Raw genomic sequence first — 66484 nt, forward strand, 5'->3', positions numbered from 1 at the left:
GGTAGGGCATGCGGTGTGACCTCCAGAGATGTTCTCGGACGTCTGACATTGTGCTGAACGCACCGCTCCGCAGACAGTCGAGATGCTTCCAAGGGCTGTGGACGAAGAAGGGACACGCGAGTTCTGTCGATCGAGCCAGTCTGAGTCTTCGCTGTGGCGCGTTCGTGCCACGTCGCCGGGAAGCAGGATGCGTTCGGTTCGTTTTGTCACGCTGTTCCTGCTCTTTCGTCTCGTGAGCAAGGATTTGCCGACTTGTCCGAAACTCTTGGAGAATCTTCGTAGCTAGATTCCTGGCACGAATAACGGTGTCTGCGTCAGTTGTGTGGCTGGGCGATGACGGCTCGACCAAGGTCGCCATAGCGTCCTTGGCGGGATTGCTTCCGCGCTCAGTGTCGCTGTCGTTGGAAGATTCCGAGATCCGAGGAGACCTCATCGCGATGGTACCGTCTTGATTAGGAGAAGATGGTGGAGTGTCGCGATCGTTTCCTCTAATCGATGTTCGACCTGCCTCCTCCTCCTCCTGGGATGGACCGTCGTGATGACACGGTCCTATCCAAGACTTCCCTACAATCACCGGGCCAGAGTGTCCATCTCCTGCCAGGAAAACATTGACAGGGGCGCGTAACTGTGGAAGTCTATAAGCAGTACATGGTTGACGTTGGGCAGACCAGCACAGTGTCGTGCTCGTGTTTCTCGTTGGCAGTCGTACATTGAGATTCAACGCCTTTTGTTGAGGCGTCAAGCTCGTGACGACGCCGTTCTTGTCACCTAGATCAATGGTGACCTCTTCGATTTTGCAGGCCTCGTGTGGCGGTGACATGTGGATCACGGATGATGATACACGATGATAACGTCCAGAATCTCCTCGGCGGATCAAAATGCCGCATCTGTTGGCAGAAAATTGGGTGCCCATTGTCCATGGGCTCATTCCAAGGTCGAGAAAGGTGACATCATCGAGCTCAAAACACCTGCCTTTTATAAAGGCGTCCTCGCGGGTTAACCTTGCAGATGCGTCCATCGTGAAAGGGGAACGCCCAAATTCTGTTTGCCCAAACCACTTGAATTCTTCGACCGAAATGGCGAACAGGCCTCGTGGTAGCTTGTCGTCAACGCTGGTCCAGGCAAACAAGGACAAATCGCTGGTCGTCCTCAATATCTCCTGCTGAAGACGCCGGAAAGCTGACGCTTTACCCTCGCCATACACGATGGGGATGGAGACGCCAAAGACGCCAAAAAGAGCGTAGGATGAATCCTCGGCGTAGAAATCTTTCTTCCCTACCGCCCACGACATCTTCTTTGCGATGGAAAGACATTGCAGGAGACGCGGGTTGCCCAGAACACTTGTTTCAATGCCTGTGATCCGCAATAGCCTGCTCAAGAATTCGGGCGAAGAGGATTCTCCTTGAAGGTGCCACTTTGAGTCGTAAAAGTAGATTTTCCTGGCGAATAGCATCTCTTGGAGGGTCCAGGACCGAGACCAGAACAGGGATCGTTTCCACCTCTCCTCGGTCTGTTTCCACGCCTCTTCGGCATGTTTCAACGTCTTTCCGCCAAATGAGGGCGGCTCGCAAAGTAGGTCGAACAGGTAGACCAAGCAGAGAGATGCTGATTGAACGTATTTGTGGAGGTGATTGATGGTCGTAGCGACCTCGACGGGTGATTCCTTGGCGATGCATAGCGAGTCGATCCAAATATGGCTCACTCCATTCTGTTCTGTAAGAAGACAGGCTTTGTTGATGATTGTTTCGCGGCTTAGATCTCGCACGTCGGCCGAGTCATACGCATCCCATTCATCGTGGCCAGGAGTCGAGTACACATGAGAAAAGATGGCGTACTTCTTTGGTGGGGGGAAATCGAAAGTCTCCAGTATTCGGGTGCGGACATCCAAGAGCTTCATTTTCTTAGATGGCGATGATGGTGATGAGGCGGGATCTGAATGCGCGTGGAGGAGCTAGATAGGAGTGTGAGAGACGAGAGAGAGAGACATTGGGGCCCATTATATGTGAAGAATAGAATGCGCAGTAGTGAGACAGTGGATGCAGCCTTGAGTAGCTTTGTGCACACCTGTGCACTGGACTAACGTAGCCTGACATTGCAAGACAGCCATGGCGACGCTGCGCGCTCAGAGTGACGAGGTGACTCTTAGCCTGCATGGTGGATTTGAACAACTTCGAACGGGGCTTCTTTGAAATGCAGGAGTGCCTCGTTTGAAGTTGAAGCAGAGTTTGCGCTGAGGCCTGTTCAAAATATCATGAACTTAACCCAGATGCCAAGCTTTATGTGCGTTGCCTTGTAAATTACTACAGGGATTCTTGTGCCGAGCATCATTGACGCCGACTCTGTTCGACTCATAAACAGGACCACAAGCCAGAAGCCACTTCACTGGGCAATTATGTTGGCTTTGGCTCTTTGGAACATGTTAGACGTTTTGCCGCGGTGAAATTTTCATCCAGCGACGTGTCGGTCCTTGGGCGAGGACCTGAATGCGAGATATTCATGAATTTCAGCCCCAGTGAAGTCTTTGATAGCTGTTTCTTGAAGCGTTGATCTGTCACGAAGAACAAGACTTGAACAGGATTTTGCGCAGAAAACGGCACATTCTTTGGCAGTTCTGGTCATTCAAATACGATGTTCATACTTGGTTGACCGAAACATGACCTGCCATCGGACGATCTTTGTGGTTTGCTGAACAGACTGAAAGAATTGACCAAGCTGGCTGTTCCGATATTGTAAAAAGGTCGGGCAATCCAAGAGGAATGGCGCAAAAAGACCCTTTCCAACTCAAAACATGCTATTTGAACAGTATTGGTGCCACGCGCGCGCAGATGCGTCCGTAACGCACAACGGTGCGGATGACGAGGATGCCTGCACACACCGAAGGCATCATGTGGGTGCTGTCCGGGAATAGCCGCCGCGGTTGGTTCCACATTGACAATCCTCAGCCTTGTCTGCCTGCGCCAAGTAATCTTGAACGCTCCCCCTCGTACAAGTCGCGCTGCGTAAGCTGACTTCAGTTGACGCCTGATCAAACATGACGGCGAGGCTGAAGGCCGAGGACTGGCATGTTGGCTGAAGAGCGGAAACAAAGGAATTGCACTATATTGAATGAACCCTGTTCCCTAATGAGGGTTCAATACCCGGAGAACCGCGCATCCTACCAGCCAGGATTGAAACGCCTCAAATTGCATAGCGCCTAGTTATGTTTGAATAAGGCTTGAGCTGGTTCAAAGAGTACATGTATACTAAAATAAACATTCAACAATGATTTTTTTTTGAAACAGATGGCTTCAGGCACAGCCAAACTGTCCGAGTGCTTCGCGTGCTTGTCTACCTATTGAATAAGACACGTGACACACCGCTATGTTGTCGCTGAAGACTTACACCGCTGAATTGAGGAACCACGAGCAAGGAAGGACGTGACTTGAAATATGATATGACAGAAGATAAAGCACTCAACCCAGATAGTCGAACACATGGCAGGCGGCTCACTCTTCTTGTGATGGTCGAAAGTACTCGCTGGGCTATGAATGCCTGATAAGTTTGAAAATTAGGCCCTCCTTTCTGGTGACGTATATTGGACAGAGTATACCCTATCAATTCATGCAAAGATGTCTGGCTAGGTCAGGCACCAACGAAGAAGTGGGCGGCCTGTGGCGGAACACCAGCAACTGTTCATGAGTCACAGGTGAAGTGACATGGCAAAAGTGCCATCATGTGCCTGAACAGGCCACAGCCATCCATACACCTGCGGTAGCAAACATCATATTCATGACCCCCTGCTATGGCCCTTTGCGACAAAATACGGCAGTCTCATGAGATTTGGCATTGCGCTCATATCCAAATGCCAAGAACACGTGTAGTCATGAGATAGTAGACCGATATTGATGTAACAATGGCTTTCTCGTAAGAGGAGGAACTCATAAGAGATCAAGATGGATTTCAGATGAGCTTCTACACTTTCATGAGCATGCCCTGAGAAACTGGTATCAAGTGGGTGGGAAGGCAGACTGAGGCAGGAATTTACATTGAGCAATGCTGAGCTCTGTTGTGCCGCTGTGCGCTGCCTTGTCTCCTAGATGAGCATGGGAGATCCTTCCGCTGCGCGATGGAGAGCCAAGGCTGAGTGAGGCAGACAGTATTCCAGCATCGTGTTCAGTACCGTGGTCATCCATAGGCACATCTTCTCAGAATATCGCCAGGCCAATTCAGTTGTAGCACTGTCTTGCTTCACAGGAGGAACATGTGTCAATGGTCCAGTGCCTGCTAGGCCAATGTCGGTTGGCCGGCTGAAACTCAAGAGGACGAAGTCATTGCTGCCCGTTACCGCTTGTATCTCATTGTGTCTTCGAATTTGAAGACCAACAGGATGAGCGAAGATGCGTGCGATGATTCTAAGTATACCCGAGGTGCATTATCTCGCCATGCTACCATCTTGGGGAAGCCGGGGTCGAGTGATGACGAGCACCGTGGTTCGACGGGGAAGTCGAGGCTGCAGGCATCGCCGGGAAGACGACTCTGACGCCGATACGTGTTACTTTGACGCTGGTGGTAGGGGATATCAAGGACATATTGACGGCGATAATGCCTCTGTGCTTGTTGCTACCTAGGTTGGATTGCTCCGATGAACAATCGAATTTTGGTGACCTCGCTGTGATGTTGTCGGGACTCTCTGGACAGTGCGACGCTAAGGAGGGGCATTTGAAGGATGTGCCTAGTCACTTAGGTTCAGTCGCATGTTTGAGTCGAATGAGACGTGCAGTTTCTTGTCTTACTGGCGGCCCATCCCACCTCTTCTCACCTGTCACTCCCCAAGGTTCTTACTTGAATGAGACTCATACACGACATCATCATTTTGCTGATTTCCTCACTCAAAGCCCTCACGGGTGATGATTGAAAACATCTCTAATGTCATGAACTGAGCTAGCTGCGGGTCTCCGAGACATCCCCGAGGTCGGAGGGGACCCTGGAGACGGAACTGTGCGCCCCTCGCCTGTTTTTAGTGTTTGACTCATCGCTTTTCAGGAGCGAGAAAACTAGAGGCGACTAATGAGATTTTCATAGAGCACGGTGAAAGAGTCAACATCCCTTCAGCTCGACCAAACGCCCCTTTTCAACCCAATCAACCGAACCCCCAAACCAGCATTCAACATGGCTCCCGCCTCTCACGACCATATCCTGACGCTCTCGTGCCCGGACAAGTCCGGCATCGTCCACGCCGTGACGGGGGTGTTTGCGGCCGAGAAGCTCAACATCCTGGACCTCCAGCAGTTCTCCGACCCCGTCTCGGAAAAGTTTTTCATGCGCGTGCACTTTGGGCCGACCGAGACCGAGTCGACGGAGCACCTCAAGGGCCCGTTCGACGCCCTCGCCGCCGATCTCCAGCTGGACTGGTACCGCATCCGGCCCGTCGCCCGGAAGCTGCGCACCCTGATCATGGTCTCCAAGATCGGACACTGCCTCAACGACCTCCTCTTCCGCGCAAAGTCGGGCCAGCTGCCCATTGACATCCCCCTCATCGTCTCCAACCACAACGAGTACCAGGGGCTGGCCGGCAACTACAACATCGACTTCCACCACCTGCCCGTCAACAAGGACACCAAGGCCGAGCAGGAGGAGGCCATCCTGCGCCTGGTCAAGGAGAACGACATTGAGCTCATCGTCCTGGCCCGCTACATGCAGGTTCTCTCCCCCAAGCTGTGCGCAGCCATGTCTGGCAAGATTATCAACATCCACCACTCCTTCTTGCCGTCTTTCAAGGGCGCCAAGCCCTACCACCAGGCCTACGAGCGCGGCGTCAAGATCATTGGCGCGACGGCTCACTTTGTCACGGCTGACCTGGACGAGGGCCCGATTATTGAGCAGCGCATCGCCAGAGTTGACCACTGCATGAGCCCCAAGGATCTGGTCGAGGAGGGATCCAACATTGAGAGCCAGGTTCTGGCTGCCGCGGTCAAGTGGACTGCCGAGGGACGTGTGTTCCTCAACAAGACGAAGACGGTTGTTTTCAACTAGACAAAGGGTACGGGGCTTTCTAAAAGGGATTGATAAATAAAAGTTGGTCTGTTTTCCTGCACTCTGCGATGTCCATCTACTTTACACTGATATGGGCCTCTTATCTCCGCCTCCCTTCTCATGAGAAACCATGTCGGCACCCGGTAGTTCAAAAACCATGCGAATTGGGCCGGGGCTGCCGTTCATCAGCGAGGTGAAGGGCTTCGGCAGCTCCTGAGGCTCTTGCCCGCCCAACGCGGACTTCGGGCCACGATGCGCCAGTCCTGACATTGGCATTCCCTCTCCGTCTATTTCCGCCTTGCCTCCGGTGAAGACATATACATCGTGGACGCCGCGACCGCGATCGCCACCTACGTCGTCGTCATCCCTCTTCCTCCGAGCCCGCCAGCAAAAGAACCACAGCGCGGCCACCGTCGCAACCAGACTACATCCCGCCCCGACCGCAATACCAGCGATTGCACCCGTTCCTAATCTGCCGGTGGAAGTGGAATTGAAGCCGATGGCGTCGAGGGGTATGCCCGATGGCCTTTCAGTCTCTAACTGGACTTCCGTCCAAGATGCCCTCCAGGTATCGGCAAAAGTATCCGCAGATCTCGACCGTGAGTCCCAGACGTCGTCCTTGACAATGATTCGTTGTGCCATTCCTGGCCCTGGCGCTTGTGCCATGTAAAACCATCTCCGGTAGTAGTTGAATCCGGTAAAGGTACCTTGCAGAAAAGCTCGACCCAATTGGTACCGGCCCTGCGACAACGAAGCGTCAAGGTCTGCTGCGGTCCACGGCTTGCAGGGCCAGTACGAATCCAGTTCCCAGTTCACGGCGCTCTCTCTCGAGGGTATGCGGTCTATGGTGAGATTCAGTAACTTGAAGGGGATCTTGATGGTGAGGTTCCTTGACACTTCGTCGGAAAAGACAAAGGCCATGTAGGCCGGAGAATTGACAAAGCGGGCGGTTCCGATCGGATCTCCTTGGAAATCCCACACGTACAAGCCGATTTCCGACACCCGGCGGACGGGGAGATGGGACGCCGCAGCCTCGCATACTTCGGGTGGGAGGTACAAGTAAGAGACCGCCGCGTTCGGGAGGACCATAGCAGAACCAGAAGCGCCGCCAAACTGCTTAACCACACTCCGGGCGGTATCGGGAAGATTGACATTTTGCCATACGCTTCCGACAGTCGTGTTGTACGGTGACTCTTCAGTTTCAAAGTCGAGAAGGACGTCAACAAGGAAGACTCGGGGGAGCTCGGTATCTATAAAGAACGCCGCTGCTTGTCCCAAAATGCGGTTCTCTTCATAGCCTCCCAACGTCAACGAGCCTGGCTGACCCAACGCAACGCTACCCATGTGCATAAACCACTATTCATTGTCAATCCACTGTTCTGACCATAGTTGGGAGGTGACGCTGGGGATGTCGCCAGAGTCGTAGTGATCTTTGCTTACATCTTCGCCCAAGCCAAGAACTCTGACGACTGCGGTTCTAATCGATCCGTTAAAGTACGCCGCCGGGTACAGGTTGGGAACCCAGATTTCGATGGTTATGCCAGCCCAGAGACCACCGGTTCCGGCGCCTGAGCGTGAGAGCAGGGTCACGCGGTGGTGATATACCTGGCTGCGCGTCCGTTCCTCAAGTCCGATAGGCTAGGGTCCCATTAGTTCCGCTGCGCTGGAGTTTGCCACGAGAGTGCTTTCTGCGGCTGTATTGCCGTCGTAGGCCCCGCCATATGCTATGGACATCAACATACTCTTGGTCCCACCTGTCGGCCAGACGATGTGGGCAATGTTATTGTCATCATTAGTTCCTGTCTTTTCAGATAGTCCTACCGCTTGCCACGGTCCATCGGGTCCAAAACCTGGATTGGCCACCCAATTGGGCCAATCAGTGTCAGTCGTCCAGAAGAGGCGCCGCGTTTGGCTCCTCACGCGTGTTATCCATAATAAAATGACCGCCAGATAGTTTCCCACGCGCATATCTCGATAGAAGAATCTAGGAGGGACGTTGAACAAAGAGGTCGATGACCGGAGAACAATGGTTAGCAAAAGAGAACTGGGGGACGGTTGTTGACAGCACAAAGTGGGAGGGGCGCACAAATATGGCCAAATAAGAATTCCTTCCCAGCTAAGAAGACCTCAACTCTCTACAAAGATAGCCGTACTTCTTAAAATAAAACAGAGGCGTCTAGGATTCGGAGGTAAGGTTGCCAGGATGAAGTTGGGTTACATGTGCGTGTTTAAGCACGCAAAGATATTGGTTGGGCGAGACAGACTTGGCCGGCCTGTCGCCGCGGCTGGGCTAGCCCATTGTGTTACCAGCATAACGGGTAGCTTGAGTCTTCCGTGAAACACAAAGTCATGATCAAGTATACAGGCTCAAGTTGAAAAACAAAGCTGATAGTAAGGCGGTCGGCATCTTGGCAGACTGCGGCGTAAAGCTGCATGCAGGTTGGGCCAGGCTCTTACACGGAGAAGCATGAACGGAATTCGCCTGAGTTTGACATTTCTCGTCATACCATCATAGCAGTAAGGTGCACGTCTGTATCTGTACCCACATAGCTTTATCCGGTGCGTTGATCCAGCAACTCCGAGATTGCATAGCTGTGTTTTTGGGGTTTTCTGCATCCTGACCATCTCTTCGAAACACACAGGAGATGAAGAGTGTGCTGCGACTCCCCGCCTCAAGGAATCTTGCAGTATTTGAGAACCACAATGATGTATGGACTACGAGGCTGGTGGCCGCACGAATACAAAGATATCAAGGTCGCCGAGGAAATAGATAACTGTATGCAACTACCCACGCTGTATGAGGAATTACCAAGAGAGTATTAGCGATAGATTGAAAGGCCCGTTTGCTCTAAGAATAGAACGAGCTGCGCCGAAATAATTGGCCACGTATGAACCCCGGCCACGACATCCAACCTCACCTAAGCGCTGGCCTCGCATAAATTTGCAACCTTTCGTGGGCGGGCATCTCCTACTTCTGGTTCTCAAGTCTTGAGTACCTCAGTACAGGTTGCTGCTGCCATATTTGAGAGGCGCATGTTGAACTGTCTGTAGAAATAACGTCTTTGGTGCTTCTACCGTTTTCGCCAGCTACGTCTCTCAGAGATATCTTAGATATTCAACGAGAAAATCTTGTGTGAAAATTATAGAGGGGTGAAAATGTGCATTAAACTTGAATTTCTAAATCTTTTCATGAAAGATGAACGGGGAGAGAGGTCAACGTGAAGCATGTTACTCCAAAGCAGGAAAATACTTAGAACGCAAAGCCGGTAGAAAGTAGCCTGGATAAGGTACGAGCAGCAAGTGTCTTCAGTAACAGTCATCGCGTGGTAATCAAGTGACTATTTGTACGACGCGGAGTTGCGTTGAAGGAGGTGATACGCCGCCGCAGTACATTCAACCCTGGTTGCCGCAGACAATTTCAGCGGATGGATCCAGCAGCGAAAAGTCGGGCTTGCACCTTCAAGACACGACCAGTCATTCTCAGCAACTTGATCAGACGAAACTCTAGCGACTGGCAGTTTTGGAGACAGATTGGGTTGCATTATCTCTGCATGTATGCGATTAGATTAGGCAGACACCCAAATCATCCTGAACTAAGAAGTGTAGTTCCCTCCGCCCTTTCTAGAATCCCATCCTTCACGTGCAATCCCTTACGCAACCAGACCAGCGACGAAGGCGGCCGCAGCCGGAGCATCCTGCTCGTAGTTTCTGTGGTCGGCGGTAATGATGATACCGCCATCGCAGATGTTGTCGCCGTCGTGGCAGATAACCTTGACCTTGGAGGCAGGGATGCTGCCAACGGGCTGGCCATCGAACGGATCGCCAAATATGAGAACTACAGACTGTCAGCAAGCAAGTCTCAGGCATTCCCAGATACCAAATATTTGTAGACGTACCGGCCGAGATAAGGGCTGTCTGGGCCGCGGTGAGCTTGGAGGCAGCGTTGTGAACGAGCTGGCCACCCTGGCTGTAGCCGGAGAGAACAATTTTGGTGCTGGGGCACTGGCTAATAGCCTGGAAAGAATTTATTAGTTTAAACGAAGCACTGGGTATGGAAGATTCTACTCACGCGAGCAACCAAGTTGGCCATGGTGGTGCTGCCAGCTGGGTCGCCACCAAGGAGGAAGCCGAGGATGTTCGCGGCGTAGTCGACACCCTGGACGGCCAGGTTGGAGGTGCCAACAAGACCGGCAAGGGCGTTGAAGAAGACGGGCCCCTCGGAGCCTGCCTCACCGACGTTGCCGGACTGCGTGGTGCCACGGGCCCAAATCAAGGTGACCTTGCGGCAGGCCGTGCCATCGGTGAGCTGGTTGAAGGTGTCACCGTTATACTGGCGCTTGGAGATGGCAGGGTTGAGAGCGGCGGTCTCCTCGGGCTTGACGGAGTAGGCGGCGTTGTAGTAGGCCTCGAGCTCGGCGATGGGGAAAGACCCGATCTCGCTGCGAGGGACGGGGACGCTCTCAAGAGGGGCAGCGAGGGCTGTGGAGGCCGCGAGGAGGAGCAGGCTGGCCTTCATTGCGACGGTTCGGGGCGACGACAATTGCTTGACGTCTGGTTGCTTTTTGAGAAGCCGGAGATAGGACTTGTCGGAGGGGTTGGGAGTCTGGGAGCTCTGACGATCTCTCGTGAAGCTGGATGCCGGGGATCAAGAGCTACCTTATATGCTCTCAGCTCCATCTCCCGCGACTATGCAGAGCTTTGCATCACTTCATGATCGAGGTGTGCGCGCGTCCCGCGCCGGAAGAGTTGCTAGGCCAAGCCTTGGCCGTCCTTGTGTTTGCTTCGATTCCTCCTCCACTTGGCTATGCGTCGCAGCCCACCAACCGTTCAGCAGTTCGACTCAAAAGCTTGGCCCGGGCCCCATGTCTGCCAGTGCATGGCTTCCTGAATCCTGACGCCTGTCTTCCGGTCCCATTGACCAGTCAGAGGTGTGCGAGACCAGGAACGTCGGTCGTCGAAGAGGAAGCTGGGACGGCTGAAGCAAGTTTGCCCAATTATCCTGCAGGTCGACTAGCCCACTACAGCACCTCGGCCCGCACCGGTCTCCGTTTGTGCAGCTGCTATTGAGTTGTCTCAAAAGCTCTTGGGTGTCTTGGAGGAATCGTCGAGGAGGCAGCGGCGCTCACGGCCTGCGCGGACGACAGCCGTTGGTGAGCCCTGGAGTTGGAAGTGATCATCGCGACTTTGCTAGTGACCCCATGGCGCCATGATGCAATCTGATAGGCCCGGCAGTTCGCAGTAAATCTCGGAACCAGGGGGCGCATACCAAGCCACCAACCTGTCGTTGAGTCCCGTGGCAGCTGGGGAGTTGCGCTGACCGGCTTCTGGACGGGGCGAATGTGACATCGCCTCGGAGTTGTTGGCCGGTTCAAGGTAAGCATCTCGGCGCCAAACCCTGAATCGTAACGCAGTTCTGCCGCTCATCGCGGGGTAATCGGGGCGTTTGTGACAGGAGGCTGGGGATTGGATATCATGGAGAACAAGTGGGTTGCGAGCAGAATATTGACCTTCCACTTTGATGGTGGAGTCCTGCTCCCAACAGCTTGATGGTGGGTGCTATGAGTAATGATGTACAATTGTCGGGCGGTAAAGCAGCTTGGCAATAGCAATTAATTGCTTACCTGGCGGAGTTGTTGGCTTATTTGGGAGTTAACTGGGGGTTTACCATCGGGACCCGCCAAAAGCTTCACATTGATTACATACGACAGGACAAACGAAGAGTAATACGCGGCTACGCTTGTGATAATTACTACCACAGTAACATAAAAGTGGTTTCACTAGGCTCACTTGACAACCTCTGTAGTCTTTGCAGGTTGCAAGCTGGCTTACGGTGGGTCTTTAATAACCTTGGAACCAGAAGAGAAGGCTGGGTCTTTTGGTGAAGATTTCACTAATCCAAGAAGCAACCAGAGCAACAACTTGGGCAACTATTGTATTCTGATAGTGCACATCTTCGAATGATAAAAAGATTTGGTGGAATTCAGCGCCCGAGATGTGTCATCAAACCCGGTCTCATGTGGTCCCATGATGCCAACCGTGCTTACAGCTTGAGCTTTGGGCCCCTCATTCGCTCGCACTCTTGATGTCGAGTGTAATCGAGGGAGTTGCACTTGAGTTGCTAGGCATGACGAAAGTAATGTTCCAGAACTCGAAGCCACTGTTTTATGTCAGAACCACTGCAGGACTCTCGAGAACTCCTTAAACTCACTGGATAATTGAACAGGTACCGCCAACAAGACCACAGAACCCAATTTCTGGTTGTGGGTTGACTGTGCCGCTGACGTTGACTTGGATTCCTTCAACGTCGTCGAACCCGGAGATGTCTCTCTTTCCACCGAGGGGATTGGAGCTCACAAGGAAAGTGAAAATGCTGGTGGAGTTGCCACGAGGGTAGGATAGGCTGAGATGTCCAGGACTGACGTCCACATCTAAAGCCTCTTCAGTGCCATGGAGGACGGCATATCCGACGCTTCCGTCGTTCCTAGCCCACTGCACGACAGCCGTGGACCATTGGGAAGGATCCTCGCGAGGCCCACCGAGGGTATCCTCGTCATAAGACTCGGCTCCGATGGTGAGATTAGCAGACAGCCAGGTCGTGATATTCCGAGGAACGGAATCGTGTGGGGGCGAAAATGCGGCTGTCTCGTAGATGTGTTCACCAGGAAAGGCAGTGAGCTTCTCCACAACATCTGATGGTACGAGCGCATCGTGGAAGGGTGCTAACACGGAAATGAGTGGCGCGTATTCAAAGTCGTCAGCGTGCGTCATGCTCCATGTCTGTGAGATTCCGGGCGCCTTGTCTTTGCCGACGAGAGACCAGATGTAGATATTGATGATGGCGACGTATTGGTTCATGTCGAAACCATAAGTCCTGTCCCATGGCCCGGCGACGTTGCGGAGGTTGGCGTTGTACATGGAACCGATTGACTCCCAAATGGCTTTGATCATGCGAGCACCGTTCTGGCCCATCACGGAGTCAGAAGGCATGTACTTTGCCCACAGGGTAAGTGAGTAGATGCTGACGCCGGCATATGTTGGGCTGTTGAACTCGGAGAGGGTGTTGTTTCGGTCGAACAAGTCCAAGATTTCTTTGGCGTACAACTCGCCGGCAGCTGTCATGTTGGACTCATTGAGGGTGCGACCCGTCCATCCGGTAGCAATGGCGCGCATGATGGCTGGGTTGCTGTAAGAAGGGTAGAGATTGTCGTCGTCAACTCCACCAACACGGTAGCTGTCTCCAATGGTGTTGTTGTACATGCTCTCGAGAATCAAGTCTTGGACATCGCTAGATAGAAGATGTCTAAACTCTTCGTAAATAACGATAAGAGTTGTCCCTATGAACCCACGCCAATTGGGATCCCAAGAGTTGTAGATCTTTGAGGAGAAAAGTCAGCACAGTTCCAGAAGTTTGAAAGAAGGGCGATCAAGAGAGCCACTTACGTTCTTAGGATATGCCGCTGTGCCTACAGTTGGCTCCTCTGGATAAACGGTGTAGTCTCCGTACCTGAACAGCCGATTAGTGTAAGTGAAATCTACATGTACTCTTGAGACTCAGGCTATCACCAAACACTCACCATTGTTCCTCGGGAATCTTCTTCTGATCCCTGATTACGTTCTTGATGATCTTGGTGGCCTGCTCAACATCGTCGCCAACGTTGCGTTGCAGAAGACCAGAAGCATACCAGACCGAAGACCGTGTCTCGTGCTTGCCTGCCGCAAGGGGATAGTAAAAGAAATACAGATAACCGGCTGCGGGGTCATAAATCTTGTCAAGAAAGTCCATGGACTCGGTAAACAAGGATTTGGTGAAGCTTGATAACTCGACTGCAGCGGCCTGCTGCTGAAGGCCCAAGGCACTGAGCATGCCAACGGCAACGAGACTCCTCGCTGAAAATCGCATCTTGAATAACTTTGCAAAGTCTTCTTCAGCTGGGACGAGAACTGCACACTTCTACCAAAGGACTACAAGTGACCGCCGCTACTCATCTTCGTGACTTATAAGCCCCCCGACTCCGGGAATGACCGGCGCGACAGTATCTGCATGTCCGGCTTCGGCGTGCGCGTCGTTCTGATGAGCCAGCATTTCGGATCTCCGTCTTTACAACAATTGTCACTCCAGAGAGGGGATCTTGTGGGGCCCCGGAGATGGCGGGGGATCGCCCCTGGCTGGTGATGTACCGATTTCGACGTTTCGACCGGACCTTGTGCTGGGTTGTACTGCTATTCGTAATTACATGCCGCTAAACCCAAACAAATAGCGATAGCGATAATGGCTTTTCTCGGCTTAGCTTGAAATCCCACCATCGGCAGATAACGCTAGGGCACCCGCCTGTAAAGACCGGTCGACATGCCGGACGGTTCCGGGCCGGTTGGCCGATGGGTGGGAAACCCGGAGTGGTCTTTTCAACATGGATCACTGCCGGCATTTGACAAGCCGGTAGTTGAATGCCATATCGATACCTTTTAGACTTTAGCAGAAGACCCGAGAAAAATAATTAAACGAATTGATAACACTAATCTCGTCATGGAAGAGATAGTTGGTTATCTCTTCCCGCCGCTGTCCAACCGGCCAGTTTCCGGACACTACAAGTTGACGATGTGTTTCTGACGGAACAGTGATTTTTCAGTAGAATCATTTCGGCGGTCCACATATGAAAGGGGTTTGATCTTGAACTTCTCATGCGTCTATCTTCCTCTTGTCCAAGTATTGAGGACAAGAATAGTCTGAAGGAAATGTGGGATGCAAGTGGATGTAGCATGGCGCTGAAGGGTTTCATTTTATCAACTAACCATTTTCACTCAGAACTCGCCTCACGATGAGCTGGTCATTTTCAATTGGAAATCATGCACGAACGTAGACTCTGGAGGGTTGAATTAAGGATTGAACGTCATCTCGCTTGATCGTTTGACCGGGCATGCTCTGAATACGGTTGGTGGTGGTACGACTGCAGACATCACGCAACTCCCCACTCTTACGGGAGCGAGAAATACGGAATTCCTAGACCGTTCGGACAACGGCTTCTTCAATCATCCAACCAACAACATACACATCTCATAATGGACATAGAGGCCGAATTTGATCAATTTGTAATCGACGATTTCGGGCCGTCGGTACGGGTACAGGTGCCGAGCACCGCCGAGGGACTCGCCCGCTTCAACCAGGCCTTTCTAGACCCGCCGCAAAGAGCCTACGTTCAGCATATTGACTTCCATATTGTCTTGCCAACGATTGGTGAGAAACGAATCAAAAAGATTCAGAGCAGAAAAGAAGCATTGGAAAATGATGCTGTATTCACCAGAGCTGTTGCGACCTTTCTCGGTCGGCTGGCTAAATGGGAACGTCGCCGGTACGGCCCTGGTATTAACCTGAAGATAGCGGTGGAGTCACCAACAGACAGGCTTGTGGAAGAGATGGAGGAAGACGGCGAACTGAAGAACACTCACAACCACCGAACTGCGCCTATATGGCAAGTACGAGACCATTTCCGCTACCTGCGTTTCGATCATAGCCTCTTACCACCATCCGATTTGGGGCTGGCAAAGCTACCGCAGGTGCCGTGTGTGTTCGAGTTCGAGTTCGATGGCGGACCTGGCGGACGTAACTTTCACCCTGATGCAATTGCAGCTATATCAAGCGCACTTGTCTCGGCGAGAAAGATGGAGTGGACCTTTAGGCTACCGACACGTCGATTGATAGATGCTCGCAGGGAGATCAGATCTGCCCTCGGCAACGCACTACTCAACACATCGTTCTCAAGCTTGGTTGAATTCAGGATCAATCTCGACGATAAAGATCCAATGGACGAGGCTTTCCAACTTGAAACATTGATGGGCGACGATGAAGAAGCGGATACTTTGAGCCTAGGCGTTCGCCGTTTGTGTCAAGTTCCAAGTCTTCGGCGACTGCACTTGGAGAAACTTTGGATCTTATCACCGGCAGCCTTCGGTTCTCAACCCACTCTACCAGAAATTCATTGTCCCTCATTGGAGTATCTCTACGTCGATTGTTCAGCAACAACACCTGATGGCCACTACCTCCTTACCGGCGACCCAAGCAAAGCCCTGGCAGATGATAGTGGGTACGGCCTTGAACACGACGAGGAGATTGCTGCTTTCGACTCAGATGACTCCGACACTTCAGATTTCCAACCCGACTTTGAATGGTCCAAAAGCTCGGGAGAATTTCCGGGAAGATGGTTTAGGTATACGCCCGAGCCGGATGCGTTTAGTCCCTTGGCAACATCCTTTGTCAGCGCTGTTGATAAGATGCCATCTTTGCGTCGGATGGATATTCACTTTGGTGGCACGACAACGACAACGAGGGCGCCTCTGGACATGCTGTACTTTGCTCCTGGTGAACCAAATCGAGGTGCAAGTCAGATCAATGGACGCAAAGCATTTGATGAGGAAAACGCAAGCAGCCCTAGGTGGTTCTTCCAGGGCGGTCGCAAGTTTGACAAGGAGTGGCATCCTTCGCAGGAACTGGAACGGGCGTGCAGAGGGAAGTCCGGTCTGGGCCGCGTTCATTTTGCTACCAATTGATCACAGTAGATTTTCAACGTGGCAATTGCTGAGAGGCCGTGTCTGTCACATCTATCTTCATCTACATGTCCCTCACGGTACTCCATTGACCCAAGTAGTTGATGACATGGTCTTCCTCCCACAAGAAGAGAAATTGGAAATCTTTTGTGATACTCCCAGCTGTTGGTCAGCCACTTGTGGCTGTATACTGTGCGTGGCAACCCCCTTCCACCTCGGATGTAGTGCGACTGGAGATTAGTCGCGCGCCTGCGTCGTCCTTTGGCATGATGAGCCGTGGATCTCGCTCAAAAGTTCACCTTGTGACAAGTGAGTTTGAGTGTCGAGACAAAGGGGGAATTTGTTTTTGGTACACTGGAGACCTGTTCCGATTTGGAGAGAACTGACATAGCAGAGCAAGCAATCGCCCAACTTTGTGGCACAGCGGTACGCGACCACGCCCCGCCACATGGATGCATACAGACGGCCGTCCGCGGAGTAAATTTCCAGTGATGGTTTATGCTAGATAGTTTTTGGAAGAAGAGGGTTTATGATTCGAAAGCTCTTGGCTCGCCATGTAACCTAAGGGAAGGGTTGGTGCGCATTTGCATCTGAGACAGAGCTTGTCTACCCATTCAACATCAAAAGTGTTTGGCTGACGAAGAGCTACTTGGAGAAAAAGATTACCCACACTTTTTCAACGCCGATGACCATGAATTAAGCTTCAGATGCCGCCAACGATGCATCTTCTAGCCCACTCAATAAAATACTTCATGATCAGTCTGCAGTAGATGAGAACGGAGACCTTGTTGCGGACAGGGTACTAAAGATTTCTCTATGATGTTTTGGTAGTCTGATTGAATGTTTAAAACCAGCAGATAAGTTATGACAGACGAAACCTCAGTTTCCAGCAACGTGAGTGTTGGCTTCATTTCATTTGGTCATACCACCTACTCACCACTCACTTCGCCAGCACCAGAAATGTTTCATCGCGGATACTGTAGCAGACTAACAAGGTATCATCTACTATGAGTATGGCAAGCTCAGCCTGTATTAATCCTTGACTACCGCCTTGAGAACGGCCGGACATATCACAAATACAAAAATGGAAGTACTTCACATCATTTGACCTTACCTGCTACGTAGTTTGGCACTTGATGAGCACAGAAAATTATATTTCCGAGGACGAAACGGAGAAAAGTTTGACTTGGTGAGACTCAGGGTTTCAAGGGATTCAATGAACCTGCCAAAGATAGTGAGCTAAAAGAATGATATTTGCAATACAATAGGTTCATTCTGATGTTTCTGAGCGAGATCCAGTCCGCCCCGCCGAATGAACAAGGTGCCAATTCTAGAAGAAAACTGGATTTCGGCAATCGAGTTTGTTGACGAGCATCCCGAAGCGGAGGTGAGTGATCGGTGACGGGCAAATAGCCTTTGCTGTTCCTGCATGTGGACTCACAGACATGATCCATACTGGGTTTCTGGGATTGATCTGTGCTTCCCGTGGCCGAGCTAATATATCATTAGGCTTTTTTTTGTAAAGTCTTTCCCGAGAATTCCGACTGATACTCGCTCAGCACGGGACCAAATGTCATATTTGGGATTGACGACATAGAGGAGCCTTGGATGTATGCCGAGCCATTTGATTACATCGACAGCCAAATGATGGCGTGCTCACTTGGCGATTGGGAGATTTACCTTCGGAAATGGTATGAATTAGAATGACAACGCATTATATGTATCATTACTCGTCCTTTCTCGCAATCTGAATCGTGGCGGCTACCTGGAATGGAACGAGTCCGACATCATTCCTACATCCGACGACAGGACATTGGCGGAAGGTTCCTCAATGCTCCAGTCATCTGGGATGATCAAAGAAGCAGCCGAAATATTCGGCCGGACATTCCGGGAGGTCGTGGGCTTGGCAGATCTGATGATTGGCATCAGCTTCAAAGAATTATATATCAGACGTTTCAGATGGCCAGTCAACAAATGGCCCTGAGACACCTGACACAAGGAGTCAGGAATCTGGGTTGACCAGAACATCACTTCTCGTTGGGAAGTATCCTATCTGGCGTCGTTTACGAGGGTCTTGAACTGGACGCGAGAGAAAAAGTTCTCTTGCTACTGGTACAAGTCGGAAAAGAGTTAATTGACCAAGGCCGTCATGCATACTTCAATATGTAGGCAGAATTTTCAAATGCACAGGTAGGAGCACCTACCAACAGTGTTGAGGTGGTCGATTCGCGGCAGAAAGCCAACAGCAGAAGAAATAGACTTTGAAAATGACAACTGAGTGATGTGTGGGGTTTGGACTTTGTTCATCTCTCTATGCTGGCATCCGATCACCCTCACCCTCGGACGCATGACCGCGGCCTTGGGTACGAACCCGAACGTGATCAGCAACTAGACGAGTATTTCAGCAGATCTAGGTCGCAAGGGCCGATGCTTGGGTTCATGTTGCTACCTTAGTTGAGATTAAATTTCGCCCTGCTCCCATCATGCAGTTTTGTGACATGATTAGTTGTTTCAGACGAAGTTCTGATGAAGTTGGAAAATACTTAATTCTAAATTTGTTTTAAACTTTGAATGCTCACACAACGGATTTCCCATGCATTGGCTTGACTATTCTGATGGCTGCGCTTAGTCAGTAAAGTAATTATTCAAGGCTCAGACGCGGAAGACCATTTGGGTATCGTGTCCGCTCGTCGCGAAACGCTCACATCCTGTGACTCTTCGGGGTACCTGATAGGAACAGAACAATCTGTGGTGCCGCTCTGTTAAACTTGGATTAGGCATCTGGGGATTGAATGACCTCGCTTGAGACTGCCGTCTCAAAACCATGGCACTTGAATCCTTGTAGGATTTACACTTTTCATCCAGTGTCGCATGCGTGACGGCTTCTCAGTTCTTCCCGTCTAGGGTGCGACATGTACCCAAGTCAAACTTTATTTCGAGCCTCTCTTCTTCGAGAAATACTGGTAAAAGCCATTCGGACGGATGTATCCGCGGGCTTTCACCAGTCCCCAGGCTGTGTGGTTCGGGCTCCCTCGGATCCCCCGGTTCATGCTAGGCGCAATCATTCTACAGCTTCCTCTAGCTGGGCGCCCTCGCAGTTCGACGCCCGCCAATTACATATGATCCTCAGTTTCATCCTAAAACATTCTGCTCTGCCATCATCTGAAGTCAATTTCTCTTTGGTGTTCCCCAACGGACATTATAGTTGTAAATTATCCGCTCGCCGATCGCAGGGTACGTCTGGCAACTGCAGCTCTCCAGAATTTGGGTGCGAGTCGTAGTGCGGGCTGTATGACTCGCTGAATGATTCCGACGATGGCTGCAATGAAGCAAGGTATCCGAGTCTACACGATCAAGGTTAGGCTATCACTTAGAGTCGGAAGATTCCAGCCAGGTAAACTAGGTTTGACTGCGACATCTGCGTCTGAGATGCCGCTTCACCAGGGACTACCTCACACAGTTCAACCCAGAAAGTCTGAGAGACTATTGTTCTTCACTGGAAGAATCAAGTATAAAATCTTAGAACAGCCAACATCCATTGGCGATTGACTGCTCAGCTGTCACCTTCCTCAAATATTACTGTCTCTTCCAAACTATCCGACAGGATTCGGATATCTTACCACCTAATTCAATAAAGCAATCATTTTTATCAGAGCTCCCATATTTTCAACAGGCAAAATGCGTCTTACCTTTGCTCTACTCCTCTTCCTGATTGCACTCACTGTCGCTCTCCCAGTAGCCAATCCGGCTAACAACAAATCTTCTACGAGCAAGAACTCTGCCAGCAAGGCCTCTAATAACAACTCTTCCAACAACAAATCTTCTTCTTCCAACAAGTCTTCTTCTTCCAACAAGTCCTCTTCCTCCAACAAGTCCTCTTCCTCCAACAAGTCCTCTTCCAACAAGTCCTCTTCTTCCAACAAGTCTTCTTCTTCCGAGAAGAAGAAACTTGAGGACGGCATCAATGCTAATTTGAAAGCTGGCAATAAAGAGATTTCTGAAACCAAGAAAGCAGAGAAAGCTGCCAAGGATGGCAACACCAAGGGCCTCAAGGCGGATGAGAAGGGAATCTCGAATGCTTTGAAAGAGGCGATCAAAGACCGCGAAAGAAACCAAAAGCTGGCCAGCAAGGGCAAGCAGGATGCCACCTTGAATGCTGGACTTAATAAGGTTGAGAAAGCGCAAAAGGGTGCGAAGCAGACGGTGAATGGCTTGACCGGTAACCCTAAGAAGGACCAGTCGTCTCTGGGTAAATTGGAGACCACTTTCGAGAACGGCAAGAAGACCAACGAGCAGAACTTGAATGAGGTGAGTTTCTCTCGGTTTGATGTGCCAAGCGTATAAGGCTAATAAATAATATTAGGTCAAGAAGAACTTCCGCTAGTCTGAAGTCTATGCGAAGGTTGCGAAGTAGAAGACTACGTCCTGAATTGGCTGTGAATTTGGGATCATCCATTTGTATCACTTAGAAGCACATGGACGAGTCACGAAGAGATGATGCAAATCCCAAGAGTTGCGCTGACACCGAGCCTCCAAACACATGCTAGAAACCTTTTCGCTGATATTTCAAGCGGAGGTGTAACGATGTGTGGATTCAATTGCTTTGAGACAGACTCGGAAATACTTCCAAGTCACCAATTTGAAGTCTATGAGTACTAGTATCCACCTGTCTTATCAAGATGCGAACCTAGTCAGAATGTTCCTCTGAAATACTCCGCCACTTTTGGTGGCAGTTGACGATAGGCCTCCAGCTTCCCATCAACGATCAGATCTTTCAGGGTTGCCTTTTCGTAACCTTCAACCTCCCAAAGATCGTTCCCGACGATCTTGTTATGCTGGCCGGTGCCCCAGACCTTACGGGCTAGCCAAGCCAAGGTGAAAGGATTGCCTGATTCGAGCCCTTCTTCGACCTCGGTATTGACCCTCTCAGCGCTCAAAGAGGATACCCGAGGCGGGGTGCCGTGCCTTTTCTCCAAAGCGTCGGCAACTTCGCTCCCCGTAGCAGTCAATTCAGAAATTGAGATGTCGCGATTCTGGAGCTGAGAAATTGGCGTCGAAGCAAAGATGGAAGCGTACGCCGCAGCCACGTAATCCCTAGTACTGTGCGAGGTATGGTGTGAGCCTTTGAACCCAATCAAATGTCAATCTCAATGACAACGTACCATAGATAGACATTCTCCTGGGCACTGTTTCCCGAGTAAACAATCTTGTTGCCGGGCAAATCGACGCCCATACATCTAGTATTTGGATATTGAAGTGAGTCGAATGAAATCTTAACACGTGCCATCCATGGGGGCCTTACGTCGTGCTGAGTGTGAATTCGGCGAAGTTGCCCAGCAACACCACGGTAGTCGGAATGCCAGCGGCAATCAAGGCCTCCTCGACTTCGTGCTTGGCTTTGTTGACGGGGATCTTCAAACCCTGCTCGTCGTATCTGCCTGCAAGTTTCGATGGTGAAAATAGCTTGACGCCTGTCTTGGGTATAGCCTTCACAAAGGCATGCTGTCTCTCAATATCTTCGTGACCAACGAGAGAACTTTGAAATTGTCAATGCTGATCTCAGGGCTAACGGGACGTGCAACGGCATCTCGGAGTTTCCAACCACTCACATCACAATGTCGATGTCGTGTAAGGCTTCAATTAGTGCTTGCTCGTTGTTAACATCCACCTCGACGCTGGCGACGGAGGATGGCAAGTTCGAGACATCGGACCCTGGGCGGTATATGACTCGGATGGGTGCTCCTGAAGCAATCAGGGCTTCGGAGATCTTTGAGCTGGCCCAGCCACGATGACCGTGGATAGCAATTCGATTGAATGATGGCATACTGGAACTGATCTCTACAGAGCAAACCTGCTAATATGTTGAAGATGAGATTTGACAAAAATATGCGGAAAGGTAAGTAGACGAACGCACCAATGCCAAGCTTTTTATCGATTGACCAGCGTGCACTCGTGCTCCACAAACATCCACATCCGTAAGACTTAAATACACGCAAGATTGGTCATTCTCAATGGCGGGACTATCAAGACCTCCACTGTTTGATGATAAACGGAAACGAGGTGCATGAGCCACCGTGCCACCTTCGTCATGGTGGATGGCTAGGTGATGATTCCCTTACATCCACCATCCCCGCTCATTATCGTGGCACACCAGTAGCAATATTGCTTTTCTCTCCTAATGTGTGCAACATGTTCATTTCTATTGGCCAGCTCTTGGCGGGAATAAAGACGAGTTTCCTGAGCGATTTGTTTGTGGGAGTACACGTAGAAACCTTAACATTGGACGCCATCGGCAATTAATCATTCGCTGGCATCCATCAAGATGACTACACTCGGCTATATTTTGCATCCGATCCCTTACAATGATTGTGTCTGGTCGAACCCGGAAACAGTTTGACAAAAGTCGCCCACTCATCCTAGGTTACGAGTCATAGGAAAAGTTCCAGACTTGCTCGGCTGGTATTCGGAATTTTAATAGTTCCCTTGAATCCCAAAGACATAAATAGTTAAAAATCAGGCTAAACACGCAGCATTGCAAGATGCTAAGACCCAAAACACCACAGCTTTTGTTCCAAAGACACTCGTGAGCAGTCGATATTCAGTGACTGCTAATGTGCCGCTCAATGCACCTAGTTCCGAAGCAGAAAAAAGCTGCATGAGCTTGCGAGCTGTACCCCAGCCAGAAGAAACCTATTCGTCTTCCCACTCCCAAGATAAACCGAATCTCGCGATGATTCTCTCAACCAGAAGTATAGAAGTTAAAGAGAACAAGATATTTTGTTGACATTCGACACCCCCGCTATCATTTCCAAGGTACTTGGAGGCGCTGTGACCGAATCACTCCGACGGCAAAGATCGCAGCAAACAATGTCTGGGACGCTAAGAGATCAAAAGCCTTTCTGTTGAAGCTTTTATGCCCGGTCATCATAAGACAAAATTACTGATCAAACCCGGCGATGGCGGTACTGAGATGTTGAATTCTCCGAATTCATCTTATTGGTTCAACGTCTGTCTTCGAGGTTTGCAATGGGTTCTGTTTCACTCACAGAATGCCGTGACTTAAAAGAAGGACAGTCATTGCACCTTGCGCTATCACATCCTAGATCACGGCAGCTTGAACAGTCGCCGAGAATGATCATAGCTCATTGAAGAGTTCGATATGCTGGACAAGGGTCTGGAACGATTGCTAGCCACATGAGTTGGGTTATGGAAAGCTTTATGGTCGGTGTCCTTGCAAGTATTAATGCTAGACTGGGACTGTCCCAAGGGCCGATACCTACTTACTTACATGTAGTAAAGTCCGCCCTCGGGACCAAGTACAAAAACGAACGCGTCTAGGTTAGGATGCTGCGTTTTGAATCGGACGTCAACGCAAAGTAGACATGCGAAGCAACGAATCAAGCTAGTGATAAAAGTCGGCTGAAAATCGGGCTTGCAGCGTCGCGAGTTCGGTCGGGCAAGTTTCACAAGACACAAGAAGATTACACATCATGAAACAACCCTCCGCTGTCCGCCGACATGAAACGGCCGGGACTAGAACTGATTCTCACCGAGCACTTCACAACTTTGGATATGAAGGGCAATCTCAGGTAAGCATGGCTGTTTCGTTCCGCGTTTTTACTTGTCCAGTTCGCACCCGACGGCGGATGCGGAGTGAAGGTGACGGCCACACTCGCATCGCCGCGGCCCGCTTCGCAAATCAACGGAGGCCACGCACGAACGGTTGGAGGAGATGACATCACATGGCATCCCGGCACTCGGAAGTCCGTTCGCATGCCAAGTATGGCATCTGATTCAACGGGTTTCTTTGCCCAGGTTTTCGGGTTGGCAGGTCGTAGGAGATCAGACTATGAGCGTGCTTTTATAAGGGGTCTCCCCTCACTAGCTCGTAGTCAAGTGGAACTAGCTTCTGACGCAATTTGAATGTCCAAACTTGAAGATGAAAGAACCACAGCGACGTCTACGATATAATGTTGCCATATCACTCGATGGCTTCATCGCCCCCCCAGATGGATCAACCGATTGGATCGTGCAAGACGACAATATCGATTTCGAAGCACTCTATGCCCAATTCGACACCTTCGTCATGGGCCGGAAGACATATCAGTGCATGTTCGCCATGGGCGAGCAGAACCCGCTGCGAAGATATCCAAAACAAAACCTGGTCGTTGTGAGCAGGACGCTCAGAAGCGAGGATCACCCTCTTGTCACTGTCATATCACAAAATTTCACCAGCTATGTGGCAGATCTCAAGATTGCCGAGGGCCGGGACATCTGGCTCATGGGCGGCGGCCAACTGGCGGGGCCATGTCTGGATGCAGGAATCCTAGATTCCGTTGAGACGGCCATCATGCCCGTGATGCTCAGGAAAGGGACCAGGATGTTGCCGGACTCGGCGCTTACGCCGCTCGGAGGTTTCAAGCTGGAGTTGGTGGACTGCAAAAAGTTGGATATGAGCGGCATTGTCAACTGCAAGTACAACGTCAGCAGAGGAATGGCTGCGTCTTTGGGTGAAGCATTGTCATTCTGTTGAAACGGAGACTCTGGAAATTAGGAGGAGGCTTTGAGATACCCTCACGAGTTGGACGTCATCAAATTGTTTTTATGAGGCTATGTAAAAGTTATGACTTGAATGAGAAAGAAACGAGAAAGATGCTTATTACCATTGTTCACTATGTTCGTTGTTTGAAGCGGCTACCCTTGACAGATACCGACAGAGTACTGGTATCCATATCCATCTGCTCTTTTGTGGTAATGCTAAGGTCAGGCTGATGTCGAATTGAGGTCCAGAAAAGTCACAAGAGTGTCAAATACGCTCTCTGCTTGTGCGTCATAGACGGCATCAACCCACAACATTCTCGGCATGGCCACCCTCACTCCTTCCCACCTTTTATTTCCATCATTGAAAGCAGCCCACCCATAGACGCGCATGTTTTTTTGGATCAAAAGTCTCAAAAATGCCTAAACCCGATACGATGAAAGCTTAAAGCATAAGGCCTCCATGGCGTGGTCGTATGGGATGGCTGTGTACCTCTAACTCGGATCCCAGCTTGTCTGCGAAATGGCACATATTGTTCCCGACGCCAGGGATAGAGAAAAGAAGGCCTTTAGTGAAGGCCAGCATGGTCAGTCTCAACAGCTCGGCGGTAGACTGTATTGAATATTTGAGATGAAGCAGGCGGTTTGGAACAGAGGTGCTGTGACTGTGGAAGGTGCCAGCGGTTACGCGGCCTTGGTCGGTGAACTGGCAGCAGTATCTTAAATCTGTCCTCATGTTCAGGAGGATCGGGTCAAGCGGCGGATCTATGAAGCCCAATTCCGTAGATCCCTTTTGAAAGGTTAGATCCACGCGATTTGTGGACCTCATGAGATGCCAGGGAAGAGACGTGGCTCACGTCCGGTTGCCATGGCCAGGCTTATGTCAAACCTACCAACAGTATACTTTGAGTGAAAGGTACCGCAAAATAGCCATCATCTAATGAGAGTCCTACCTCTGGGCCTTGAGTTCGATGATATTCTTCTGTCCAAGGCGATCCACCTCAGCCGAAATGACTTTTGGCGATACCTTCTCTGACTTCGTCGCAAGCAGAGACATCCCATCGCTAGATGGCAGAGTCATACTAGTGACGGGTAGCAACACGGGCCTGGGGAAGCAGTCAATCCTGGAATTTTCCCATCACAATCCCCGACAAATATTTCTTGCTTCACGAAATCTCAAGAAAGCCACCGTTGCCGCCCACAGAAACCATACAAAATCCTTCCAGATGCGCCCATCAAGCTTCTAGACTAAACCTCGCCAATTTTGAGTCAATTTGGAAAGCAGCATCAACGTTCCTTGCCGAGTCTGTCCGCCTCGACATTCTCATGCCGAACGCCGGCATTATGTTGCCACCTCCAGGCCTTGCGAAAGATGGTCATAAAGTTCAATTTGGAACGAACCATGTGGGCCAAGCGCTCTTGACAGAGCTGCTACTCCTCCGTCTTTGAAAGCACCGCGCGACTGCCCGACACCGATGTACGAGTCGTATGCCTTACTTCACATGGTCACTTTTACCTCAAGAAAGGGGCCTTCGACTTTGACAGTCTACGAATAGATGGGCCAGGAATGGGGCCTTTACAAAGCAACTACTAGAGCAAGCTTGCCTATGTGCTCTGAGTCAGACAGCTAGTTAAACGATATCCTCAACCTACAGTATCTGCCATCCAACCTGGTTTGATTCAGACTCGGCTTATAGATAAGGCATCCGGAATACCCTGGACCTTACGCCTGGGGGTCAGATACGTGCTGCTGACGTCTCTCGAGGAAAGGGTGAAGAATCAAAGAATGAGCTTTGGGTCTTGTGTCGAAAGACGTCGGAAGCGGCGGCTATTATGAACCTTTTGGCCACCGGGGAATGGCCACGGAGGAAAGTAGAAATGATGAGCTGGCAGTGCGTCTTTGGGACAGGACCGAAGAGGAATTTGGAAATCTGGCGTTGTAAGGCATTGTGGTCCCGTCTTTTCTATCAAGTCAGCAGTGTATGTAGTACGTACTCCTATATCCTGGTGAATTCCTTCTGGTGAGTGGTATCTATGTATCTAGTGAATGCTTTGTCGAATATCTCCAATGGTCAGATAGAATTAATGCGCAATTATTCTTTCTCGGAATCATGAGGCTGTACCATCTGACCTGATCTAAAATTCAACCGCTGGGACGTTGCATGATCCGATGAATACCCATAGGGCGCATCATGATATAATACTGGAACCCCTATCAAAACTTTCTTGGAAGATACTGCGAGGGGAGTGCACGCACGTTGGCGTCTGATTTTCGCTGATTCGATACAGCAGCAGGGTGGCGGGCAATGGGTTGTGGGTGTATATTGTGTTCAATTCTACAGTGATGACTAATTAAAGACTCGTAACCTTGCAAAGGGGCCGGAGGTAACGAGGATCGATCCTCGCATTGGCAAAGCTGGACATGAATGCGGTGCGGGCGACGCAGAAATGCTCGGGATCTACAAAAGGTCTGCAAAGACCCAGCCCCCTTAGCACGCTGCTAGCTCTCCGCCCGACTTCGTTTCTACATTTAGAATCTTTCGAGAAACAGACGGAAACTCCAAACTCGACAGATTCGGATTGAAATCTGATGACAAATATAAGTCCTGAAGGATTCAAAGGCTGCTTACATCCGTGACGAATTCACCCCCTTAGCTCCGTTAGCCCCTCCAGTCCGGCTGCCATTCTGAAAGTTGGCCTGCAGCTCATAAATAAGTATAGTTCGCCATCACATCGACTGCGTCAATCCATTTTCAAGAGAACAAAACTTCAATCGTATCAAATATGGCGACAGGCACGACGAAAAAGGTCTTAATTCTCGGTGGCACTGGTAAGGTCGGCCGCCAGATCACGAAGCTGTTTGCACGAACCTCGACACCGGTCTACCAAAGTTCTCGGAGCGGGGCCTCGACCACGGAGCCGGATGCCGACAACATCCAGCCGGTCGCGTTTAGCTGGGAGAATGAGCAGACGTGGGCGGCGGCGCTCGACGTCGGCGCCGCCAGCATCTTCCTCGTCCCACCGCCGGTAATGGACATGCTTTCGCCGATGCGGTCATTCATTGACCGAGCACGCACTCGGGGTCGCACAACGAGATTTGTGCTGCTGAGCGGAAGTCCAATGGAGCCTGACATTAACGGGTTCGCGATGGGACGGCCGCATGCGTATCTGAAGGACCTCGGCGACAGGGGCGAAGTGGAATGGGCTGCATTGCGACCGACGTGGTTCCAGCGTGAGATTTGGTCTTCGCCATCGGATTGTGGGATCCCTGTGAGCTGATCAAAGAGCAGAAAACTTTTCAGAGCAGGAGAAGCACCGCCTCACGATTGTGAAGGAGAGCACCGTGTATTCCGCCGCGGCAGATGGCAAGATTCCCTGGGTGGCCACGGAGGACATTGCCGCCTGTGCATTCCAGCTCCTCACGCAAGAGGACGCGCCGAATGACGAGTATCTCATTCTTGGCCCCGAGCTGCTCGGCTACGACGAGGTGAGTGCAGCAACCCTGGATTCTTTTCAAGTCGACAAAACAACATGACTAAACAAAAACGGCGGCAGGTCGCTAGCATACTCTCCGACGTTCTGGGTCGAAAGATTGTGCACAAACGCGTTTCGGCGCAGGAGCTGGCGGACCGTTACGTTGCTCAGGGCATGCCGCGGGACTATGCGGAGATGATGGGCGTGATGGACACGGCCATCAAGAACGGGAGCGAGAACCGGACGAACAGTGTTATTCTCGCGGTGACGGGGAAGCAGCCAAGGAAGTTCCGTGATTTCGCCGAGAGGAACAAGGCAGTCTGGGCGCAAGATGCTTGAGAATGTGTTGAGGATAGACGCCTTTTGAGTCTTGGGGGGCATGTGTTGCTTGACCGAGATCAGTTGAAGGGGCTGGGGACATAGGGTGGTAGGCCGGTGACGCGGTGAGATACTGTCAGCTCCTGCTGATACTACCTACCTAGCGGTGTTTCTGTACTTTGATTCTTGTTCTCGGTGAATCTTCCATATCGCCTGCGTATACAAGAAAAGGTTCAATTAAATAAAAGAAGGTTTCGTTTTCAGTCATCAGCCGCCGCCGTTTTCAGCCGAAAGCTTTGGCGTCACGGCATGTCTTCGCGTGCGGGGATATGCGCTAAGGTTGAAACAAGTCATGAGATCACAAAGCCTCCCTGCGTGCCTGAAAGTCTGCGGTATGAAATGCATGGTCAATCAATCTCACTCACTACAGCAACTAATCAGATTGCCCAAGCTCCAACTTGACGTGATTTGCAACCTGAGCTGTGCATTGCTTTCACGACATGGACTCTTCATTCGTTGCGATTGAGGACGATGGGCTGGGGAAAGCCGCCGGCTGCGAGGACGGCCGGAGCACCGAGGAGACGGCGAACCCGCTGACATACCCCAAGGCGGCCGAAGGCTTTAGTCAGGACCTCTTCAAGAATCCGACGTCCGAGTATCGAGGGTGCCCTTTGTGGTCATGGAACACGAAGCTGGACAAGGACAAGCTCCTCCGGCAGATTGACCATCTCAAGGAGATGGGCATGGGCGGTTTCCATATGCATGTCCGGACCGGACTGGATACCGAATACATGGGTCCGGAGTTCATGGACCGTGTTCGGGACTGCGTGGAGTATGCGGAGAGCAAGGGAATGCTCGCCTGTTTGTGAGAAGATACCATCCCCCCCCGCTGCTCTGTTGATGAGACTGCTGTTGACACTCATCAGATATGATGATGATCGGTGGCCATCCGGCGTTGCTGGAGGCAAGGTTGTTAAGCAGTACCCAGAGCACAAGACGAAGCACATTCTATTCACACCATATCCATATGGTTCCGTTGAACTTGGCGGGTAAGTACTTTCAGTGCACTCCGCTCATGCTCTTCTCACACAGTTCTTAGTGGTTGCGCCCCAAGTTCAGCACAAGCATGTCGCAGTGAAGAAGGCTACCTCTTGGCGCGATTCTCCATCATTCTCGATGAGAATGGCCGTCTGAAGTCGAACAAGAAGCTGGAGGAGGGTGAGGATGCCGAGCCGGGTGGCCGGGTGTGGTATGCATATGTCGAGATCAACCCTCCGTCATCTTGGTTCAATGGCGAGACCTACATCGACACGATGAGCACCGAAGCCATGAACCGGTTCTTGGAGAGCACTCATGAGGTCTACAAAGACAAGATTGGCGACAAGTTCGGCACCACGGTGCCCTGCATCTTTACCGATGAGCCTCAGGTGGCCATCAAGACTCAGCTATCTAGCCCGACTGGAGTAGAAGATGTCTTTCTCCCATGGACGGCCGATCTCCCCGACACATTCAGGCAGATGTACGGAGAAGATGCGGATCTTGTGAGCAGTATTCCAGAACTGCTCTGGGATCTCCCGGGCGACACGCCAAGCTTGGCCCGCTACCGCTTCCACGACCACGTCAGCGAACGGTTCGTGACCTCGTTCCTCGACCTACTGGCAAACTGGTGCAGAAAGAACAAGATCATCCTCAACGGCCACATGATGGAAGAGCCCACCCTCCGGTCGCAGACCACCGCCCACGGCGAGGCAATGCGATGCTACCGAAACCAGACGCTCCCGGGCATGGACCTGCTCAACGACTGGGTCGAGTACAACACGGCAAAGCAGTGCACCAGCGTGGCCCGCCAAAACGGCGTCCGCGGCGCCATGAGCGAGATCTACGGGTGCACGCACTGGTACTTCACCTTTGAAGGGCACAAGGGCTGCGGCGACTGGCACGCCGCCCTGGGCATCACGTTCCGCGTGCAGCATCTCAGCTGGGTCAGCATGGCTGGCGAGGGCAAGCGCGACTATCCTGCCAGCATCGGGTACCAGAGCCCGTGGTACAAGGAGTACGGCTACGTCGAGGACCATTTCGCTCGTGTTGGCGTTGCGTTGACCCGCGGCAAGGCTGTTACGCGTGTTGGTGTGATTCACCCCATCGAAAGCTTCTGGCTGTGCTTTGGTCCCAATAATAGCGGTGACGAGGAGAGTGGTCGTCGTGATCAGGCCTTTGCGGAGCTGACAAATTGGCTGCTTCACGGGCTGGTCGATTTTGACTTCATCTCGGAGAGTCTTCTACCGAACCAAATCGGCGAGGACGTTTCGAGCCCTCTCAAGGTTGGCCAGTGCGAGTACGATGTCGTGATCTTGCCAAACTTGCGGACTATTCGATCGTCGACCTTTAATGTTGTGAAGAAGTTCGCTGCGGCGGGCGGCACTGTCATCATTGCTGGTGATGGCCCTGTTCTTATTGATGCTCAGGTTGCGCCACCGGATCTCAGCCTGGACATCGAGCCGTCAGTCAAGGTCGCTTGGGGCCAAGGCGATGTTCTCTCTGCCTTGTCTCAGAACCGGGACTTGAAGATCGACTTGAAGGATTGGGGACCGACCGATACCTTGCTCTATCAGATGCGTCAAGATGGAGACGAAAGATTTGTTTTTATCTGCAACACGGACAGAAACAGCCCGTATGACACGCTGGTCAATATCAAAGGCGAATGGGACGTTGAAGTTTTGGATACCTTTACCGGTGCAACGCATCATCACAAAGCTCGGTACGAAAGCGGGTGGACCATCTTTGACCACAGGTTCGAAGGCTGTGCGAGCCTGCTGCTGAGGCTTTATTCCGTACCAGGGGAAGAACTTTCCTTCGTCAGCATCGAAGAGGCAGTGGCACTAGCTCCACCTAAACAGACTTCTGCGGAACTCAAGCTCGATGAGGTCGTCCTCTCGGAGCCGAACGTGCTGATGCTCGACTACGCGCTATACAGAATTGACGATGATCCGTGGGAAGACTCTGCACGACAGGAGATTCTCAAGATCGACAACGAAATCCGAGCACGACTCCGCATCCCTGCCAAAGGTTCCGCTTGGAAACAACCCTGGAGCGTACCCCAATCGGAAAGGGCAGCCAAGGTCTACGTGGATCTCAGATTCGAGTTCGATTCCAACGTGATTGTCAAGACACCGTCCTATCTCGCGATGGAGAATCCCGAAAACGCCAGGATCACCATCAACGGCCACAAACTGCCAGTCGACGCAAAGAGGCTCTCTTGGTGGGTCGATGAGGATATCAAGACGATTCCAGTCCCGAGCAGGACGATACGAAAGGGCAAGAACGTTATCGAGCTCAGTATGCCTTTTGGCGTGTTAACCAATCTCGAGAGGATCTACTTGCTGGGCAGCTTCAGCGTCGAGCTGAAGAATAACTTGCCCGTACTTTGCGAACGACGACAGAGTCTAGGCTGGGGCGATGTGGTTACGCAAGGGCATCCATTTTATGCTGGCAACGTCACCTACAACTGCAGCTTCTCGCTTAAGTCCCGATCGAACGTGACTCTTTCGATTCCACAGTTCGCGACGCCGGTCATCAAAGTTCAATGGAAGGAGAAGAGCGGGCATATTGCGTTACAGCCTAGAAAGCTGGATCTCGGTGAGCTTGATGCTGGGAAGCACGAGATTGCCATCACCGCCTTCGGTTATAGGTATAATTCGTTTGGGCATATCCACCTGACGGAAGGTGTCTTTGGATGCTGGCCTGACCTATGGCGAAGTAAGTTTGCAATTACCCCGGACGATGAAGACGTTCTGACATGCCTATCAACAGCTGGTGGCTGGGCTTGGAGTGAGGAGTACTTGTTAAAGCCTACTGGAGTCTTGGAAAAGCCTTCCTTGATCGTGGAATCAAAGGCCGCTGAAGGGAGCGAAGATTGGATTGTCTTGGCCGAATAGTGCTATGCTCATCACTTTTGTCACTTCACTCCAAAATCAGGATCAAAAATGAATGTTATGGGATAAGAGAGGCTATGGAAGAGAGCTTCCTTGTAATACTACTGTTCTGGGTGGCAGAGAAGAGGATTTGAGACTTGGACTGATGAATGCCATGTCATTTCGCAGCTGACCTTTTCCTACTGATCATCGAGCACCACTGTTGGACTTATCATCTGAGATCCTGAGCTTGGAGGAACATCGCAACGCGTCCATCACTCCAACCTCCCGCAGGGACGCCGATCCTGTCGGACGCGGGAGGGAGTGAGTATGCCGAGAATAGTTTCCCGTTGTCAATGAGGTCAATGTCCGCGCCGCTGAGCTAATCATATAGAGTACTTTTATTAGCGTACAATTTTATAGAGTGTATACACTGATTCCAAGCAGGGCTTTCACTAATGCCAAATTGCGACCGAGAGCTAGTGGCCTGATAGCAGACGATGTTGCCGTTGTTTGCGCTGCAGGGCACATAGCCACAGATGGTGACTTTTTTCGGCGAAGTCTCTAACAGTGTTAAATTGATAGCAGGTCAAAGTGCCCGAGATAAAGTTGTCATAGCCATTGAAGCAACGGATCCTCCGGCCGTCTATAAATGCGAAACGCTCAAAAGTCGTGAAAAGAGTTGTGAGAACAGCCGGTATGGCATCGAGAGTGAGACGGATGAATTTGGTTGCATTATGAATTACCAGTTGAGTCATTCTGTTGAGAAGAGTACGGTGATAGTATCATCTTGGAATGTCACCATTCCATTCAGTCCCTCCCATTTACATTCGAGTACATCCTTTGATGTCAAATGTTCAATGCGTTCGAGAAGCGACCAACAAGAGTGCTTCCACGACATGTGGCCGACCCACTGACCTTGGCATGCAGTTGAAGGATCTTAAGGGGCATCTTTATGAGATTGGAGAAGAGATGTTCATGAAGACGTTGGGGAGAAGTTTCATAAGACATTCGATTGCTACCTATGAGTAGTTCTTGGGAATGGTGCTACTACCAGCTACTGTAGCATCGAAGATTGTATAAAACGACCGGGCCGTGGAAGTCGCCTTCGTGTCGTGAGACTGCATCCTGATATCATGGAATCGGCTCAAGAACGCGGAACACGGGCTCCAGGTCATAGTATTGATTTAATGGCGAAAGAAATCCTCCATCTCTCGAGAATGAGATGCGTCCAAGGCCTGTTTCAATCCGGGCCCTTCCATCTCTTGCATATCGATTGTCATCATTCACTTGAACCGTTTAGCGGTAGGTACGGGCCATCCTACCGATACGATTTGGATTCACGTATAACCTAGCTTGACCCAGGCTGCTTTGTTTTCACAACGGGACCAGTAATTCGGGTTTAGAGTTCAAATTAAGGAGTAATAATTACTAGATGACACTGCAGACTACATGCAAGCTCCTGAACGATTGTCAAAGGCGGCTTTCGACCATTCAAAGAGCCTGCAGTGAGCGGCTTAGGGATACCGCCATCCCTGTTTCAGGCCCGGACGAATACTCAGCAAAGAAACCGTTTTACCTGGCAAGGGTAGGATAGCCTACGGCGTACGACAGGTTAAGGTATGGCTCACATGTGGCCTAGCACACTAATCTGGGTAGAGTTATACGATAAATCACTCGACTGCATCAGTAGCAAAAGAAGGAGTACGGTAATTTTCAAGTCTATCTGATTTCCGCTTTGGTTTCTAGTGCGGCGACCATTGCCACTAAGAGTTTATGTAAGGGCAGGTACCGTTAAAGAGATCTCCAGTGATATCTTGGGGACCAGTGGCTCTGCAGCAAGCCGCGTAGGAGTCCTCGAATTGATTCTGGGTGAATGGAAGCCCCTTGAACTGGCAGAGACCAGAAATGTTCAAAAAAGTACCCTGGTAAAGAGCTCCATCCGGGAATGTGATTCCGTTCTCTGAGGAGCAGCAAGCTTCGGAAACCCCGTCCGGGTTATCAGACTCGGGCGCGGTGCAGAAACAAGTGTACTGTGCCTGTTGATACGTTGCAGATTAGCGTACATCATTCAGCGAACAAGGCGGAAGGAGTGTTTAAAGTGGATTGATTTATCGAGTGACCAAGGGCTTGAGGACGTACGTTGGCAACACCTGCCAAAAGCATCAGATAGCTGAAGGCCGAGTGGAGCTTCATGATGAGAGAGTTTGGAAGTTGGCTTTGTAGCTGCACGGGAAATCGAGTTGATGATTGTCAGCCGCTTTGGATGATACTTGAGGAGATAAACGGCGGTCAGCCACCCTCTCACCTGAGATGAGGTCTTTCTCTGGAAAAATGACCGATGAACCTGTGCCAGTGCAGTTTATAGGAGATTTGTTATTCGAAAGGACAGTACGAGGCTTTATATTCGAATTCTACAACATGCCGTTCTCAGACCTCAGTCCATAATTGAATGTTTTGCGGCATGCTCGGCAGTTCAAAGTGGTAGACTTATTTTTAGTCCATGTCAAATAGAATCTGACTGGCTATGGATAGATTACATCAATATGTAGCAATAAGGTTTTATTTATCATGTTCCTATCTTATAGTTTCGGAAAGCCTCGAGGCAAAACTCTCTGATAAACAATACTACATGTTCGGAGGTGCCGTTCAAAAATTTTGGCTAGCGTACCAAGAAAAGACAGGGAATATCACTTGGTTATCGGTATCAGTACACAGGTCTACTTCATAGCCTGAAACACACCCCCTCAGACACCTCCTGAGGGGATTCTTTTTGGAACATCCCCTCTTTTATAATCTCTGTTCATGGATAAGAAGATGTCGTTAGAGGTACTCATCCTTATCTAAGTCGGGATAGCGAAGCTGCCTCATCCAAAACTTTTGAACGGCGCCTCCGTGCAATGGTACGTGTAAGTAATAATACTACATTGAATCCATGGCCTTAATTTGGTACCTACGGCCTTTCATGATAACCGAGTCCGATGAACAGCTAAGTATCGCCTAGATTAATAGGCAGGGTAGGGCACCACTCTTGGCATATTAGCATATTTTCGTGTTTTCATTGATTTGTAAGTCGTAGGGTAAATCAACCTGAGAGCCGAGGAAGCCATGTTATCATTCTTCACCTACCTCAATTCATGCTTTTTTCTGATCCCTACAAATCATTGTATCACGCAGCTCTCGTTGCGGTCTGCCAGGGCTCTCTTTCATTGAAGCAGCACCATCCACTGACAGAGTCTGGGAGGAGATTAAAGGATGCGACGCAAAGGTCACAGGCTCCCGGATCGTTCCGGTAGTCTGGCCAGGCGAGTGAGAACAATTGTCAATGGGATAGTCTTACATTCCTAGCCCCAGTGCTAATACTTGCATGTGGTCTTCGTTGACATATGTTCACTACATGATAATATACAGAATTACAGATCAATTTTACACTCTTTTCATCCCCATGGACAAAAATAAACTGCAGTAAATTTCTCTATCGCAGAATCTTGTGATGATTATTTTCTCCCCCCCTCTGGCTCCAGAGCGAATTAAATGTCCGAGTCTCTCCGCACGTTATTTATCAGCCATCCCACCCCCCTCGTACGACACCGTGATATCCTGTCTTCTCATAATCCCGGCCACTCTCGGACTTGCCCCAGACTCTGCCCCCATAATACTCTCCTGACTGCTTGCATCTGCTCTGTCAATTCGTGAACCAATGGTGGTGCAAGTCTTGCCGACGATGTTTCCGTTCCGTAGCACTGACCGAGAGCCGTTCATCTCAATACCACCTGACTGCAACCCCAGCGTGTCGCTTTGCTTCTGATATTTGCGGTCGGTTGAACTTAGAACACGGCGCCCCAAAGCGAGTTCCACAAGAGGTCCAAGGATGGGTATGCAGGCGGCGATGATCAGAGTATTGCCCTCCACACTTTGAACGCGGTTAGCTAGCTGCAGTCGGAAGACGTATTCACTCCTCTTCAGTACTCACATTGTCCACACAACAAGCTCAGCGCTGTCATCTGCATTATCGTTAGCTGGAGCGGGACTGGCGGGCAAGCAATCTTTACACGTGAAGTCTTTGCTGGCCAGAGACGGTAGTCGTGTACACTTATAGATGGAGATGAAGCAGGAACTGAAAGGCTTTGTCAGGCATGATATTGAGTAAGATGAGTTCATTCGGCCTTACATGGATCCAATCCCGAGAGCAACGCTGAGAATAATCTTCTTCTTGATGTTCATCTGAAGCCTCATCAAAACCGTAGCAGGATAAACTGCAAGATATAAATCGAGCGCCGCAGAATACGCTGGCGCGAAATGAAATAAGCTACGTGGAATCATTGACACAAAATACCGCTGGTTAGATCAAGGGCTTACCTCCTGTCAGAATAGCAACATTGACTAGAACCCACGGACTCCAACAGCTCTTTTCCGTTACAGTGAAGTCCCATTGGGCGCGGGTTGGCGTACACTGGGCAAATAGTATGATTATGCAAAGGGACACTAGCACCAAACAGCCCGTCGCCATGCACCAGAGCAAGACTTGGTGTATCCTTCCAGGGTTCAAAATTCTGACGAGTAGAGCCACGACGGCAAATTTGGGTACGGTATATGCGAGGACATTCGGAGGAAACCCTGATATCGTGGATAGGATTGCGGCGGACTGCTGTTCTTGGGAAAGTGTGTCGGCATGTCGACCATTACCGCAGCGAATGGCCCAGATTTCTAGAGCTACCGTCGCGTAGCTGAGAAGCTACTCCAAAGTTCATCAGTCAAAGGTGTTTTCATATCAAACGGTGTTACTGCTACATTTTTTAAACGTACCAAAGATACAACAGTGAGGTAATCGTCTAGATGGGTTTGGCCAAGGATTTTGATGCGGACGAATAGACGACTGGCGACAAAGAGAGTGCTGATGCCGACGATGATGCATACTGCCGCTATGATGCCAGGACCTTTGTCCTCAGTCGAGTAGGATGTTGTAATCAATCCCTCGCTGTCCATGTCCCAGGTCCGTGATCGTCTTGATTTAGGAGATGAACTTGAGAAATAACCCGGACACTCGGAATCGACTTGAAAATGGATGCCTCGTCTCGAGCTGGTACACAAAAAGTGAAATGAAATGCCCGATGAAGACTGCCTGCGGCGTTATGCGCCAAGATGCTGTCAGATCAGACTGGCGGAGCGCCGTGCCGCTGTTGGAAGAACATTGATCAAGGGGGATCCAACGGCGAGATCCACCACCTCGTGCAGATGCAGGTATGCTCACCTGAACCGGCCCATAGATCCTCGATTGAAAGATCAAGAAACAGAAGGTCATTAAGAAGAATGCCGGGGCTTCTGACAATGCATCAAGGGTTACATAACGTAGGACCCCGGCTTTCTTCCATCTCCGAGGTCGAGGCTCCAGTAACACACAGTCAGTCGAACTGTTGTTACTTCCGCCAAGTTTCCCATCGGTTTGGACTCCCAATCGCAACAAGAAAACTTGCCCAACGCAGAGAAAGCGTGTTTGTTAGATCTAAATGCAGTTGATACCGTGGGCTAATGGGTGCACAATATCGTACAGGACTTGGTGGACATCATCCGGCGGCCCCGCCGAATGAACCGGGGCCCCTCGCTCTTATCCACCCGGCTTGAATTCCGTTACCAATCAGATGGTCTTATTGAAAGACCTGACAACCAACAGCAGAAAAAAGACCTAGTTGCCTATGGAACCCCTGGAGAACAAGGTGAGAGAGTTCACCTGTGCATGAGTGAATCATGCGTCTCCTCCCGAGGGCTCGCACTTGACTCTGTATTTGGCTTTATCAGACACTTTTGTTGCGTCAAAAAGTCTCGTTGACAATGTGACAACCGCATTGCCAAGTGCACTTATCCATCGATATAAAAGTTGTGCTCGAGGAAGACTTCCCTGGGATTTAAGAATCGTTGGAACAGGGTCAGAAAAGCGATAATACAACCAATGTTTGCGCTCATGGGCCCCTTGTATCTCGCCCTTGCCACGGGAGACTCGACCGTTTTTGGCCATGTCATCTGCAAGCTCACAGCAACTACCTCCAACAACCGTTCATTCCAAACAGGCAATTCATGTTACGGGCCCATATCGACCTGAGGCTTTATTCGCCTCCAGGTGGGACTTTGGTTCATGACACTCAAATGGTACGAGTTTGCTGTGCTGACCCTTGCATGCTAGGAGCAGACGGGGAAACGACTCCTGGAAATGCTGGTTTGCACAATACTGCTTAACTCATATAGTTGGCAATCTTCGTGTATGTGGGTGAATCGCTCGCCTTGCCCCTCTGCCTTTTCTTGTTCTTAATGAGTACGATTCTTTCTGTCTGTCCTCTACTACACCTACCACTTTGACGCCAATCTCTCTGTTTTCCTCGTGTTGCCTTTCGCAGAAGACGTCATGGGTTCTATTCCGAGCGAGACACTTCGAGAGGTTGACATATCTGTTGCTTTGGCTGCCTGCGACCTTCCTAGTGTGAATCAACATGTGAAGAATATCGCCACCCTCACCAGTCGTGTCGCCGAGGGCGATGACAACGCACGTTTGAGTATGCTGCAAAGCGCTCGATTATTGGTACACGCGTTGGAGACACCACGCGAGACCATGATAAAGCACTGCTGGGCACAAGTAGGATGACGTTTTTCATGACCTGTTACGCTGGATCAAACGCTAAAATTTAACTCGTAGCCGGCCGCTTTCACCGCCCTAACATACGCCGTTGATTCTGGCCTCTTTGCGCTCTTGGCACAGCGCAAAACGCCTCAGAAGGTATCTGATCTAGCTTCAAGACTAGGACATGATCCTGCTTTGTTGGGTATGTCAGATCATGGAAGACGATGGTGATTAACTGCTTACTTAGCCATTTTCGCATAGGACGGATAATGAGACACCTGGGCGCCATGCTTTATATCACTGAGACTGGACCTGACGAATACAAGTCAACGAACTTTTCAGATGCGCTCACGATTACAAGCATGGGCGCGGGCTACCCTTGTGTGTAAGTCAACGCAATCATGTTCTTCACTCAGTACACCCAAGAGATTACCGCACTTGCACAGCTCATTTGTCTCCTGTAAACCAAGGCTGACCGTTTCCAATAAGCGCCGGAGCCTGCATGGAGTCCTTGGCCAAGTTCCACGAGTTCGCCAAGAAGACCGACTACCGCGAGCCTCACGACGTCTTGAACGGTCCTTTGCAGTACGGGTACAGCACCAAACTCGACTGCTTCAGCTGGTTCGCAGCGAACCACCCATATGACATGCAGTTCGCGCAACACATGGGCGCCTACCGCCAGGGCCGACCCAGCTGGATGGATAAAGGCATCTATCCGGTAAAGGAACGATTGATCGATGGGTTTGACGATTCTGACGGCGGCGTTCTCCTTGTTGATGTGGGCGGCAGCTTTGGCCATGATGTTGACGAATTCCGGCGGAAGCATCCAGAGGCTCCTGGTAGGCTCGTCGTCCAGGATCTACCGACTGTCATCAATCAGATTGAGACACTCGACGAGAAGATTGAGAGGATGGGGCATGACTTTTTCAACGAACAGCCGATCAAAGGTAAGATCTTTTGTTCCAGATGTCACCTCTCACCACGCCAAAAGAAAATATCAAATGCTAACGTAACCCTTGTACTCAGGCGCCCGCGCTTACTACATGCATTCGGTTCTCCATGACTGGCCGGACATGAAATGCGAAGAGATTGTTGCGCGCACCACGGCTGTGATGAAGCCTGGATACAGCAGATTACTGGTCCACGAGAACTGTATTCCCGATACTGGAGCCGACTGGCAGAACACGGGCCAGGATATCATGATGCTGACCCTGGTAAGTAGTAAGGAGCGTACACGTGTGGAGTGGCAGAGTCTTCTGGAGAAGGCTGGTCTGAGGATACTGGGTATCTACGGTGGCGGGAACGGCGTTGAGAGTTTAATCGAGTGTGAGCTGGCATAGACTTTACATGTCACCGGGTAGAAGAAGCGATGTATTAAGATACATGTGCGAACAAGATATTATTGTGCAATGACAAGTTGGCAAATGGTTCTATTCTTAAAATGATATTACCATAATATTCCATGTTTCACCAGCCTCAGAAAACTCGATCGGCTTGGAAAACGAGGGTCATCACTCCGGTCCGCGTCTATCTGTTATTCAATTCTATCTTCTTTCGTTGCATATTATCACATGGAGCAATTGGTTTCCACCTTTCTCATTTCTCCGGCACCACAAGGATATCATCCACATTGACAGCCTGTCCAGTTGCGAGTGATCGATTGGCCGCAATGCCAGTCAAGATCGACGCGGCACCATCAATGTGGCTTGCCGCCCGCATATACTCATCAGAAACCGGCTCACCGAATAAGTCGGCCAAAAGGACAAGATCTCCACCGCCGTGAGCACCCTTGGCCTCGCCGAGATCGATCTCCTGGGGAGGGCCGAACAGCGGCCGAAGCAGCATCGTCCGCTTCTCAATCGCGCCCTCCAGAGCCTGGCTACCGCCCGAGTTGACGTAGCTCTTCTCGACAACCTCAACCTCGAGGCGCCCACCGGTGCCGTTGAAGTTGACACGGAAACCCTCCCACGGCGCGTACGCCGTCAAGGAGTACGTCATTACGGCACCGTTGCGGTACCGGATGAGCAGGTTCATCGTGTCCTCGATGCTGATGCCGTCGCCAAACACGCTCTGATCACGGTAGTAGCTATCCTCGTGCTCGGCGTCCAGGTACATGGCCTTGAGCTGCGGGTTCTGGTCCAGTTGCAGGGCAAACGGGTCGTCCTTGGCCGCCTCGCTCCCGTGCGCTCTCGTATAAAACCGCGTCACGCCCCTCGCCTCGGCGTTTTCCCGTCCGTAGAACTTGAGGTCGCCCTGGGCGTAGACCGTCTGCGGCCGCGTCTGGAGCCAAAAGTTGACCAGGTCAAAGTGGTGCGTCGACTTGTGCACGAGGAGGCCGCCCGAGTTGCGCTTGTCGCGGTGCCAGCGGCGGAAATAGTCTGCCCCGTGGTTCTCGTTGAGCATCCACTCAAAGTGCACGCTCGTCACCTTGCCAATGGCGCCCGATTTGATGATTTCAAAGATTTTTGTGTTGTGCGGCGCGTAGCGGTAGTTGAAGGTCACGCGCACCTTTTGGCCCGTCCGCTCGACCGCCGAGAAGATCTCCCTGCACCGGGGTGCGTCAATGGTCATGGGCTTCTCGGTGACGACGTTGCAACCCAGCTCCATGGCCCGGACGATGTAGATGTTGTGTGTGCGGTCCATGGTTGTGACGATGACCTCGTCCGGCTTGGTTTCTTTGATCATTTGGTCAAAGTTGGCCGCGATATAGGTCGGGACCTCGCCGTGGCCGAGATCTTTTAATCTTGAGTTGGCATAGTTCATGCGCGTCTGGTTTGTGTCGCAGAGACCAACGATAACCGAAGTGCTGCTGTAGTCCTTCGCGATGGCCGTGTAGAAGAAGCCCGATCGGCCACCGGTGCCGACGATAGCATAACGCTTTTTCTGTGTTGTCTCGCCCATTGTGGAGGTCGGTCGTGTGTTAGATTCGGTTCGGTATCTTGAAGGGGCTCGTGTAGGAAGTACAAGATATCAACGAAATTGCGTCTTGTATCGCACCGTGTTGAGTGATAAGTTGCAATGGGGGCGGCGACGTTCTTGAGACGCAGAAACCCGCGTTCGGAGGCGTCATGGCTTCGGCAGATAGTACGCAAGTCGCGAAGTCTCATGCAGTCCCAGCCCCCGGCACGAATCCCGCTCGGGATCAGATATCCCAAACGCCCGATTTTAGCCAAAATAGCATCCCGTTTCTGCGCGCGGTAGTTTGAATGCCCGGCTTATGAACCACTCACTCGACGCCCAGGCACACCAGGATCCTCACAATGCGGGGAGAGATGAAGCGGAACGCGGGGGGGCGCTCCCCGCTCAAGTGTCGGAAATCTCGGGCATACAGGGGTAAACCGAGGCCCGAGTAGTGGGCGTGTGGAGAGAGTTGGGGGTAGAAGTGGGAATAGGTTCAACGTCAGTCTAGGGAACCCTCCTTGTTGGTCCTCCTAACTTGGCTATTTCAGCCACCCGCTCGTAGACCCGTAGATCACTACCCCGGAGTCTCTTGGAGCAGACTAGAAGGTTCCTTGCAAAGGTGTGCGCAACTCGTAAGGTATACGGCTACCCTCAGGCGTTGGGCTGTGATCTGATTTGATAGAGACCCTCATGTCTTGGCTTTCGCATTTAGCCTGAAGTTTTCCCTCCAATGAGAGACATCATCAAACATTGGCCAGGGGTGTGTTCTGAGTGATCTCTTGGGTTCTGTTAAGCACCCGGCAACCAATCTTGGCAATGTGCCATCCGACTCGGGGGCAGACTTAATCTCCGGGTAGTAGCAAGAGCCCAACAGACATTGCAAGATGGCATACGCAACGCGGGGGTCAGTTGTTGCCAAGGTAGATCGAAGCTGAGCCTCCACGCTCGGCTTTCCCGTTCCTCTCCGGCTGAGAGGAAATCGGTTTGTTGGGGTCGGACAAGCGGGCTTCTCGCTTGAGGCAAATGACTGATAAGATGAACGAGTTCTTACCCTGGTACTGGGGTGTCTGCTACTCTCTTTCTTCCCATCAGGTCAACATTTTGCAGGAGTACCCAGGATCTGCACCACTAGATCGGCATTACATCGTCGTTCTCAACTTCGACAACATCTGTTAGGTTGCTCGTCTAGATCGAATCTATCATGGCTGCCCAAGCACCAGCCGAAGATCGGGCCGGCGGTCCTACCATCGACTCTATCGAACCTGTCCGCGAGACACAAGCACAAGCGAACACGGTCCAGGAGAAGGCGGCCCAGTTCCTTGCGGAGCACGGAGGAGGCGATACGACCTTCACTTATGAAGAAGAACAAGCTGTGCTGAAGAGAATCAATCTTCGCATCTTGCCTCTGATTCTTGGAGCGTACTTCTTCCAGCAAATGGACAAGAGTTCTCTCAGGTGAGTGAATTCGCAAACATGCCCTTCGACCATGTGTTACAACCGCTGACCGAGTGGCTACGCTAGCTATGTCTCCATCTTTGGCATCAAAGAAGACGCCCACCTGGTTGGGAAACAATACTCCTGGCTCGGTTCGATCTTGTACATTGCTCAACTCGTCATGCAACCCGTTGCGGCCTGGATCCTCGTCAAACTACCCAACGGAAAGGTCATCGCCACTGCCATCCTCTTATGGGGTTCATCGCTGGCCATCATGTCCTCCTGCACCAACTTCAGCTCCCTTCTCGGCCTGCGATTCATGCTCGGCTCTTTCGAGGCCATGATTGCACCGTCGTGCCTGGCCGTCACGACTACATGGTGGAGGAGAAGCGAGCAGACGCTGGTTACGAGTTCCTGGAACGCCATGAACGGCGTGACGTTTATCGTCGGAAGTCTGTTCACCTACGGCCTGGGCCACATCAACAGCGACAAGCTCTACAAGTACCAGATTATCTTCTTGTAAGTCATGAACCCAACTTCATCAGAGCCCGCTGCACCTGTGGCTTCGAAGTTGAGGTTGTCTTGCTGACTTGATCCGTAACATAGGTTCTGTGGCCTACTTACCGTCACCTACTCCTTCATTGTTCTCATCTTCATGCCTGACTCACCCATGTCCGCCAAGTACCTGACCGAGAGAGAAAAGGTCATCGCCGTTGAGAGACTTCGAGCAAACCAGATGGGTATCCAGTCTGGAGTCTGGCGCTGGGACCATGTCTGGGAAACGTTCCTGGACCTGAAGACCTGGTGCTGGTTTATTCTCATCATCGCCATCTCGTAAGTCCCTTCCTTGAAACATTGCCTATATGTACCGTTGAGATGCTAACTGTTTTTCTGCAGCATCGCTAGTGGTGGCATTTCCACCTTTGGTAACTTGATCGTCCAGTCATTTGGATACAGCAGTTTCACAACCATCCTGTTCAATATTCCCTTTGGAGCCATCCAGATCATCGCCATCATGGGGAGCGGTTGGGTCGCTACCCGGATTCAAAAGAAGGGCATCGTCATTGCGGGCGTGGCAATCATCCCAGCCATTGGTACTGTCCTGATGCTTACTGTACCGCGTGAACACAAAGGTGTTTTGCTGTTCGGATACTACTTGGTAAGGCCCCTAGCCACGGGCCACCTACACGCACGTTGTACTTATATGGGGGAATTAGGTCTCTGCACTGGCCGCCATTACGCCTCTAATTTTTACATGGCAAGCCCAGAACACCGCCGGCGACACCAAGAAGAAGACCACATCTGCCGTAGTCTTCATCGGCATGTGCACGGGCAACATCATCGGGCCGCTGTTGTACTCCGTTGATGACGCCCCGGTGTACCGTCCCGGCTTGATCTCCAACCTCATCATGTTCGTCCTCGTCGCCATTATGGGAGCGTGAGTGATGAAATCAAATCCTTCGTGGACGAGGCACCGGTTTGACTAACTTGGGTGTACAGGCTGATTCCTCTTTACCTCAAGTACCTCAACGTCCAGCATGCCAAGCGCCGCGCGGCACTCGGCAAGAGCACATTGATCGTTGACGAGTCGATGATGCGCAACAAGGATAAGCAGCAAGGCAAGGCGGTTGAAATTGAAGAGGACCCAAGTGAAGTCCAGCCTCGTGCGATTGAGGAAGATCACGGCCTGCAGGATATGACGGATCTGAAGAACGAGGACTTTATTTTTGTGTACTAGTGAATGATTTGGCTATTGCTGGTGGGATCGAGAAACTCATATGTACACCAGGGATCTTGGCTACAGCGCCTAACAATTGATCATAAAATGAAACTTCTCTAGTACTAGTAAGCTACTCGGGGCTGGCTGCCCCTGGGGATTTAACAAAGACTTTATTGTGAACTCTCGCGGTAGTATTTGGATACGTGTGAGGAACACAAAGACTTGACCTGCTCTTAATGGCGCTTATTTTAGTCCTTACTAAGTCATGTTCTATATCTCAGACTAGCAAGAATGACTGAGGACTAGGCCGGCCGCCTTCCATGGCAGCTGTCTCTCTCAGGGTGTGCTCGGTAAAGAACCTCGGTGAGTGGTGAAGTACAGGTGCACGGATGCTCCCACAGAAGACCCGCTTCCGCATTCGGTTAGTCGATAAATACAACCCCCCACGCATCCACATCATCCTTGACGAAACAAGCACGGACAACACACGTTCCGGTTCTTGGAGAATTAATCTTTTCGTTTATTCAACGGTTCTGGCTCGAAGGGTCTAATATCAGAAAACGCTGCAAATAATAAGAGAGTCTTTTTGCCTCCATCACAGAACTCCATACGTCGATCATCAAGACCGGTCTGAAATGCCTCTGAAGCATGAAAGAAAATGGTGATCGTCAAGAATCGTAAAATCATTACACCCCCAGTCTCTCGCATCAAGTAGCCGCCGAGTCGCCAGCTTCTCGGGTATCGATGCTACAGCCGCGTCCTGTCCAACTCACTTGGTCTGCTGGACGACGAATGTCGAAGCCTGGGCGACGTAGTCCTGCTTTGAGAAGTAGCCGAGGTGCACAGTCAGGTTCTGGCCCGAGGCGCAGAAGAGATCCGTGTCGTCGCAGAAGGACACGAACTTGCTCGTCAGGCTCTGACAAGGGCCGAGGTCCTGGCGAGGGAAGATCTGAGATGGATTGGTCAGTCAACCATGATGGAGGGGTGTGATGGAGGGTTGAAAAAAGACATACGCCATTCTTCTTGGAGGTTCCCTTGGCGAAGGGCTGATTGGCGATGAAGGTTGGGTCGCCGAACAGGACGACGGCAGCGACTATTGAGCCGTGTTAGTGACTGGTCACGGCTGCCTTATGAGCTTGCAAATCTAGTGACTTACTCTTGCTTCCGATCATGGGTGCCTGAGCAGCAGTCGTATTGAAGTTGGGTCCGTCAGTGGTACCGCAGAGGGTATCCAGCGAGACTTGTGCGCCCTAGTGTTTTGTCAGATACTCCGGCATCAAGTCAAACTCACGAGAAACTTACCTGAGAGTAACCCATCAAAACGAGCTTTGTCTGAGGGCACTGCTGCACTTGCTGGTTGAGGAGAGTCGTCATGTTCATGACACCAGCCGAGACGGACGGCGGATACGGATCGAGCTGGGCCGGGTACACCAGCGGCGTAATAATGGAACCAGGAATCTGATTCGACGTGTTCATGGCAATATTGCCCAACAGACCGACACCCTGCGCCTCGAGACTGCCGCGGGCCACGATGATGTTGACTGGCGCGCAAGCGGCCGGCGGCCCTGGGGGAGGAGGTTGCTGTTGGGGCGCAGCCAGGACGAAGGGAACGAGGGCGGCGAGCGCCGACAGACTCAGTGGATACTGCATCATTTCTTGTGAAGAGCTTTGCGTTTCGTTAGGCCGTAGGAGTGGATCACGAGAAAAGAAAAGCGTCCGTGTGTTTCTTGAAGGATCAAAAGTCGAAAAAAGGGTTCTGGTCAAAGTGAGGGAGAAGAAAAAAAAAGGTTGGGTTGCCCGATCTGTCCAAGTTCGTGGGGTCAAGGCCGTCTTCTTGTACTGGCCATCCAGAGCCTGGGATGAGACGACCATCCTTGGACGCAGCCGCGGCATCTCGCACCATGCCTCCATGTGCTGAAATGGGGGGAGGAGTGGGAGGGGTGGTTTTGACATCCGCTGCCAGAGCCTCTTTTGGAATTCTCTGATATCGCAGACATGCAAAAGCGCACAGGGGGGGGGGGACCCTTGTCTAGATTTTGGTATTTGCCTTTTGTCAAGTCCCTTCGTTTCCCATCATGCCGTTCAAGCCTTTCTTTTCTGCCCGGACAACACCCTTGACGCCTGACGTGCCCACTGTCCGAGCCACTCGCGAAGAACCTCCGGGGAAAACTTCAGCGCGAATAACATTCCCCCCCCAAGTTGGTGTGATTTTTGCAAAGCAACCTTTCCCAGATTGGGGGGCAATGCGTGAGAGTTGGGTCGGCCTTGGGGAAGGGGGGGTTAGGGAGCGGCCAATGCCACCTTGCCGCAGAGCCGGAAACACGCATTGAATGGGATGAAACTATTCCCAGAATACGGCGCCGGCAAGCACACACTCTCTCTCTCTCACGCTCACTCATACTTGACATGCGTTCTCTCTTTCGCACACAGGCGCACACGCACACGCACACGCAGACACAAAAAGTGCACAAGAACCTTGATTTGCAGATCTCTGAACAGGTGGGAGCCGATAAATACTTGTACACGAACACCACCAATTGGCTGGCATACTGTCCTCTCAGCTTTTTATGTTCGGGGTGGGTGTATACGCGTCTGCGGGCAATAGTAGCGGCCGCGGCTAAATCTGACTCCACATGAACGTGTAGCTAGTTTCCAGTTCCAGCCCCTACCCTATGCATCGGGAGACGCCCAAACCCTCCGCCCATCAAACCAGGTAGCCTTGATCTCGCCCTTGAGCAAACCCTGCGGCGTCCAGTCCATCTCCGCCACCACAAAGTCCGCGCGCTTGCCGACCTGCAAGGAACCCGTCCGATCCTCTGCAAACACGCTCTTTGCTGTCCCGAACGCGGCCGCCGTGATGGCCTCGCACACGCCCAGTCTAAAATGCTCATTCACGACCACGTCGTAGCCCGGCTCCCGAGCGGACCGCCGCGTCGTCGCGACGTAGGCGTTTTGCAGCGGCGCCCAGGGAGCCGTGGGGCTATCGCTCCCGAGAGCGAGGAGGGCGCCGTGGTCGGCGAACTCGCGGTAGGCAAAGGCGCGCTCGCAGCGGTGGTCGCCAATGAGACGGGGCCAGGCACGCAGGATGGCCGGGTCGGCGTGGACGGGCTGGATCGAGGCCGTGAGGCCCAGCTCGCCCAGGTGTTTTGCGTCTTCGGGGGAGGCCATCTCAATGTGCTCGAGGCGGTGGCGGCGGCCTGGCGTGGCGTGGTCCGCGAGGGCGTTGACTGCGTTCTTGATGGCCGCGTCGCCGATCGCGTGTAGGGCGATTTGCAAGCCGGCGGCGTCTGCCTTCGCGACCACGGGGCCGAGCCACTCGGCGCTCCAGAAGGGCGGGGGGGAGCCCACCTCGGCGTAGGGCTCGGACAGGTGAGCGGTGCAGGCGTCGATGATGCCGTCGGTGATGATTTTGATGCCTACGATGCGCAGGTCGGGGGACGTTGTCTTGTTGAGCTCGTTGTGGAGCTCGATGGCCCGATCTACCTGCTTGAAGCGCTCCTCTTCGGATTCGGATGGTTTGATGAGCCAGTAGGCGTGAATGCGCATGGGCAGGTTGGGTTCCTCAGCTCGGAGCGAGCAGGCTGCGTCCCATGCCGGCTCGTCCATGGCCATCTCAATGAGCCCCGTGTAGCCGGATGCGTTGTAGGTCTGCACGGCATCCTTCATGGCGTCCATCCGGTCTCTCTTGGGCGCCACCTGGGCGAGATGAGGCCACACGATGGTGAGCACGGCGGCCTCGCTGAGCAGGCCCGTCGCCTTGCCCTCGGCGTCGCGGTGGATCTTGCCTCCTGACGGGTCGGGCATGGTCTCAATGCCGAGCTCCTTGATGCCGGCTGTGTTGCACCAGGTCGAGTGGAGGTCCTTGGTGTCGATGAAGATGGGCCGCGGGTCAATGTCATCAAGCATGGTCTTGTCGACGCCGTCGGGGGTCATGGCGTGCGTCCACAGCTTGCACATGATGCGCGGGACATCCGGGTTGGCGACGGCGTACTCCTTGATGGCTGCGCGGATCTCCTCGAGTGATGTGCAGTTCTCGAGACTGGCCTTGCGCAGCGACTGGCCGAGGAGGAGCAGGTGGACGTGTCCATCGATGAAGCCTGGCAGAACTGTCCTGCCCTGCAAGTCGTGTGTGGTGACGTCTCCGGATGTGTGTCTTGCCTTGAGATGCTCTGTTGTGCCAATGTTCTCGATGATGCCGTCGGCGACAAACATGCTCTCGGCAAAGGTGGGTTGCGTTTCGAGGCCGGCTTCGGCGTTGTGCAGGAAGATGCGCCCGTTGACGAAGAGCTCCCCTGCGCCTGGTGCTTGATGTGTGACTTGCGCCATGATTGTGGTGATTCTGTACTTGCCGTTAGCGCCCAGTTTTGTATGCTAAAGATGCTTTGCGACAGCAGAAATGGTGTTGCGCCTGCGTGTGTCGTGCAATGTGTTGTTATTGACTCGGGTGGTGTGAGAGGGATATAGTCGGCTTTGCTTGTGAGGGGCAGCCCGCCTCGGCCTGCGTCGTCGCGGCGGAAGCGCACCGCGGGGTTCGCATGGTGGGGCTGCGCTGGGAAGGATCTGATAAGATCTGATAAGATGGCTACCTAAGGTATCTGCCTTATTCCCCTTAGGTATCCGTAGGTACTCAGCTTGTGACTTGGCTGTACTATTTCGGTGGACCCGGTGAAGGCGGGGTGAAGAATTTGCTTCACCGAGGGCGAGGTGAGTGGCGTTGCGCTTTCCTCTTTCAGATCTATTTTCTGTTGATAGGCGTTTGGAGGTTGGAACCAAACTCGCGCAGTATGTAGTTAAAAAAGGCAAGGACTCTGAGCAGAATCTTCAGCCAGCTGGGCAGCGTATCGTAAGCTAAAAAGGGGAAGGAGAGCCAAGATTAGTGAGGTCGCTTGGGCGTTGTAGCCAGAATGAAGCTATCCGCACTTATCCACTCAATATCAGGAATTATCGAGCTCAAAATCGAGTTCAAGCAATGTGCTTGGGGTCTCAACAGTCGCAGGGTCTCGCGGAAGTGCGGCCAAGTTGTCACATAAAACCCTCTTTTGACGTTGACTTTCAATTCCCCCAACCCCCGGAGCCATCCTCACTTTCTTCGAACGTCAGTTGGACCTTCTTCCTCGAGGCACCCAAGAAAGTAACCGAAATCTACTGGAAGCAGTTGCGGTCCCTGTCTTCTCTTTCCTTTCCAATCGACCAATACCAGAGGGCAGCTCTTGAGTCTTGACTCCTGCCGATACTTAGACCCTTTATGCTCTCTCCGTCACTTCCTCCAGACAACTTCAACTCAACCTCTCCTTCTTCACACCTCCACCCAATTTCTTCAACCTGCTCTTTGCACATTCACTCAAGCCTGCCCCTTCATCAGTCCATCATCATCACCGCTTGACCTCACATCTTAATACTAACGCGCTAGTCTTCCTACGTTCATCGTTTGGACTTTCGGCACTGTCCCATTTCGAGCATTGACTTTACTGGATTTCATTGCTGCAAAATCATTTTCATTTAATTGGAAAGTTGGCAACAATTCTGAACTTCTTCTTCCATTATAATCTTCCTTCGAGAGCACAGGACGCATCTTCGAGCGACATTCGCCCGGAAACAGCTTTGAGCCCATTTCGTCTGCAGTACCGTGGAACAATACCTTCCAAAGTTTTCTCCAACAGTCGCACGATGAGTTTCATCGGGGGAGTCGCTCGAGTCAAAACCGAGCAACATGACGAGACCCAGCTGGATGGTCCCATCAACGAAGGCATCGAGGCGAAGAGCATGCAAGATCACGATGCCATGCCACATGTTTTTACCGAGGGAACACTTATCCCTGTTAAACAGCGAGATCTACTGACCTTCTCCTACCTAGAGAAAATGAGAAAGATCAGAGACCCAGATCTTTGGCAGTCGTTTTGCGAGAGGATCTTGCCGCTCCTGGACGATCTCGAGTCCGCTTGCAGAAGCATTGCTTCCTCCAGAAACCTTCAGCCTGCTCTCAAGACTGCGGCATCGCATTGGGTTCACCGAATTTGCGATTTGCGTCATCGAGCAAAGCGATCGCATCAGACTGTTATCGGTGTTCTAGGTAACACGGGTGATGGTAAAAGCTCAACTATTAATGCTTTGCTAGATGAAGAGAGGTATTTACTGCGCACTAGCTGTGCGAAAGTGAGTTAAGCTAATCGCTCGTACCTTAGTTTGCTTCCCACCAGCTGTATGCGTGCATGCACTGCTGTTGCCACGGAGATTTCCTACAACCATGACGAGGACGAACAGAACCCATACCGTGCAGAAATCGACTTCATCTCTCGTGAGGAGTGGGTACGGGAAGTCAACATACTACTGATGGAGTTCCTCGCCGATGAGACTGAGGAGAAGGAAGATCTGGACCCAGAAAGTGAAGCAGCCAAAGCTTTGGCAAAAGTCCAAGCGGTTTATCCGTCCATGACCATCCAAGACTTGGCTACCAGCACCTCGGCACAGCTTGCTGATCATCCAAATATCACCCGGCTTCTTGGCACCACCATGACGCTGAAATGCGACAATGCCCAGAACATCCGCGAGGAAGTCCAGCCCTACGTCGACTCCAAGGACAAGGATGACGATACCGCGGCATACTGGCCTTTAGTGAAGGTTGTCAGGATCTTCACCAAAGCCAAAGTGCTTTCCAATGGCATCACAATCGTGGATTTGGTATGTTGCACTTTACATGAAGTATCACTACGCTTAGATTCGCTGACATTGGCTTTGATAGCCTGGTCACCAAGATTGGGATGCTGCCAGAGCTGCGGTAGCAAGCAACTACATCAAGTCATGTTCAGGTATCTGGGTCGTCGCTCCTATCAACAGGGCTGTGGACAACAAGACAGCCAAAGATATCATGAGTAACTCCATCAAGCGTCAACTCAAGCTTGATGGAGCGTTCTCGGCTTTGACCATCATTTGCTCAAAGACTGATGACATGGCAATCAACTCGGGATTAGAAAGCATGAAATCGAGACTGAACAAGGATACTAAGGACGCATGGATCCAGGTCCAAGCAATTGATCGTCGTATCAAGGCTTTAGAAAAGGACCTCAAGGTCGTCCGGGGTTGTCGTAAACAAGCCCGCACTGCTACTGACGACGCTACAGAGCGTCTAGCTAAGAGAGCACGAACTGAGCCGCCCGATAACCAAGCAAAGGATCTTGCCCTAGAGACATCTATGGACTTGGCCGATGATAGTGCTACCAACTCTGATCCGAACGCAAAGAAGCATGAAGAGCTTGCAGAGCTGAAGCTCGAAAAGAAACAGCTCATGTACCAGGTGCATGCGCGTTTAATTCGGAGGCGCAACGAGCTCTCCAGAGAGGCTGTCAAGAAGCACCTTGCCAAAAGCTTCAGAGAGTAAGCAACATGCTAAGATATTATTTTTGAAACTTACACATGCTAATAAACAAGCAAGTCTTGATCGACAGGATGCAGCAAACTCCGACGCACATAGCCAGGCTATTGGAGAGCCCCGCGATTATGACGAAATGTCCATCTTGACTCCGGTGTTCTGCACCAGCAGCCATGTATACCAGAAAATGCAGGGTCTCGTGGCGAATGACGACGAAACGACTCCTGGTTTCGACACTGAGGAGGATACTGAAATTCCTCAGCTCCAAGCTCACGCTCAGAAGCTGACAGAGGAGCTTCGCATTGCAAAGTATCAAGAGGTGCTCAATGACATCTGCCAAGTGCTCAACTCCATAGCCATATGGGCTCGGGACACGGCAGAGACTAGAGCCACCATCGATGGAGAGCATTTGAAGGGGATGCTAATACGCCTTCAAACCGTGAGTGCAATCTGGTTCTTCTGCGCATGGGGTCATGAGATAACACTTGACTCAATAGGATATTAACGGAGACGTCGAGGATTGTCTCGACAATCTGCACTTGAAAGCAGAGACCATCTTATATGCCCAGATGACGCGCTTGAGCTCCAATGCCAGCCGGGCGGCAGTTCCTACCGCCCTTCGCTGGTGCCATATGAACCACTCGACCCTGAGGGCTACATTCATTCGTCAAGGCACCTGGAAGCTGCATAACTTCAACGAAGACCTAGTGAAGCCCATTAAAGAAAACATTGCCCAGACCTGGGCCAACTTCTTCCAGTTCAGCATCCCAAGCGTGCTTGACAACTTCTCTGTCTCTACGACCCAGCGACTGAGTACATTTCACGAACAAGTCATCAAGCAACTCGGAGTTCACGACAACGACCATGACGAATCTCCAACAATCATGCAGCTCAACCAGCAGCTCAAACTTCACAAGGAGAAGCTTGTGCGCATTGCCGCCCAAAGCCGGAATGGAGTCGATGAAGCCCAGAAGGACGCCAGTCGAGCGTTGACTCCACCAATCGCGGAAGAAATGGCTCCTGGATATGAGGAGTGCGGTCAGATACATGGTGAGTACGATTCCACTGTGTGAAGAAAAATCATGAAAACCAAATTGGTCCTTGGCTAATCACAGCGCAAATTCATACAGGAACTGGATCAGTCAAGAAGATGCATGCCAGAATCCAGGAATACATTCTCAACCGCAAGATTAAGATGTTTCGCACCGCGATCCGGAACGTCAAGGAGGTTCTCGAGGATGGCCTGGAGACGGTGGGCGAGGACATGACGGCTGAGATCAGGAACCTTGCTGCAACCATGCACGGCGATTATATGCTGGCGTTGGCAGAGAAGCGGGAGTCGGCACGTCGTATTGAGGAGGCGTCCAAGCGAGGGATGATGGAGTTCCTGGAGCATGCTGGCGAGCAATTCAGATAGAGAGGAATGGTGGAGCTTGCAGCTAAAATGAGAAGATGGTTAGAGCAAAGGACGTTCGGAATGAGACGTCATAGGTACAATAGTTTTAGACTTCGTTTAATCACAGATCCCGTTTCTTAATTCATTCTAACTTTATTAAACAGGGTAAATATCTTTCGTTCAAGAGTGACTATTGATGAGTGATTTGAAAAGAAAAACCGTCCTCTTCACATAGATTTAAAGTTAGCCTACAGGCTAGCGGAACCGCATAGGTTTTATTAATGACTTTTCAGCGCTATTACTTGTAGTAGACTCGAAGCCTGGGTAGTGTTATGTCTTGTAATCAACCAGAAAGCGTTCCTTACTCCACGTCATACTTAACTCAGTTTCAATTATCGAATAATTGCGATCGTCCACGGCCTGAGGTTATGGAAGGTTGTATTACTTTAGAACAGTAGGCCGGCGCTAGGCGCTGGTCCGGCGCCGCTGAAGAATCTCGTAGACTCTTTTAGCTGGCTTACACGGTCACTCTAAGGTTATTATTCTATAATTTCTATTGCTATTTACATAGCTATCTAAGTGAGTGCGGCCGGCTGGGAGAATGCAGTAGTCGGCTCATTAAAAAGCTTATAAATCGAGTAGTGAACTAGTGCTATCGTGCCTAGCTTTATTATCATCCTTATATACCTAATCTAGTCTATACAAATTTATTTACTCATGAATGATGTTAATCAGGACGGTAAAAGAGAGGGAGGAGAAATTTTATTTAAAAGACGTTTGTATATGAAAATAGCTTTAAACGGGAAAGAAGGTGGTGTTGGTTTACGTATCACAGGGGTGATTGTTCGATCGAACCGTGGTGATGAAGGGTCAATTAACTTGTATTGATCTCTGCGTAAAGAGGAAAAGAGAGCATCGCCGGTTGAACGCTGATATAGAGACCCTCAGATGGCCCCTGCGCTGGCGCTGACTCGAGGTCGAATTGGGCTTCCAATCCGACAGGTGGCCTAAGGTTGTTGAGAAGTCATGTAAAAGTATCGCCCTGAAAGAAGAATAGCGGGATATCACTCTTATAGCTTTTCGTTCGTTTGAACCCTTATTATTAGTGACCTCTCTGCAGATCATCTAGTTGTGCCTCCCATTTAGTCAAGTTTCGCCGCCGCCTCCTTTTTACCGTCTCCGGCCAACTATCCCCGCAACCACACAATCGAGATGTGAATATCCGTGTACTTCCTACATGGCTGTCTCTACATGATTACAACTTTCTAGTTTGCTATGGCTTAAAACAACTTGATAACCCTCAAAGACCCGCAGCCCAGGACAAAACTGGACAGCAACATGGATGACAAGATATAGAGCAGACTCAGCCTAGTCACTCAGATTCGAAAGGCGAATGTAAACAGCCCTATTAATATTTCTCCACAGAGCAGGTTTCTGGAGTCCCCATATGGCACTCAACACCAGTCCCCTTTGGAATCTTTTTCATAGACTATGGAGGCTTTCGAGTGAAGAAGAACATTTGTTTATTAGTGATCTGCATACACTTAAGTATCCTCGCTTTTCCAAGACTTATCAGACTGCGTAAGTATTCTTATCATATCTATCTAAGCAACATGTGAGCCATGCTGATAATGTCAAAGTTCTCAGCTAAAAAATTCCCCAGGGAGCCAACAACTTCGCTTTGGAGCCCCGTGAATCAGCCGACGACGACTCATCTACAACCACGATTCGACTGCAGGTCCATTGGTTGAGGGGGACTCGGATGACTTCAATGGCCACAGCGGGATTGCAAAATAATCCTTGGCAGACTATCGCGGTGTATTTGTTGAAGAGAACGAGTGGACTGTCAACTCCCGCCCCATCAAAGAGGAAAGATAAACCAAGATACCTCCAGTACTTGTCGACACTTCTTGACAACAGAAATTCTGTTTCAATAGTTATATGCATGATCCTGCTGCTTCACTCTTTTCTGGACTGTACAAGGTTGTGTGTATGTTCTTCTATGTCCCAAAATATTTGAGTGCTATACTTCGACCAATCAGTTGTTTAAACACGAGTTAGACAGATCTCCGGGATAGCAAGACAAGATCTCAAAATCGGTGAAATCTGGACCAAGCATGTTTCTGTCATTAACGAGGAAACAACTTGAGGTCTCGGAGTAAGAAAATTTAGTCATGGACTCAAGTTACCGCAAAGCGCAAAGCGAAAGCCTTAGCCAAAGATCTGATCTTCCGTGGCCACGTCGAGGCTGTCCAATGAAATGTAGATATCTCCATTTCCCATTGCCCCCCCACCTAGTCAGGCCGTCACCAACGTCATCGCCAAGATCAAAAGGTTGAGCGACGATACTAAAACACACAGCTCCGCGTCCTTGATGACTCCAGAAAAACCGCATATTTGTACCCTTGATTTGAAGAAAGACTCTATACGTGCCCCGACACGGCCGAAATGATCTCTGACTGGCGAAACTACTCTCGTCAGTTCTCTGTATGGGCACTTCGGTAACATAACGAGGGGCCGCTTTTTTGTGGCTCGCGTACAGTTAGTGACTAATACCTATGTTGTGAGCAAGGCAGGGGCTGGAGTATACGAGCTTGGAAAGCTTCCACACCTTCCGTCCGGTGACGGGATCAGATGTGCAGCCATTATCTGGCCGGGAGTCAATCTCGGTAAGGCAAATATGCCTTATGATGGGCGACTGATGAAATAGTCTTGTGGTTTGGGCAAAGGATTGAAACTTGGAGGGTGACGGAATTGTGGCTGATACACCAAGGCAGCACGGCCTTGACCGACGCACATATCAGGCGGACTTTTCCACAAGTCAAATATCTTAGAAGACCTACGTGAGCTGGAGTTGGCTTTTCGCCCGACTGCCAAGGTTGCCTGCCTCTCAAGAAAACCATCATGGTTGGTGGCACGCAGCTGTCCTAATGTTGTGTAACCACACGTTTCCCAGATATTGTGCCACCTGCAAATATTTCCAGGGGCCCATAGGCTACAAAGCGCATCCTCACCTTCTTAAAGGGGCGGTAAGACACGGCTGAGACCGCGGCCAACCACGTTCGTCATGTGAGTAATATTCCCTCGGATTGTTCGCAGAACAGCACTATGTACATCTACAAATGACCTTGAATCGCCAAACAATATTGCACTGTGATGGCTATCGCCCGATGGCTTGCATGGCGTCCCACCATTGCAAAATGGGCAGCGGACAACCAACCGCCCACTACCACTACAGTCTGCTTCGAATTGTTGTCTCCCCAAATCCCCCCGACTCGAACACCGTTCCAGGGGTTTCCTTGCCTTCTGCTCTGCTCTTCTCTCATCAACTTCCCCATCACAAAGTAGTAATAACAGCAGCATGAACACTACGTCAACCGCCAAAGAATTGGAGGCCCAATGGATAAACCCTGGCGATGTTTCAACCATTCTTTTCATCCTCGGTGGTGATATCGTTCAGAAAGCCTTCTCTCAAGGGACCGGCAAAGCCTATGTGCCCGTCTGTTTTTCTTTTGGCTGTGCTGCTTATGCATTCATCGGACTTGTGGGTATCATTGGCGACGGCCGTCTTCTCTCGCCACCTGATTACGCATGCAAGGTTCTGAACCTGGGTTCAGGGTATCTGCGTGAGAGCAGGAGCTTCGTTCTCGGCAGGTTACTGCGTGACATGGAAGCGGTCGAGTCTCGCATGTCCGTTGCAGACGACGAAGACGGCGACTATGCCCTGAGAATATCGGTTTTCGAAGCAACTTGGAATGGAAATGACCCCACAAAGTTCTCTTGGAGTTATTTACACCTCATCGGCATGGTTGTGACCCTGATTCAGTTAGGGATTGCACTTGTTCCATTCTTTATCAATCGTTCCTGGAATGTCCTTCTGATCACGGCAGCGGGAACTGTATTGGTCCAGTTGACTGGCATTCTGCCTCAATGGACAGCGGAAAAATTGCCCAATCGACAACGATCCGCCCAGATATTTGCCTTGACAACAGGAAATGGATCACGGGATATCATGGTCATCCTAGGCTACGGTCGGTGCCTGGATCTGGAGGCCCTGGCCTCGATGCCATCACCTCGAATCAGTCGCCCGTGGGAAAAGTTCCGATGGCTCTCGAAACCTCAACGCAACAAGATGAAGGAGCCCATGATGCCAAGAAGAAACACGATGCTTCGAAATGCGAAGAGATGTGCTGTTTGGCCAGTCCGGGGGCTTCCGCTGGGTTTCATCCTCACCCAAACTTCCTTCATAATCCTTTCGGTCTTGTGGCTTCTTCTTCTCATCAATGTTTCTGGAAGTCGAAGTATTCCCGAGACCTGGTGCATATTGGGGGTTGGGGGCCTGGGAATGTTCCAAAATGCCTGGCTTGCTGCCGCAGAGGTGCCAACCAAGTTACGAAACTTGCCTCTTAAGCGAGTCGATCGTATCAAGTCGCGCAAAGTCATGGATGCTATCATGGACTTTCACACCACGTATGGTCGAGGAACTTCCTTGCGCAACGAATTCTTTCCAGGCGAATTGAAGCCCGAGGAAAAGTCATGGTGGCATGGGGATTACTCGCAGTACGAAAAGAAGAGAAGAGAAGACAAATTGAGGAGTGAATCAAGACGCGACAGCCCAAACAAGTACCCAAGGTTTCTATATGACGGAACAGAACTTGAATACCTTCACCAAGCAGAGCCTTTTGTGCTGACGGACGACTTCGACAGCGGACGCCAATACCCAAAAGCGTCTCCTGAGGTTGATGTAGCCGGGTCAAAACAGTCTACTAAAGGCTCAGATTCAAATGAACCGACCGAGCGACGGCAATGGGATATCGAAAGAGGGCCAGAGACATCTCACAACGCAAACGAGAAGGTAACGAATACGGACGGAGGCATTGACGTGGATAACAAGAAACGCATGGTAGACGGGGCAGGACTCATGAGGTTGTCTCCTACAACGCGCCATTCACTTATCATGAGACCGAGGACGGACAGTATGAAGTCCATCCCGTGGGCAACATAAGTAGCATTTTCAGCTTTTCACTTCAGATTTGGCCGCAGGCTCCTTATGGAATACTGAGCGGGCGTAAATTCTTGATGCTCTGACCACTCAGTGACTATGCCGATTGTACTTGGCCCCGACGAGTGTGCAAGTCATTGGCCATATGGTCCGGTAGAGTAGGTAGAGTACTGTTGTATCTTCAAGTCACGACTTTTTATGATCCAAGAGGCCGCCATAATGAGATAATACCTAGTTTGTAATATTCCATACTCATCGTACGGGTTCTTGAAAGTGCGTTGTATTTGGAAGGTTGAAACATTAAACGCAAGTCTAGTGATTCAAGAAGAATCCTGAGTTTCAAAGTCAACAAAGCCACCAAAATCGTACTCAAGTAAAAACTACACGGACTCATTTCTCATCTTTTCACATCGCTTATCTGATTGAATCTAAGACTGTGAAGAACCAGGCCAAAAACTGCCAATGACACGTCTAAGGGTGTTTACTGCCACGAACACGTTCTTCGTCGACTCTCCTGAGCCTTCCTCTTCCCCTTCCTGGTTTGAGAATTCCGAGCCTCCAGAAGCTAATGGAATTCTTTCAGCCATCACATCATCCTCTCTCTCCAGTTCACACGCTAGTGATGAGTGGGACGAGGAAACTAGCCCACCCCCTATCGACAAGTCGATTTCTTCGGGTGCTTGTTCCAAGCTGTCTGCGTCCAACGTGTCATCTTTATACCCATGTAATCTGTCTGAGTTTTCAGACTCGTCCTGATCGTGGTAACCGTCAACACACCATTGCTGCGTATCGCTTACTGCAACGCCAGAGACCTGATTTTTGCCGAACATCTGATACCGTCTCAGCACTGGGTTTTCGACAGAGTCTTCTGTGTCTATTGCAGTGCGCTGGTCGAGGGGAGCCACAGGATGGATCGAGAATCTTGCAACCTTCACCCTTCGAATGATTCGAACAAAGAACGTCCCGTCTGTGGAGCCACTCTCTTGTTCACCCTCCTCCTCTAGCGCCCCTGAATCATGAATCCTCTTCTCTTCTTTTCCCCTGATAACCGATCCCTGAATGCAATTGGATTGAAGGGTATCATCTACTCCTTTTTCCAAGCTGATCTGGGAATTGGTGTTTCCCTCTATACGTGGCTGGCCGTAAGTTTCGACGAGCAGACCAATTTCTCCAGGGACCTCCACCGGCCGGGGCCTGGACAAGATAATCCTCAGACTCAACGAACCCTCTTCATCCAATTTATTACCCAGGCTGTCTGCGTGTTCGCTGAAAGACTCACTATCAGCATCGGTTACTTGATACCACTCGTGAAGGCCTCTGTTGATTGAAAATCTGAACGAGGTGTCTCCTCCCACCCCGATAATATCTCTGAGTTTTTCCTTTGAGGCATGGAGGATGTATCCTGGGTATTGCACAAGAATACCTTCTGGAACCAGGGTAGTGTGGAACCTAGGGTTACTCAACGGGTACGGATACGATTCTTCTCCGTGCGACATCCATGTTGCTGGTGCCCATCCAAAACCTGCCTCCGACAAACGTTTGCCGGGTAAGAAGATAATGCCTGCCGGAATAGAGTTCTGTAGTTCTCTGTGGTTGCCAACTGATTTCCAGAAATCTCTCATGAGTTCGTTGCGCCGTTTGTCGTTGTCCGTCACTCCTGTCTCTCTTCGTTTCAGGTCCGATGTCGTCTGAGGAATAGGAATGTTGAGAATACTGGCCAGAACAAGCGTTTCGTGTTCACGTCGCTCGATCGTCTTCCCGAAGAGTACATTTAACTCACAAATATACCGTCAGTTTGAGAGAATAGACTTACTCGGTATCGTGTAGCCCTCCAGGCGTTTGCAATAAGCACTGCTCGGGCAGTTTTAGCTTTGCCTTGTGGCTTCAAGGATCCATGGTCTTTGCGCATCATGCCATCCGCAAGCTTTCTTCTGATCATGCCGCCCATAGAAACCCTCAAGACGTCTTCTGGATCATCTTGATTCCACATTTCATCCAGAGTTCGCAATTGTTGTCCTTTGTGCCCTTTCATCGCCAAGTGCAACTTTCTGCTCACGAATGCCTCTTGCAAGGTCCATAGCCGCATCATCCATCCACAAGCGAGTAACCCAGCAGCAGCTGTCCGACAATCGTCGGCTGTTTTTACCTTGCCAACCAAGTGCTTGTCGATTACAATGCAATGACTTGACTGGCTGAACACGTGATGTATTCGCTCAATGGCCCGCCTTTTGATTTCTGTTCTTTTTTCACGCTCTTCTGTGTCCCCTGTCAAGCCTTTGGTGTTTATGTTCTGCGGGATGGCCAGAGTGTCGAGCCAGAAAAGATGATCGGTTTTGTCGTCAGATCGAAAGACCTCTCGGAGATACCCACGGATTGCTCTTAGATGACAGGCATGGATCTCGCTTTTGTCCTCGTTCCCAAGACCTTGAGACCAAACGTGTGAAATTGTCGCGAACTCCATGTTGGCATTTTCTTCCCACCTCACAACTTTGACTGACTCTTGTCCTTCAGCCCCAGCGATTCTGAGTAATGGGAACGGGCCATTTTTTGACTCCTTAGGCTCAGTATCCAAGATCTCCATGACCTCGGCTTCTCGGGGACCGATCCGACGGCAAGCTTTGCTGTTGGCGCAAGAGCCATGATGTGAAGGACTGTATGTGCGTTGGTTGTTTTCTTTGTCGGCTGACTCGATGTAGAAGCACTTCCCAGGCTTACACTTTCGTCGATCTTTCCTATGTTTGTTGTGCCTATTGTTCTCGTGAGAACGCAGGGTGATGTATAACAGCGTTGCATTCCGGCCAAGTTGTCCTTTAATGACCTCTCTGGCTCTAGGACACCACCGCTTTTTGATCATTTCCTGGGTGACGAATCCCGGAGGACCCCATCCTCCCTCATCGTCAACTTCCCATCCATAAAGGCTTACATTGCATACTTTCATTGTCTGTGTCAAAGTTGCTGATAGTGTTTCTCCAAATATCATCAGACACAGAGCCTCATGCTCTGCCTCGTCGATATCATCGTCGTCACTGTCGCTCTCGCTGTTCCCATCATCAATACTCGTAGCTGGTACAGGGAGCTGGGTGACCCTCTCAGCTAGGTTCGCGGTTACAACTTGTTTTGCTAGCTCAAGGAGTTGAATTGCACGGAAGAGTTTCTGATATGTGTCTTCTTTGTTCCTTTGGTAATGCCGAACCATTTGGCGATGCCATGATTTTAGAGCCTGGGTTAGTTTCTTCGTGCTGAGCTGGTCCGAATCCACAAGGTCGGTGTGGTCAAGACATGAATCTTCGACCAGACAAAAGAAGGATCTGGATAGTTGAAAAAAGATCCACCCCTGTAATAGCGTGGGACAGTCATGCAATGGTTTGCATCCAGGAGTTTTCGATTCTGCAGTCCTTTCGTTCAACGTGAAGTCTTCGTTGAGGTCCCAGCCATGCCTCAGAGGGAATGTTACAAAATCTTCGAAATTGCTCCCATGTTTCTTGTGGCAGTCGTTCAGCTCCTTGTGATAATATCCAATAGTAAGGCCTTTGACTTGGACACCTGAGTATGCATCTTCCAAGTGCTGCATGTTGATAGATCGGCGGAGGTTTCGGGTGAGATGCAGGAATGTTGATAGTTGACCAAATATTACGTGAGGAAACAGGCAACGAAACAATGCTTTGTGCTGGCAAGCCGAGGAAAATTGATATTTAAAGTCGGGACGAAATCATGTAGTTCATCAGCCGTTTTCCCTGTTCTAGATTTCTCAGCAGGATGCCCCACACACACTCTTTGATCTACTCAAAATATGCATCAGGCTGTCTATCAATAGCTGGTTGTTCTGGGACAGATCCTTTCTTATTTTACCCTAGTCTCTCACTCTTTGTAGGTGGTTAGCCATGCACAACCTCCTCAAATGCACGTCAGACACATTCCAGCAATGCCGCCAATCGGACTGAACCAAATCTCATATGCTATGGGTGGTTAGAGCAATGCTACTCTGGTAGCCTGATTGGATTTCTTCGCGGAGGCTTAATGCTACAAACATACATTTACTGGGCAGTGCCACACACTGTGATACTTCGACGGCACAAGTCTTGGTGACCTCCAGCGAGCGAGAGGGTGGCGCAGCCAGCTGACTCCGATTCCTTTTCTGTTCAGCTTCCCTTCGCTCCCGGCCAGATTCAACCATTCCACCCTCATCAGGCTGTCACGACACGACTACGAGTCGTTTCGAGTGATCCTGAACCGGATTTTCTGCAAATACGTTACGTGATTGTGGATACACAGCTAATCGAGATCATGGCAAAGGTCTGTTGGCCACTTGGAAAGCCAAATGCCGAGAGTCATCTGCTAATGGCTTTCGAAGGCGCTGGAAATTCAAAAAGGTCTTGCTCACTACAAGAGCACAGATGGAAGCAAGGTTCAGCACAAGATCAAGTCAGATTCTCCAGGATGCCCGACGTGATCATCCATGATAGAACCGATTCAATGCTGACCTTTGGCTAGAGTGTTGTTGATAGGTATTCCCAAGCCAGCCGACTCCGAACATTATCCAACCGAAATCATCACGCGAGATCTTGCAGAGAGCGAAAGGTACCCTTTGAGGATTTATTTCATCAGACTAAGCACCGCATTCCGCCAACGGAAGGTCACTCCAGGAGCCGCGATTAACGAACTCGAAGCTTTGATGCAGGAAAAGCCGGAGAACACTCGTGGCAAAATCCTGCAAGGGGTCAAGAGACGGAAGACGTCGGTCAAATATGTCATAATCTCTACAGCGGCTACGGCATGGATGGTGAAAGAGACTATGATCAGGCACAACTCGGAACAGCCCAAGAAGACCGTAGGGCTTCTTTTTCTCCAATCTTGTCAGCATCGCCACGAAGGCTCTTCATCAGGCACGGAAGACGTTCCCCTCTCAGATTTCAATCAAAGACTTGATAAATTCTTCAATGTCTTATTTGACAGGCAATCCCTTTCGCCTTTGGGCCCGATAACCTGGGTGTTCACCGCAAAGGAGCACTCGCCGCAGAACTGTAACGATCTGGACAGTGTGAACAGCATACTAGAATCTCTTTTACGAGTAGCTATCAAAGTAGCGAACGCGAGTCATTTCTCAAAGAACGACAGAAACGAACTTCGAGATCATCCGGGAGTGGAAAGCTATGGAAGTTTCATTACGCAACGAAAAACAGTCTCCATAAGGATACAAAAACAGCAAATGCGAGCCGAATTATTCTTCCAGGACGGCGATCTGAACGGGGCGTCAACGGTCATGGGAAATCGGCCGAATGAGGGCGGTTTTTCCGAGGAACGGCTCAGATTCAGCATCACACAAGCGTTCGCAAATCTCCACTTGGGTGATCAAAAAGGAGCTGAACAGGAGTTGATCAGAATCCTGAATGAAGTCTCCGTTGAAGATAACAAGCATGATGGAGCCAATCTCGGTAGAATTCTGGAAGATATCGAAAATGAGGCATCGTACTGGCACGCCAACGCCTTGCTCCACCTTGGAGAGTACCAAAAGGTCAAAGATAAGATCGAAGAACTTTTCGACGAGGATCGCTTCAGACTAGATGCTGTGGCTCCTACCAGCGATGACTTAAATAGTCTTGTCCGCTCGGCCAACATGTTGCGGCTTCGGTCACTAGCCATCGCATCCCTAGGATTGTCCAAGGAGACGGACGCGTTGCTCGAGTCAGCGCTCGATCAAGCGACAAAACAATGCGAAAAATTACTCAGCATTGGCAGAGACGGCGATTCCATGTTATCTACCGAAGCAAAGTTTGCTCATAGGGCAACATCTACGTCTATTAAGCTTGCCAGATCAAGGATCTTGGCTCTTCGAGGTGACAACAAGAAGGCTCTTCTGATAGTCTCCGAGGCTTTGAGCACTTCTGTTGAGCATATTGGTGACAAATACATGCTCACCCTTGAAGTGGCCGTTTTGGCTGGCCAACTTCAAATTGCAACATCGCAGGTCGCCCGAGGTCAAGACTTAATCGCCAAGTCTTTGGAGATCATCACAAGGAAATACGGCTCTAATCATCCTTTGGCGCTAGAGGCATCCTACGCACTAATCTCTGCGGCACAAGCAGAGGGACGACTGACACAGGCGCTGGGCAAGTCACAGAATTTGTGCAAAGTAACAAGTTACAATATAGGACTGGGCCAGGACCATCCACTGGTTCTGAGATGTAAAGCCCAACTGGGCACATTACACATACAGTGTGGAAACTATCGGAAAGCTGAGAGAGTTCTGAAGTCAGCGTACGACGAATCATGCCGCAAGTGGTCAGACGAGCACCCGGAAGTCATGCGACTGAGATCCAAATATGCACTTGCTCGATACCATGCAGGGAAGATTCCCCAGGCTTGGGAAGATATATCTGCTGCGATCAGATGGCAGTTGCGTGTCTACCTGAGAGTTCCTGAAGAGAGACTGTGGGAACCGACAGAAAGTCCCAACCGTTGTTTGAAGGGTGGCTTGCTTCTTGATCTGCGCACTGCGTTCAAAGCGAAGGACGGACTGGCTGATCCTACTGTCATGAGTCACCCTCACATTCTTGACTCGCTTCTTACTCTCGGAAAGGTTGCATTGAAATTAGAGATTCCGGACCGCGATCTTGCTGTACAAGTCTTTCATTCAGTCTGGAGCTGCGGTGATGCGAAGCTATGGAGCTCTAGTGACACGGTCCTGGAAGCCGCACTTACTCTCGGAACGATACTGCCACCAGCCAGTCCAACCCGGGAAATACAGGTACGGAGTATCGAAAAAAAGATTCCTATCAACCCAGAAAGATGTTTCAAGTTTGTTATTGCTCAGGCGTCGAGGTCTCGATCAAGCAGCGGGTCAGAACTCGACACTTCAACTCTTGACAAAGGCGGGGAACGGGGCCGCGAACTTTACGGCCAGCTCTCAACAAGCTCGCTTACGGCTCATCTCACCTATCACCATCCCAAAGTTCTCCGTGCTCGGCAAGAAGCTGTGATGGTTAGCGTTTTCAGCTACGAAGCATCTGACGGCAACATCAAACACCTGCAGAATCGGACAGACGACTTGAAAAGAATCCTCAAGTGCCAGGAGATCAGAACAGGCTGGAACCATCCCGACAGACTCAAGACCATGCTGTCATTGCTAGGGTTACAACTCGCTCTAGGCGGGCCGATGGAGGATATCAACAATATTCTAGCGGACTTGATGCGACGGTTGAGACGACCCGAGATTTTTGAGGAGCGCATCATCCAAGCATTGACCATGCAAGAAAGCATTCTTCA

At 50.8% G+C, this 66484-nt stretch overlaps 22 protein-coding genes across 22 annotated transcripts; 12 read left to right on the forward strand and 10 right to left on the reverse strand.

Annotated features, from left to right (window-relative positions):
- Window positions 1–64: 64 nt before the first annotated feature.
- On the reverse strand, window positions 65–1897 carry CORC01_10488 (HET domain-containing protein; the record flags this gene model as incomplete). Its single annotated transcript, XM_022622116.1, has 2 exons — window positions 65–625; window positions 710–1897. Coding segments are annotated over 2 exons (1749 nt in total), but the record flags the coding sequence as incomplete, so codon positions are not given.
- A 3251-nt stretch (window positions 1898–5148) lies between these two features.
- On the forward strand, window positions 5149–6012 carry CORC01_10489 (formyltetrahydrofolate deformylase; the record flags this gene model as incomplete). Its single annotated transcript, XM_022622117.1, has 1 exon — window positions 5149–6012. One exon carries the CDS (start codon window positions 5149–5151, stop codon window positions 6010–6012), a length of 864 nt encoding a protein of 287 aa, XP_022471314.1.
- An 81-nt stretch (window positions 6013–6093) lies between these two features.
- CORC01_10490 (uncharacterized protein) lies at window positions 6094–7802 on the reverse strand (the record flags this gene model as incomplete). Its single annotated transcript, XM_022622118.1, has 3 exons — window positions 6094–7368; window positions 7453–7650; window positions 7755–7802. 3 exons carry the CDS (start codon window positions 7800–7802, stop codon window positions 6094–6096), a joined length of 1521 nt encoding a protein of 506 aa, XP_022471315.1.
- A 1860-nt stretch (window positions 7803–9662) lies between these two features.
- Window positions 9663–10528, reverse strand: CORC01_10491 (cutinase; the record flags this gene model as incomplete). The annotated part of the gene is made up of 3 exons (XM_022622119.1): window positions 9663–9847; window positions 9909–10026; window positions 10082–10528. The coding sequence occupies 3 exons, from the start codon at window positions 10526–10528 to the stop codon at window positions 9663–9665; spliced, it is 750 nt and encodes a 249-aa protein (XP_022471316.1).
- Window positions 10529–12075: 1547 nt separating this feature from the next.
- CORC01_10492 (uncharacterized protein) lies at window positions 12076–13912 on the reverse strand (the record flags this gene model as incomplete). Its single annotated transcript, XM_022622120.1, has 4 exons — window positions 12076–12169; window positions 12221–13386; window positions 13453–13516; window positions 13587–13912. The coding sequence occupies 4 exons, from the start codon at window positions 13910–13912 to the stop codon at window positions 12076–12078; spliced, it is 1650 nt and encodes a 549-aa protein (XP_022471317.1).
- A 1157-nt stretch (window positions 13913–15069) lies between these two features.
- Window positions 15070–16554, forward strand: CORC01_10493 (uncharacterized protein; the record flags this gene model as incomplete). Its single annotated transcript, XM_022622121.1, has 1 exon — window positions 15070–16554. One exon carries the CDS (start codon window positions 15070–15072, stop codon window positions 16552–16554), a length of 1485 nt encoding a protein of 494 aa, XP_022471318.1.
- Window positions 16555–18159: 1605 nt separating this feature from the next.
- CORC01_10494 (uncharacterized protein) lies at window positions 18160–18535 on the forward strand (the record flags this gene model as incomplete). Its single annotated transcript, XM_022622122.1, has 2 exons — window positions 18160–18242; window positions 18289–18535. The coding sequence occupies 2 exons, from the start codon at window positions 18160–18162 to the stop codon at window positions 18533–18535; spliced, it is 330 nt and encodes a 109-aa protein (XP_022471319.1).
- Window positions 18536–20229: 1694 nt separating this feature from the next.
- CORC01_10495 (uncharacterized protein) lies at window positions 20230–20935 on the forward strand (the record flags this gene model as incomplete). Its single annotated transcript, XM_022622123.1, has 2 exons — window positions 20230–20859; window positions 20915–20935. 2 exons carry the CDS (start codon window positions 20230–20232, stop codon window positions 20933–20935), a joined length of 651 nt encoding a protein of 216 aa, XP_022471320.1.
- Window positions 20936–21242: 307 nt separating this feature from the next.
- CORC01_10496 (uncharacterized protein) lies at window positions 21243–22375 on the reverse strand (the record flags this gene model as incomplete). Its single annotated transcript, XM_022622124.1, has 4 exons — window positions 21243–21651; window positions 21714–21788; window positions 21854–22087; window positions 22161–22375. 4 exons carry the CDS (start codon window positions 22373–22375, stop codon window positions 21243–21245), a joined length of 933 nt encoding a protein of 310 aa, XP_022471321.1.
- A 2115-nt stretch (window positions 22376–24490) lies between these two features.
- CORC01_10497 (riboflavin biosynthesis protein RibD domain-containing protein) lies at window positions 24491–25084 on the forward strand (the record flags this gene model as incomplete). The annotated part of the gene is made up of 1 exon (XM_022622125.1): window positions 24491–25084. One exon carries the CDS (start codon window positions 24491–24493, stop codon window positions 25082–25084), a length of 594 nt encoding a protein of 197 aa, XP_022471322.1.
- A 1331-nt stretch (window positions 25085–26415) lies between these two features.
- CORC01_10498 (uncharacterized protein) lies at window positions 26416–26538 on the forward strand (the record flags this gene model as incomplete). Its single annotated transcript, XM_022622126.1, has 1 exon — window positions 26416–26538. The coding sequence occupies one exon, from the start codon at window positions 26416–26418 to the stop codon at window positions 26536–26538; it is 123 nt and encodes a 40-aa protein (XP_022471323.1).
- Window positions 26539–27873: 1335 nt separating this feature from the next.
- On the forward strand, window positions 27874–32816 carry CORC01_10499 (glycoside hydrolase family 2; the record flags this gene model as incomplete). The annotated part of the gene is made up of 6 exons (XM_022622127.1): window positions 27874–28321; window positions 28380–28576; window positions 28645–28855; window positions 29362–29746; window positions 29808–29930; window positions 29981–32816. The coding sequence occupies 6 exons, from the start codon at window positions 27874–27876 to the stop codon at window positions 32814–32816; spliced, it is 4200 nt and encodes a 1399-aa protein (XP_022471324.1).
- A 1742-nt stretch (window positions 32817–34558) lies between these two features.
- CORC01_10500 (uncharacterized protein) lies at window positions 34559–34988 on the reverse strand (the record flags this gene model as incomplete). The annotated part of the gene is made up of 2 exons (XM_022622128.1): window positions 34559–34831; window positions 34935–34988. The coding sequence occupies 2 exons, from the start codon at window positions 34986–34988 to the stop codon at window positions 34559–34561; spliced, it is 327 nt and encodes a 108-aa protein (XP_022471325.1).
- A 1359-nt stretch (window positions 34989–36347) lies between these two features.
- On the reverse strand, window positions 36348–37778 carry CORC01_10501 (uncharacterized protein; the record flags this gene model as incomplete). The annotated part of the gene is made up of 5 exons (XM_022622129.1): window positions 36348–36705; window positions 36766–36909; window positions 36964–37081; window positions 37152–37527; window positions 37599–37778. 5 exons carry the CDS (start codon window positions 37776–37778, stop codon window positions 36348–36350), a joined length of 1176 nt encoding a protein of 391 aa, XP_022471326.1.
- A 1411-nt stretch (window positions 37779–39189) lies between these two features.
- CORC01_10502 (uncharacterized protein) lies at window positions 39190–40742 on the forward strand (the record flags this gene model as incomplete). The annotated part of the gene is made up of 5 exons (XM_022622130.1): window positions 39190–39417; window positions 39478–39604; window positions 39664–39787; window positions 39892–40349; window positions 40429–40742. The coding sequence occupies 5 exons, from the start codon at window positions 39190–39192 to the stop codon at window positions 40740–40742; spliced, it is 1251 nt and encodes a 416-aa protein (XP_022471327.1).
- Window positions 40743–40998: 256 nt separating this feature from the next.
- Window positions 40999–42303, reverse strand: CORC01_10503 (oxidoreductase; the record flags this gene model as incomplete). Its single annotated transcript, XM_022622131.1, has 1 exon — window positions 40999–42303. The coding sequence occupies one exon, from the start codon at window positions 42301–42303 to the stop codon at window positions 40999–41001; it is 1305 nt and encodes a 434-aa protein (XP_022471328.1).
- Window positions 42304–43504: 1201 nt separating this feature from the next.
- CORC01_10504 (major facilitator superfamily transporter) lies at window positions 43505–45475 on the forward strand (the record flags this gene model as incomplete). The annotated part of the gene is made up of 6 exons (XM_022622132.1): window positions 43505–43758; window positions 43825–44256; window positions 44344–44571; window positions 44635–44896; window positions 44955–45148; window positions 45238–45475. 6 exons carry the CDS (start codon window positions 43505–43507, stop codon window positions 45473–45475), a joined length of 1608 nt encoding a protein of 535 aa, XP_022471329.1.
- A 751-nt stretch (window positions 45476–46226) lies between these two features.
- Window positions 46227–47368, reverse strand: CORC01_10505 (cutinase; the record flags this gene model as incomplete). The annotated part of the gene is made up of 4 exons (XM_022622133.1): window positions 46227–46406; window positions 46471–46550; window positions 46614–46707; window positions 46760–47368. 4 exons carry the CDS (start codon window positions 47366–47368, stop codon window positions 46227–46229), a joined length of 963 nt encoding a protein of 320 aa, XP_022471330.1.
- Window positions 47369–48127: 759 nt separating this feature from the next.
- CORC01_10506 (amidohydrolase) lies at window positions 48128–49783 on the reverse strand (the record flags this gene model as incomplete). Its single annotated transcript, XM_022622134.1, has 1 exon — window positions 48128–49783. The coding sequence occupies one exon, from the start codon at window positions 49781–49783 to the stop codon at window positions 48128–48130; it is 1656 nt and encodes a 551-aa protein (XP_022471331.1).
- Window positions 49784–51124: 1341 nt separating this feature from the next.
- On the forward strand, window positions 51125–54240 carry CORC01_10507 (uncharacterized protein; the record flags this gene model as incomplete). Its single annotated transcript, XM_022622135.1, has 6 exons — window positions 51125–51582; window positions 51640–52135; window positions 52197–52828; window positions 52887–53262; window positions 53321–53873; window positions 53954–54240. 6 exons carry the CDS (start codon window positions 51125–51127, stop codon window positions 54238–54240), a joined length of 2802 nt encoding a protein of 933 aa, XP_022471332.1.
- A 3340-nt stretch (window positions 54241–57580) lies between these two features.
- CORC01_10508 (uncharacterized protein) lies at window positions 57581–59224 on the forward strand (the record flags this gene model as incomplete). Its single annotated transcript, XM_022622136.1, has 1 exon — window positions 57581–59224. The coding sequence occupies one exon, from the start codon at window positions 57581–57583 to the stop codon at window positions 59222–59224; it is 1644 nt and encodes a 547-aa protein (XP_022471333.1).
- A 5203-nt stretch (window positions 59225–64427) lies between these two features.
- On the forward strand, window positions 64428–66198 carry CORC01_10509 (uncharacterized protein; the record flags this gene model as incomplete). The annotated part of the gene is made up of 2 exons (XM_022622137.1): window positions 64428–65966; window positions 66091–66198. 2 exons carry the CDS (start codon window positions 64428–64430, stop codon window positions 66196–66198), a joined length of 1647 nt encoding a protein of 548 aa, XP_022471334.1.
- Window positions 66199–66484: the final 286 nt, after the last annotated feature.

Source organism: Colletotrichum orchidophilum, assembly GCF_001831195.1.
Source record: "Colletotrichum orchidophilum strain IMI 309357 chromosome Unknown Scaffold_105.1, whole genome shotgun sequence".
NCBI classification, from domain to species: Eukaryota; Fungi; Ascomycota; class Sordariomycetes; order Glomerellales; family Glomerellaceae; genus Colletotrichum; species Colletotrichum orchidophilum.